The sequence below is a fragment of the Triturus cristatus genome, chromosome 3_2, assembly GCF_964204655.1.
Source record: "Triturus cristatus chromosome 3_2, aTriCri1.1, whole genome shotgun sequence".
NCBI lineage: Eukaryota > Metazoa > Chordata > Amphibia > Caudata > Salamandridae > Triturus > Triturus cristatus.
The window spans coordinates 53,397,898-53,469,986 of record NC_140584.1 but is presented as its reverse complement, the minus strand read 5'-3'; positions in this window follow the sequence as shown (position 1 = coordinate 53,469,986).

The window sequence follows — 72,089 nt, the reverse complement described above, 5'->3', positions numbered from 1 at the left end:
CCAATGCTTTCCTTGCTGTTGCCTAGTTTGGAGTGAGAATAGTAAATATAACCCCTCTGAAGTTCAACACTTTACCCACTCTTGTGTTTGGCGAGGGAATAGTACATTTTACCCCTCAAAAGTCCAACACTTTCCCTTCTGTTGTGCTTACTCAAGTGGGAACAGTACATTTTACCCCTCTGAAATCCAATGCTTTCTTTACTGTTGCCCAGTTTGGAGTGAGAATAGTAAATTGAATCCCTCTGAAGTTCAACACATTTCCTACTGTTGTTTCCTTTTGGAGTTTAAATAGTAAATTTCACTCCTGCAAAGCCCAACACTTTCCCTACTGTTGCACTATTTGGAGTAGGAATATTACATTTTAGCCCTCTGAAATCCAACGCTTTCAGTACTATTGTGGTGTTTAGAGTAAGAATAGTAAATTTCACCCCCTCCAAAGTCCAACACTTTCCCTGCTGTTGTGTAGACTGGAATGGGAATAGTACATTTCACCCCTCTGACTGGAGTAGGAATAGTAAATCTACTTCCTCGGAAGTCCAACACATTCCTTATTATTGCGATAACTGGAGTGGGAATAGTACATCTAACCCCTTCGAGGTCCAACCCTTTCCCTACTGTTGCTTGAAGTAGATTGGGAATAGTATATTTAATATTCTTAGACTCCAGTCCGTCATGGCACCCACCCACGGGGGAAGTGCTGGCGCTCCCCCCATGGGCAGCCCAACAAATTGTCACAAAGGGGAATGGCAGCTGCCACCCGGACCCCCCTGGGTAATCCCATAACATTAGCGTGCATTTCACATGCCAACATCTTCAGGAAGACCCGGACGCCTTGGAAGCCATTTGCTTCCAGGGTCCCGACTGAGCAGGTAGGTTTCCCTGCTCCTGGGCTGGGGGAGGTTTCCTGCACACACAGAGGCATCGGGGGAGAGGAAAGAGTTTTTCCTCTCCCCTGATGTCTCTGTGCAGGGCATTTCTGCTTCACGATCACGCACAGAGTCGCCATGGTGCATCAGAAATGTCCCAACTGGGCACCAGGGAGTTATTTTATTGTATTGGAATCGACCCCTTGGGCAAGGGTCGCTTCCAAAGGGGGCAAAATGTGTGTTTGTTTTTCTGACCCCCCTGGAGGCAGATCGGCCCATTTTTTGGGCCTCTCTGCCCCCGGGGGAGGTGGCGAGGGGGAGAAAACCCCCCTAGACACAGGGGACTGTTTTACAAATTAATTAAAATAGAAGCAACCCCTTGGGCAAGAGCCGCTTCCAGGGGGCTGATATTTTGTGTATGTTTTTTCTGCCCTCCCGGCGGCAGATTGGCCCTTTTTTGGCCTTTCTATCCCCGGGCAGAAAACCCCTCGGGCAGAAAACCCCTCTAGACACCAGGGAGTTTATTTTAAATGAAATGGAAGCAACCCATTGGGCAAGAGTCACTTCCAGGGGGCTGATGGATTGTGTATGTTTTTTCTGCCCCCCCGGGTGCAAATCTGCCCCTTTTTAAGGCCTTTCTGCCCCGGGGGGGACAGAAAAACTCACTAGGCACCAGGGAGTTTATTTTTAATGTAATGGAAGCGATCCCTTTGGCAAGGGTCGCTTCCAAGGGGCCTATTTAAGGTGCATGTTTTTTCTGCCCCCAACCCCGGGGGCAGATCTGCCTATTTTTTGGGCCTTTCTGCCAAAACCCCACTACGCACCAGGGATTTCGTTTTGTGTGTAATGGAAGTGACATGGTTGGTCCAAGGGGGTAAAATTTGTTTAATGTTTTTCCTGCCCCTTCTGGGGACAGATCTGCCCCTTATTTTGGCCTATGTGCCCTAGGCAGGAGGGGGGAGGCAACCCTACTAGGCACCAGGGATCTATTTCTTTTGCAAGGGGGGCAAATTTCTGTCTGCTGTTATCTGCCCCACCTGGGGGACAGATCGGCCTGGCAGACAACCTCACCCAATCCCTTGGGCAAGATCACCCCCCATTTTTCTCAGCCCTATTTGAAGGCCCATCTTGCAGATTGACCATTTGGGTAGTGACATGGCGTGTTATAATGTTAATTGTTTTATTTCTTGTGGATGAATATTAAACTTCTAAAGTGCAAACTTAGCACAGAAGCATCAAGGCGCTACAGGAGGGACTGTCATACAGAAATAAAGTGACGCTCAAATTGATGTCTCTGTGAAGAGCCAAGTCTTTAGAGCCTTGCTGAAGAGAGAGTGAGACGCTTGTCCAGAGAGATCGCCAAAGAGGGTGTTTCATAGCCTGGCAGAAGCAATGAAGAACCCCCTGCCTCCCCAGCTAGACTTCTTGAACCTTGGGACTGTCAGCAGATTTTTACTAGCTGATCTAAGCTGCTTGGTGAGAACATAGCGCTGGAACAGCCCTTTGATAGTGTCCGGGCCTAGACCATAAAAAGCCTTGTGGGTAAGACATAGGGCTTTAATCAGAATTCCTCGATTTAAAGGAAGCCAATGCAGCTTGCTGAGGGAAGCCGAGACTGAGTGGTATTTCGGAAGATCCATCACCAGCCTGGCTGCTGCATTCTGCACCAGCTGTAGACGACGAACAAGGCCCTTGTTAATGCCCAGGTAGAGGGCATTACAATAGTCCAATCTGGGAGATTTTCATAAGAATCCTGATAATCCCAAAGCAGGTGGAAACCGTTCTGTTAATCTGCAGGCTCAAAGAGAGAGAGTTATACACAATAACCCCTACATTTTTACCATGGGATACAGGGCAGGGGGCAGGGGCAGCAACCAGGCGTGTCTGGCCACCATTCGTTTGACCAGATATTCTGTTGGTTTTCACTGATCAGGACCTCTGTTTTTTCCCCATTAAGTTTAAGATAGTTCTCACCCATCCAAGAGGAGACTGCTTGCATGCAGTTTTTAAAGTTAGTAGAAGATTCCCTAACACTGTGAGTAACAGACACCATGATTTGCGTGTCGTCAGCGTTGGACAACACCTCTAATCCAAAGGATCTTATGACCTTTGCCAGAGGGGCGGCATAAATGTTGAAAAGGGTCGGGCTCAGAGTGGAGTCTTGCGGGACTCCACATAACAGATGATTAGGAGCCAAGTGGAATTGACCTATTTTCACTACCTGTGCCTGATCACTGAGGAAGGAGGTAAGTAGCTTGAGGGTCAGGCCCCCAAACCATATCTCCTTGAGCCGTTCCACCAGTCTCAGAGGAGATAGGGTATCAAAGGCTGCGGTAAGGTCAAGAAGAACCAACAGCGTGGTGTATCCTGCGTCAACATGAACACGAATATTATTGAATATCGAGGTTAGCACTGTCTCAGTGCTGTGATTACTTCTAAAACCATGCTGCGAGCCCTCGAGGTGAGAATTAAAGTATTTCTCAAAAATCTTGGCAGGAACTGGTAACAAGGAAATAGGGTGATAATTCTTTAATTCTGCTGAGTCCAGGGAAGGTTTTTTAAAAGAGGTTTAACAACCGCAGTCTTCCAGGGGATGGGGTACTGCCCCACTGAGATGGCAACAATGAGTACTGAGGTAACGTGGGGGACGATAGCTTCTCTTCCTATTTTCAGGATCTTCACAGGGCATGGCTCCATCGGGGACCCGGACTTAATGCCCCCTAACAGGTGGTCTGTGAGTTCTGGAGACAATGGGAAAGGTAAGTAGCTTAGGAACCTCCTCCACGGATACGGAATCATTGGAATAGAGGTGGAGGGGATTTGGGGAAACTAATGGAGCACTCTTGGCATTAGCAATTTCCAACGAGGAGTATATATCCATGATTTTATCATTCTATCATTCTATCAAAGAGGTCCTGGGAGGTATCCATCAGGTTCGAGACGGGAGGGGAAACAAGCAAAATAATAACATTAAAGAGCTCTCTAGGAGATGTAATGGATTCCGTAACCGATTGAGTAAAAGAAGACTTTTTCCTCAATAATGGCCACTTTATATTTCCTCAGGAATTGTTTGTGTAGCTCTCTACCCGCAAGAATAAGGCTCTGCATGCCATATCCTTTCCTGCTTATGACAAGACTGACTCATTTTTCTAAGTCTGTCGGAGAACCATGGAGCGGAGGTTTTTTTTCATGCTGTGTAGTGTGCTTTAAAGGGCGCTAAGGTATCCATGGCTTCTAAAAGGCAGTTAGAGGAATCAACGGCCACTGAGTCAGCATCTGTGTGCATGGGGGCAATTGTAATGCTTTATTTCTCCCTTTTTATTCTAGTTCAAGGCTTTTGCTCTTTAGACTGTTCCAGGTTGCGGTTTCGTTACTGGTGGTTCTGCAGTTTGCGTAGTTGCATGTGTTTGGTAAGAGACTTTTTTTGTACAATGCAAATGAGTTTCATTTCCCTGCATGAATGTGTTTTTTTGCAAATGGTGTAATAATAGCAGTAAGTTTGGCTTCTGTTTTTTGAGTGTCAATATCTTTTTGCATTTGTGCTCGAAGTGTATTTTATTGTCTTGTGCGTAATTACTTTTGTTTCTTCTTTCTAGTGGGATTTCATTGCTTTTTGCTGTGTCTCTGCAGAGTAGGTGCTGGTGAGTGTAGCTATCTTTGGCAAGTGAGTCATTGTCTTTGAGTATATAGATCTTTGTGCTAAAGCCACACTTTGTTTATTACTTATTTTGCAGTGCTTGTTGTTGTTGTTGACTTGTTTGTGAAGTCTCCTTTCTTTGTAAGGACTATAGCTAGCTGCGGGACTACTGCTCAGCAGGTTGTTGGTTTGCTTTTGAGACTCCCTCTGACCATGGTTCAGAGACTGACTCTGCATCTGAGGCAGAGGAGGCAGTGAAAGATTCTGGCAGTGAGTTTTCTGTCCACTAGGAATCATCGGATGATGAAGCCACTCTTAGTGCAGATGAAGTGCCTGTCTTAGAGGAGGACATTGATGTGTCAATAGTGCAGCAAGACACTTCTGGGCTGCAGCCTGGGGCTGCAAGACCAACCATTGGAAGTGCTGACCTCTGGGTTGCCTAGGCATGATGCAGCCGGCATTGCCAGACTTTACTGGTGTTCCAGGGTGTAGAGTGGATACTGAAAACGTTTTGCCTATAAATTGTTTTCAGTTGTTTATGGACGATGTATTTTTGGCAGAGTTTGTTGAGCAGACTAATTTGTATGCCAAATAGTTTTTGAGGGACAACAGTACCAGCCTTAGGCCCCACTCTAGAGCTACCCGGTGGACTCCCACAAATCTAGAAGAGATGAAGAAGTTCTTGGGTTTAACTTTTTTTGAAGGGCTTGCAAATGAAGCCATCAATGTCTTCATATTGGCCTACTAGTCCCTTGATGGCAACAGCTATATTTCCGACAGTCATGAGTTGTGATAGGTATTTCCTTCTGCTTCGGATGCTGCATTTTGCAGATAATGGTTTATCGTTGCCACGAGATCACCCTGATTGTGACCGTCTTTTTAAGATTCAGCCAGTCAATGATCACTTTGTAGATCGATTTTCTGAGATCAATGCTCCACGGAAAGAAATAGCAGTGGATGAGTCTTTGGTCTTGTTCAAGGGCCGCTTGGTTTTTAGGCAATACAGTCCTGGCAAGAGAGCACACTATGAATTAAGATGTATATGCTGTGTGACAGTAGGACTGGATATGTCTCTAATTTCAGGGTGTACACCGGTAAGGATTCCAGGATTGACCCCTATGGTTGTCCGTCCACTTTTGGAGTGACTGAGAAAATTGTGTGGGACTTTTTAACAAAGGTCACCATTTATATGTAGATAACTTCTACACTGGTGTGCAATTGTTCAGGGAATTGGCCAAAGTGGATGCTCTAACCGTAATGGTTTCCCAAAAGAACTTGTTTGTCAAAAGCTTGTGTGGGGACAGTGCAGTGTGTTGCGTAGCGAGGAACTTCTAGCTGTGAAGTTTTCAGACAGGAGAGATGTCTACATGCTGACTACCATCCATGATGAAAGCACTTCACCTGTGACTGTTTGGGGTCATGTTGCTGAAGCGCGCAAACCTGTGTGCATTTTAGACTATAATAGGCACATGGCTGGTGTTGAAAGAGTAGATCAGAGGCTGGATACTTACATTGCTCTTCGTAAGGCTTACATTTGGTATAAGAAGTTCGCTATCCATCTTTTCCACTTGGGAACCGTTAATGCTTTTGTTGTATACAAGGATTGTTGTCCTGAGTCAAAGATGACTTTTGCTGAGTTTCAGGAGTCTGTAATAGGCAGCCTTGTTGTAGTGGAACAGGCAAGTGTTCCTAGAGTTGGAGAGGTGGAGGATGTGGCTAGATTGAAAGATCGCCACTTTCATAATCACATTCCTCACACGCCCTCAAAAGACTTTCCCAGTAGGAGATGTAGAGTCTGTTGCTGAAGAGGTACGCGAAAGGAGAATTGTATGTACTGCCCGGATTGTCCTTCTAACCTTGCGCTGTGTGTGCCTGCTTTTTTTTAGAACACATGTAAAATAATTTTTGGGAGCCCGGTCTGTATTGTTTTAGATTTTTTTTTCAGTATCAAGGTTAGCATTTGTGTAATGTATTTAGTTTCAGATTTTGTGTTAGCAGATTTGTATCCACAATTTGTTTGTGTTTTCTTTTTTGTATTAAAAAACCCCCTAATTGTGATGGTGGTGTGTGTAGACTGGCGCTTGGCTGGTGGTGTGCGTGGACTGCCGCTTGGCTGGCGGTGTGTGTGGACTGGTGCTTGGCTGGCAGTGTGCGTGGACTGGTGCTTTACTGGTGGTGTGCGCGGGCTGGCGCTTGGCTGGTGGTGTGGGTGGGCTGGCACTTGGCTGGTGGTGTGAATGGACTGGCGCTTGGCTGGCAGTGTGTGTAGGCTGACGCTTGGCTGGTGGTGTGCATGGGCTGGCTCTTGGCTGCTGGTGTGAATGGGCTGGCGCTTGGCTGGCAGTGTGCGTGGGCTGGCGCTTGGCTGGTGGTGTGCGTGGATTGGCGATTGGCTGGGTGTGTGCGTGAGCTGGTTCTTGGCTGGGTGTGTGCGTGAGCTGGCGCTTGGCTGGTGGTGTGAATGGACTGGCGCTTGGCTGGCAGTGTGCGTAGGCTGACGCTTGGCTGGCGGTGTGCGTGGTCTGGCGCTTGGCTGGTGTTGTGAATGGACTGATACTTGGCTGGCGGTGTGCATGAACTGGCGCTTGGCTGGCGGTGTGCGAGTAGTGACTTGCTGATAGTAACTACACACACTGGTAGCCAAACGCCAGTCCAAGCAATCCGTCAGCTGGGGTGGTTGCTGTATCAGGCATGTGGGCGTGTGAAAGTGATGGGTCCTTGAATGGCTCTGTTTGCTGATGTGAGTGTTGTAATGTGATGGGCCTTCGGATGGCGGTGTGAATGGTTTTGTATGTGTCACACGTATGAAAGGTGTATGAATGGCCTGTAAAGAGGTTGGTGCCTTGTCGTGGCTTTACAGCTCACGAGCTGTGAGTCAAGGGTTCAGTTTCTCGTCCTTTCAGTTGTTAACAGTGTACTTCATTTTTGTGAACTCTCTTGTCAATACAATTGTATATACTGAACCATCACTCACCCTCGTGCCAAATCCAACCAGTATGTATGTGTGCTTGAGGAATAGATGGTTGTGCAGTAATATGTGTCTTTTCTGCCTTTCTCAAGCAGGGTGTCCCTTGTCCTTTTTAGTGAATGGTGTAATGTGTCAGTTCTGTGCCTGGTGGTGTGAATGGTCTTGTGTGTATCACGTACGAAAGGTGTGTGAATGGCCTGTAAAGCGGTTGGGGCCTTGACTCTGCTTTACAGCTCAAGAGCTGTGAGTCACCGGTTCATTTTTTTGTCCTTTCAATTATTGACAGTGCATTTCATTTTTTTGAAATCTCTTGTTAATAAAATGTTATATACTGAACTATCACTCGCCCTTGTGCCAAATCCAACCAGTATGTGTGTGTGCTTGAGGAATAGATGGGTGAGCAGTAATACTTGTCTTTTTTGTCTCTCTGCCAAGGTGTCCATTCCATCTAAAAAAAACTACCAACTGTAGATATTGTTGTAAACTAAACACCCATGGGAATACATGGTGATGTCTCTCTTGTGGATCCCAACAAGTTATCTTACCCACAATGTCCTGCAAACCTCAAAATATGACTGTCACATTTTCCTTGCAGTACTGTGCCAAAATGTTCACGCTTCAGAAAGAAACAAATTTCCTACCAGCCAGCATTTACCCAAGTCTCCAGATAGAAATGGTACCTCACTTGTGTGGGTGGGCCAAGTACCGGCGTCAGGGATGGGCCCAAAGCGTATTGTGGAGACATCAAAATTACCTATTTTGAAAGGACCTGGTTTTGCAAGGGGGAAGGGTCACTTGAGTTTTTGACCCCTGGCTCGGCGGCCATCTTGGGAAACCTAACAAACCCTCACATTTCTGAAAGCTAGACACCTGGAGGAGTACAGCGAGGTATGGCTTATATTGGTACCCCAACGTTTTCCTACCCAGAATCCCCTGCAAACCTCAAATTTAGCGGAACAAAACATTTTTTTCTCAAATTTCTGTGTGGGAAAGTTCTGGAATCTCCATGGATCCACAAATTTTCTACCACCCAGCATTTCCCCAGGTCTCCTGATAAAAGTGGTACCTCACTCGTGTGGGTGGGTCAAGTACACGCGACAGGCAAGGGCCCAAAACGTATTAAGGAGACATCAAAATTACAATCACAAAACAACCTGGTTTTGCAAGGGGGTCACCTGGGGTTTTCAGCCCCGGGCTCGGCGGCCACCCTGGGAAACTACCAAACCCACACATTTCTGAAAACTAGACACACTTTTACCCCCCCAAAAACCCAAAATGTAGCTGTATTTTGGCAAATTTTGGGTTGCCTCCAGGGGAATCAACAAACCCTGGGTACCCTTAAAATTCCCATGATGTTGAAAGAAATTTTGTGTGGATACCTTATGTGGTCAAAAAGTTACAGGGGCCTAAGTGCGAACTATCCGAAATAGCCCAAAAAAAGTCTTAGCAGCGAAGGGGTTCAAGCATTGATTGTTTTATTTTTTTATATTTTTAATTCTTTTTTTTAATGTTTAGTTCCTTTTTGTGAATCTTGTTTTGGAATATTTCAATTTGTAATATCTTATGTACATTAATTAATATATTTTCCTTATTCACTTGTTTATCTTTATGTTTTTTGTGTATGTATGATATATATATATATATGTGAGCAAGGGCAACCGCCCGAAATGCGTCAGATTTTTGTGCATCTCTTCTAATAAATAACATCTTGCCTCATCCTTGGGATTCGTGGTGTCTTTGTTTGCCGAGAAGGAGGTTCAGCGTCATCGTGGTTATTTCATATATATATATATGTATATATATATATATATATATATGTATAGTGTAACATAATTAATTAATTTTACATTCTATTAATATTTTCAACGGATTACTATGATTATGCATATATATGTATATTTCATATTAATAAGTTAAAAAGATTAAATAAATAATATAATGCAAAATAAATATTTTATTTATTATATATATTCATGTTAATACATTTCAAATATAAAAAATATAATGTAAAATATATATTTATTAAGTATGTTACAGTATATATACCCATTCATTTATATAAATACAAACATATATGTGTGTGTGCATTTATATAAGTATATATGTATATATAGTATTAAGAATTAGTGAAATATGTTTAATTTAGATTATGTTATATCTATATATTAAAATATTTGTCATTTAGGGCCTCATTTGGATGTGACCGACATCCAAGGTTTGATTTCCGACCGCCTAATAACAGTTTTAGAAGTCAAACATGTCGGTCATTTCGGCTTGCTTCCGACGGGCTTAAGGAGCCTGTCGGCCAGTCAGAACAGGCACATAATCCCTTAAGGACAGCGTTACGTTGTCGGTTTCCCACAGGCTTTTCATGTCAGGTTTTCCAACATGAAAAGCCTGTCGGAACATGACTTTGGGGGCCCCTAGCAGGGCCCCATTCCTCAGGGGCCTCTAGTTGGGACCTGGGCACCTATGGTATCCCCCCGTAAATCCCTGCAACGTGTGACAGGCACCGTGTGTTACCTGCCACATGGTGCAGGGATTTACACAAACTCCCATTTCTCTATGGGAGCTTGTGCTGCAGGCAGAAACCGCCCGCAGCACAAGCTCCCATAGAGAAATGGGATGGTGCAGTTGCATTGCAATTAGGTAGTCGGAACCGCCAATCTACGGTCGGTCGGTTTCAAGACCGAAACGCTGTTGTGCGGACGCAAGTCAGCCCAACATCATGCTAAGGCCCTTAGTAGTTTGAACTCAATTTATAATAAAAATTCGAAATTTGTGTCCATTTCTGGATGATACTAGTGTCAACGATAGTATAGGAGCACAATATTGTGGTAAACAATATTTTTGACAAGATATTTGTTTAAAAAATATTGTTTACCACGATATTGTGTCAAGGATCCAAGGACAAGTTACTTTAGTTCCAATAGTGTTAGTAATATACTGCACATTTGAACTGCGGGAGGTGTAGTGCAATCAATCCGCAAAATGTATATATTAATGATAATATTAGTATTGACTGCACAGAAACCAAAAGGCTTGCTATTGGATATCATAAATGCATTGCTGGGAAAACAAGAAGCATCCGGACCAAATCGTCATATTTTTTGTCTGGGTATTTTAAAACAGCCAATAGTTGAGACTGAATTTGATGACAGGTTACTGAAATAGATGAGATCTGTAGGCGGAGATCCCAGACATTAGCTGATCCAGGAAGATCTGAAATCAAGCAGTTAAAACGATTAATAGAAATGTTGAAGAGCAGATTCCTAAGTATTATACATGAGAGAACAAACTCTGATTTGCCCATAAGTTCTATATTTCCCAGCAGGGATAACAATCTTGATAGGTGTGCGCCTGGCTAATGCAGAGGGTAATGAGTAATGATTTAACAAATGCAAAGTTCAATATATTGTACAGGGCGAACCTTACCCCATGCAGAAAGATTGGTCGGATATACCCTGAAGGTCCCTCTGCCTGCCCCAGGTGTAAAGATGATACAACAAATTAGCAGCATATGCTATGGATCTGCCTAGCATTACCAAATTGCTGGTGCACAGTACTAGAGAGCGGTGGGCCGCATAATGAGAAGAACTGACGTGGGCAACATAGAAGGTTGCTAAATGGGTGATACGACCATGACCCAAGAAATATATAATTGCCACAAAGTTTGCCGATCTTGTGCTATTTTAGCTAAGAGGGCCATCATCATGAGATGGAGAGTAACCATGCCTCCTGCATTGGAGATCTGGAAGCAAGAGGTAATATACTGGGCAGAGGTGGAAAGCAGTGCACTCCGCAGAGATCTAAGAAGAGGATTATGCAAAAGACCCATTGCAGGACTCTGGGGTGAATTTGTACACACATATTAAGAAAGCGGGGGCAATGATGACAGAACGTTAAAGTTACTTACCGTAGGTAACCCTATATCTGGTAGAGACACAGTCTAGCCGCAGACTCCTTACCATTGAATTCTCCCCAGGTGCCAGTCTTGTTCCGGAAATTTTTCAGCAGTACCTCTGCGCGCAGCTGGACGGCATCGTACAGCTCCGCAGTGACGTGGTCTCCCGATGTGACATCAGTGGAGCCATATAAGTCCCCTCCGGCGTGCATACGTCACTTTCTTCTGAGAAACTTTCTGCGCCAGAATGCGGAGCCACTATAGAAACTGGTTGTGGAAACAGTGTGCCAAAAAAATCAAAAATCTTATAAACATCATTAGAAAATTAAAACATATGAAATACCTGACATAAATTTCAGAGAAAATCCCCAGTAAAATCACCTTAGCACACGGCTACATGAACCTCTGCGCCCTGGTGAATAACCCCCATATGAGGGGAGAGACAATACCCTTTATGCACCATACATCAATGGTCATAAAAAGCATGGCAATAGTCCAGCAGGATCTACAACAACAAAACTAAGTTGTGAGTTAATTCACGCCATCACCTGATATATTCACTGTACCAGTGCCAAGGTAGGAAGTTACCAAGAAGTATTTCATAGAAAGAACTAATACATTATTACGGCTCACTGGTGTGTCACCCGGAGAGCAAGAGAAAACACACACACTTTCAGACAGTAGTAGAGCCAGCCTTTAATTTGTGAAACATGTTTCTCTTTTTCAAGGCCTTCTCACACTCTACCCATGAGAAGAGGCAGGAACCTGCTCATTAGTGCCCAACTGAAGGTTTCTGATTATCACCTCTTCCTGCTTCCATTCACTTGCACTGAGCAAACGCATTTAAATGTAGCACCGAAATGTATGGATTTGTTTAGGCATCTGTCTTTCTTATTTTTGGATGCTTGTTGGATATTTTCACATTGAGTGCTTGTTAGACTTCTATGTGCTATCCTCGGCGTCTGTTTTCTTTTACACCTGGATGCTTAGTATCTGGAGCACTATGTGCTGTGAAAGGTCTTGGCTAGGAGAACTAGCATGAGTGCTGGACCAGACTCCACACAACGACCCCATGCACCAGAGGTGGGGGAGAGATTTCTCAGGAGGAATCGGGGCGGAGCACAACTCTGCATTGGGCCTGTTGATTTGGCCAAAAAATGCAAGCACTCTTGCTCTTCATATATCATCAAGCATTGTTTGTGTAGTGTACTGAAGATGTTATTTGGGTAGGAGATAATGGGAATCTTGACTCGTTGGGTAGGGATGAATGGAAGGAGTCCAAAGACAAAGATTGTGTGTGTGCAAATGAATGGCTTAGAGTAGTGGGCTCTGGAAAAGAGTGCTGAGATGATGAAGCTTGGCAGGAGTGCTACAGCCCGAAGCAAGGAAAGATAAACGTTTGCAAGAAAGAGCCCTTCTGCCCCAGACACCCAGGCTCCTTCAGTAGATTCGCTGGCTGCATAATGGAAGGTCGGATGAACGTAAGGGAATCTTTGAATGTAAGTGTACAATACCTTTCCTGCCTCCTCCATGAGATAAATTAAAAATGTAACTGGGGGAACACTTATCTAGCTCCCTGTATCCTTTCCAAACCCCTCCACAGAGTGAGCTGCTGACACAAGGCCATCAGACCCCTTTTCCTGTGTTCCATGTATGTGAATAAAAGAACAGTAATGGGGGGCAGAGAAATCTAAACATAGCGAACTCTCAACGAAAGGAACTCCTTCCCACACTATGTACTATAAATATAGTAAAGCCACATGCAAATATGTGAGACGTTGGGTGGGATTTACTAACGACAATGTAGTTAAGTCTTTAACTGAACACATAGAGGTATTAATGGCAATTGCAAAAGAAATTAAAGAATTCTAGGAACAAAATAGCGACCAAACATTGGTCGCTGTTTTTATAATGACATAAGGAGGCCAACAAACAATCTCAAGTCTGTGTAATGAAACATACCTAGGAGAAGCTGAAATACCAAATACATCATTACCAATACATTAAGGATTGTGCTTCTACTGCTCTGCCTCCTCCTTATTTAGTCCCCCAGATCTCTGAATCACAAGAGAAATAGAAGGAGAAAAATAAGGAGAACTAGGACCCTTTGGGAAAAAGATGTACTGGATGTTTTTCCCATCATAGCTGATCAGGCCAGAGTTCAGCCACAACTGTGCCTATGGGACTGCCTGCAGATGGAGCACAAGAGGTAATGCATAAGCAAGCTCTGCGATGTGAACAACTGATGGTAGGCAATAAGAAAAGAGCATGTGAATAGTCAAGCAAACCATGGACTCCACTACTGTGGAGATGTTTGGACTGAGAATGCGTTCAGCCCCAACTGGGCATAGAGATCCCTGTGAGCACAGACCCACTATTAATTGAGAAAGTGGATCGGTCGTGCACAGGCGAGCTAAAGAGAAAGGGGGCGATATCATATAGTAATGAAATACTATTGAACACTAAAATAACTGCATCAAAAACAGTACAGGGAGGACAGCCATGTTAAAGCCAAGGACCCCCTTGGAGACAGATCAGATAACTAAGGCTGCGCCTGTCCCATTCATAGCCAGTGTGAAATAGTATGAATGGCTTCCTAAAATATGTATTGCCTATACCTCCCTCTCTAGAGATGTAGAAATGTTTACTAAAAATAGGATAGGGTAGCAGATGGTCTTGTAAAAAGGGCATTCCAAATTCCACAGGAAAGAGATTGGACAATACTGACTAATAAAATAAATGTCACAGAAAATAGATTGATAAATTGGTTAGAGTCTGTCAAGGACACAATTGATGGCCTAGCAGTCAAACATGGTGATTTTTCTCAAGTCACAGCCACGTTGCAGAAGTCAGGCATGTCAGTGGCTGATTACATCTTTAGGTACAATGTAGAATGGGGTAACAGTGCAGGAGTACCACGCATAACAGAGGCATATAAAGTATTAGCTACTCATACACTTATGAATGGATTCTTAGATTGTGGCACATAGTTATAAATAGCACCACCCTGATTGGTGTACTACATGATATCAAGAGTTGTGCACGTTTCGGATAACCATGGAAAGATAAAGTATTTTCAAGGTAAAGAAGGGCACAGCTAAAAATGACAAAGGGATGATGTTGCAGCAAGTACAAAGAGAGGAGGAGCCAGAGTGAATGTACTATTAGGAGGAGCAGCATAGACAGGATAAAGGACAAGGATACCAGAGAAGAGACAAGAGGAGGGATCAGTTTTATGTTTGCCAGAGGTACGGGCACTGGGCCCAAAATTGTGAAAGTTATAGCAGTAGAAGAGATAGAAATGACAGGAATGAGAGAAATGACAGGTATGATAGAAATGACAGAAACAACAGGAATGACAGGTTTGACAGGGATGAGGTCCTGCCAACAACATCACCCATGTATTTGTATTTGTATGTGGGTTTATTAAGCGCGATTGATGCCCAGGGGCGTCCAAACCCATGCCCAGAGACCTCAAGTAGACCTAGCACTCCCCGAGGAATCCTTTCCAGGAACAACATGGATCAGCATAGGACCACATGGAGAGAGAGATGGGACTAACTGCAGAAACCCAAGCCCAGTACTTTATGATGAAGGTATCAGACACACTTGAGGAGAATCCCATGTTTCCAATTAAGGTAGAAGGTAAATAGATGGATTTCCTAATAGCGACGCAACCCTATCAGCAGTAAGAACAAGTTGGGTCTTAGTAGTGGTGAAACAGCCACTCTTAAAGCAGTAAATGGAATGATCATGCATGAAGAGTTGGCAGAACCCTATCAGTTTCTGTTGACGCCTTCACATTGAACCATTTGCTGAGGAGAGACCTCCTCTGTAAATTGCATGCAGCATTATATTTTTCACAAGATGGGATTTACTTACAAGTGATTGAGGGCTGCTTTAAATTGGCTAAAAGAGCACTTACTGCTTGCAAATTGAGTATGTATTCTGTGCTATGTGCAGCCCCATGGCTTGTCTCTCTCTCCAACATGTTACCAACGGACTCTGTTACACGGAAGATTTCTATGATAACATGTTTCAAGAACTGTTTAAATATAGCCCTGACATTGAGAGTGACTTGGTCACTCATTTAGTGCAGTTGACATTAGTACTTGGGCCCATACACTATACTGCAGCATTTTTCTCAGGGCCAGTGAGGGGTCCTGACATAATGGAAATGGACAGAATGGCGCATCCGGGGATGTCCAGATGCCACGCTTCACAGGAAATGGTCATCAGGTGGGAGGGAACCTGGTAGCCCATTGGCTACCCTCTGCAACCTGCCTGGTGCTTTTCTGAGCATCAGCAGGGCACCCCGAACTCAGATCTCGACTGGACTGGAAGGACAGAGGAAGGACTACCCTGCTGCATCGAGGACCGGCCAAAGAGAGACTGCACTGTCGTGTAATGCACCGGCTGCAACTGGTGTCCTAGAAAATAAGAGGGATTGTGTCTTCTGTGTCGTGCTCAAGAAGAAACTGCCTCTAGAGCCCAGTCAAAACCAGGAGACTCCAAGGGCCAGCTGACTGGCCTCCAGTTTGCATCACAGTGAGACAACAGCTAAAAAACCTGCTGGAGCAAGTTGGTAGCTCAAGGTCTTCAACCCTCTGCCAACAGCTGCTGTGCAGCACCAGGGTCCAAGACCTGATGCACAAAGTTACATCTAAGTTTGCTGACCCCGGTAGTGCTGTCAGAGTACAGCTAGGACCTCCAGGTGATGAGTTATTGACCCAGGCAGGATTTATCTGTGACCGCAATACTGGGTAACTGGAGGTCCAGTGGTGGCTGGACTTCTGCCAGCACTGAGAGGACTTAAAGGATGTCCACTCTGTTATCAGGATCATCTAACCCCTTTTGAGGAGCAGTTGCAGCAAGACCCCTGTTGACCGTATCACATCCACAGTATTCTTTGAGCATCTTCAGCATCCTTCATCCCTTGCATCAGGACCACTTCTAAAGTGTCTGGAACTGCCTGAAGACTGTTTCAACTGCTGAGGTAGCTGATTGTGAGGACCTTGCTGGTCCCCCTGACTGGCTTCTTACTGGGGCTGGTCACATGAAGTGACTCTAAGTGACCGCATTACAACCCAACCCAAGTGTCAAATTTGGCAAATTTGCCAATGCTTGTTCACAGTTGAGTGAAATGCTTTGATTTAAAATACCTTGTCAATTTCATGTCTCCAGAACTCATGGTGGATCTTTTTCATTGTGGTGCCTCAAAATACATAAAAATATAGTCTATTTTTATAAATTGGTGTCAGATTTCTTTGGTGATGTGTCAATGTATTCTTCAATTGTTTTGGTGCTGTCTAAATGTTTTATACTTATTCCTGTGTGTAAGCCTTGCTGCTCAGAGCCACAGCTACCAATGGTTAAGCTGCAAGTTTGACAAACAAAACCTAAGGGTCTTAAAGGGGTTGGTAAGTGCATTGCACAGTGAGGTCACACAACCATACCGTATGATACTCCCCATTTCCTCACATTGGTGCCTACCGGTAGGATCCATAATTTGTGTTTATCAGTAATATACAACTGCTGAAGTTGAGGCACTAACAATCTGCATAGGTAAACACCTAGACAAGAAGTCTCTTACCTCACAAGTATTCGTCAAGTATGCTGAACTCTGGAGGACTGTTTCCAGGTTTGCAAAAACTTCTCCAAGGAGTTAGGAAAAGTTTCCTACAAATTCAAATGTTTGAAAACTTTTTTAAAAAAGTTTTTGAAATGTTTCAAGAGCCACTTTTGTAGCAAAGGAACATGGAGCTCGACATGGCAAGCCTTTCCTTCTTCAAGAGAGATGAGCTAAGGGCATTTTGCAGAGACATAAAGATCAACATGTGGGCCAAGGCCAGGCAAAATTAGCTGATCAACACCCTCAGGGCTTGGGAGGAGGCTCACAGGATACCTCCATGTTCGGAGAAGGAGTTACACTGATGTTTTGAGGGAGAAGACGATGTAGAGGACATAAGTTCTTCAATACTCATTCTCTACTAAACTGATCTCAGTGGGCTATGGCAACATAAGCTCATACAATAATTACCCAGAATCTCACATTGTTTAAGTATGCATCAAACTCGGGCGAGAACTGTCATACGGCTTATATTTTCCGTACCGATACTAAACCCGGAGGTGCCACCCAGAAAACGAGCCTGACCTCCGTTAGTGTCTAATGGCCACACTAACTATTCCTTTTGATTTGTACCTGAAGAATTGTATGAGTCATTGCGAAGCATGGTGTCTAATGTTTCCTCGGTGTAATTTGTGAATTGTTTCCAGTTTGCAAATTGTACAAATGTGAAAATGTTTGGTTTGTTTAAATCTTTTATCTTGGCCAGGTCAAGACAAGAAGGTTACTGCACAGTCTTATTCAGGGAAATCATTTTTTGTGGTACAAGGCGTGCTCTAAATAATGCCTCATTCCCCTGAACCTGCCAATCCTTAGTTCCCCAAATTGATTTCAAATCAACATTGTCTTTCCAAAAGTCAAACCCTTGAACAGACAGCTGGGAAAAGTAAGATGCAGAATAAATCAGCTTGATGTCAGTGAGCATAGTTTTCTGAGCCTTTTAGGGTGTGAGTTTATAATAAGAAGACGCTGGGTCAGCTGGATTTTGACCAGAAAGATATGCAAACTTCTGTGTGAATGCTTTTGAGCTACCCCGTGGTGGTGTAGGGTAATGTTCCCGTTGTGTGTAATTAAAAAATGCACGTGGAGTACTTGCTTTATGCAGGAAATGGTGACCAGAATGGGTTAAAATGGAACATTTCATCATAATTAGCTGTACCCTCATACCTCTTATTTTCATTACAACAGTTGAATGCGGCACATCACCTAGCATTTTGTGCACTGTCTCAATGTCCAAATCATCAGAGATAGTACTGGGAGTGATAAAGGCATGCAGAGGAAGTTTAAACACATAAGGAATTTGTAAAAATCCACTTGGTCCAAATATTTTATATGATACCTTATCCCAAGCAATTTCATCAGGAATAGCAGAAATGTTCACCATGAAAAGGTCTCTTTTCAGTTTGCCTGATGAAGAATGAGATGTTAAAACCAAGTTCACTAGTTCAACAACAGAGCATTCTGGAAGATAGTGTCCATTCAGGATCAAGAAAAAGACTGTCACAAAACCAATCCAAATGAAGAGGAAAAGTAACAAAATTGTAATCCAAATGTATATCCAATTATGTCTTTTTCAGTTAAATGTAGATTTCATGCAGTGTACCTCAGGCGGTTGTGGTGGTGGGTCAGATGAATCCAAAGAGAAGTCATTATAGCAAATGAAGTAGTCGAAGGCTGTTCGATCTATTTTTGGCAGCTCTGGAGGCTGTGTCGAACTGGGAGTAGACTCCTATGGTGCGAAGTTTCTGTAGATACCATCTTTGTCTGCTTGCCAAATAGAAATCTAATCTGTGTGTGTTACTGTGCATGATGTTTGTAAGGAGTTTGTTGATGTAACAGAAAGAAGTGATACTTCAGTGTTAGCTGTCCCCTGGAGGGGAGAGGAGTTTTCATAGTTGATCAAAGCTTCCATAGGGACTTCCTGTAAGGTAGTGAAAGGAGGCAGGTAACTACCTAGTAGCCCTCTTAGCCTACTGTGTAGAACTGGCCACATAGTGTGGTTTGACAAGATCTATTAACACAAATCTCTTGTTTTTACAATCAGCAAGGGGTGGTAGAAGTACAGTTCCTGTACCTACAATGGCCAGGACAGGTACAGGCGCTCTGTAAGATGGCCCGAATTCCCTCATGTCATAATCTTCTCTCGGGCTAGTTCACCAATCTTGGGCATCCAACCAGGAGTTACTGGTGCTTCCTTTACTTCTCCAGTGGCGTATCGTTTCTGCTGAACGTTGCTCTGAGCTTATGGAAGGTTGTTGAGAACCTGTAAAATATCCAAACCTTCATTGATGTCAAACGGTGTTTCTGCGCCACTGTACTGAGACTGTCTAGGTCGGGAACCCACATCAACCACAAACATGATCTTATAGAGGGTCCAACCACCAGGGATTTTCTAGGCAGATTGTTGTGGGCTCTCTGAATCCCATACAGGTGATGGATCCAACAGCGACCTGAACCTAATACCCTCGCTGTTAAAGACTGCTTTAAGTCCCGGTTCCTGATCTCTATCACCGTATTTTCCTCTGGATGATAGGGAGAGGAGTGCCGCACAGTCATGCCCAATTTTCCCATGGTGTCTCTGTAAGCCCTGGAGGCAAACGCTGGACCCTGGTTCAAATGGAATGTGGCTACTGTGTATGTCCCGATAAAGACTAGCAGATCTTTTATAACGATTCAGGCAGTAGCCGATTGCTGTGGCCAAACCCAAAGGATTCGAGAGCAGGAATCCACTGCTACCAACATGGACTTGTAAGCTCCATCAGATTGTATAGGGCCACAGTGATCCAACTAAACACAAGCAAGAGGCTCATCTGAGATCAATAGAGGTGTCTGTGGTGGACACGCTATGGTGGAAACCTCCACCTGCTGCCAGATGTCCCATTTAAGAACAAAATCTTTAGTTTGTTTGTAGAGACCTGACCACCTATAGCGTTGCAGCAATAATTAAATTGTAGCTGCCACCCCAGCATGAGCAGATCCTAATTCTGCTAGGATTAGTCCTAACCTGCAATCGGAATTTGGTATCACTCGATCCTCCACTCTGGGAATCTGAGCAGATGGAATGTTTTGCGCACTTAACTGGTAGGAGTATTTTGTAGGAAAGCCTTTCGGCTGCTGGGTGCCGTTGCGTGCAGTGTTGACAGCCACCATGATTTCTCCATCTATTCTAGTAAATGAGCAAGTAATTGCAGCAAATGAGGTAGTTTGCACTGGTGAGGCTTCGTCAGCCATGGAACTTCCTACAATGTGTATTCCTACTTGCTGATGACTCGGTGTTTGTATAACATGAGTCTGTGGCAAACACTCTTTGAGTTTTGCCACCTGACCCCAAAGCCTTTTGTACTTTATAGTGTATCCTTTGGAATCTCTGAATCCATATTGGCTCCAGTAGGGTAAGTGCTAATTGTAAGACTGGACACAATAATAAGAATCACACACTATGAGTGTGGGGAATCTGAGATCCATATTCTTGAGTTCCAGAATTATAGCCCTGAGTTCTGCCAGCTGCAGTGTGCAATCACCTAGTGACTCTGTGTATGTCTTGTGAGGGCAGAATACACCATCCTCCATTCTACACTTAACAGTGGTGCACACGGCAGAGTAGTGGTGTTTTGCCCCTATGGCAGGCTGTGCTGAATCATCATTATAAATGATGTAATCATACTGATCAAGAGGCATGATTTCATTAGGCATAGGATATTCATTTTTGTATTGCAGGTATGCTTGTATTTCAATCAATCAATCAATCATGGATTTGTGAAGCGCTTTACTCACCTGTGAGGGTCTCAAGGTGCTGGGGAGGGGGGCATGCAGCTCTGATTCAGCAAAAGAGCCTGGTCTCAAGGCTTTCCCTGAAAGTGTGCAGCATGGGGGTGCAACTGATGTTGATCGGGAGCGCATTCCTGGTCTTCGCTGCGATGTAGGAGTAGGCTACATCTGTTGCGGTGAGAGAGTTGGCCTACTGTATACATCTTGAATGTAAAGAATTAGCGATTGGGATACTGGTCTTTGTGAAATCACCAGGGCTGGGACTGGAGTCACAATGATAATGCCTTTCTCTTGAGCCAAACATCTTTCTCTCACTACAGCAGTCTGTACTACCATCAGCATCTTTCCTGTCAGTGTAAAATGCATTTCAACATTATTATATAAATGTGATTTATATGTAAATGGTACAGTGTCCCCCTCTTGAATGTAACGTAGGTTAACCCTGATGCACCCGCAATTATATGGATCACTAGTTGGTGGGGTACACATGTGTGTAAGTGCTTTGAAGCTAGCATGTCAGCCAGTGCCGAACGTAGTATTTGTTTGTGTTCAGTTATCCAGTGTGTGTTCTGGACGTATCAAGTCATAGAACGGTTTTACCCACTCTGCGTAGTCTGGAATGTATGTTCTGGCAAAATTCAGGATACCCAACGTGTTTGGAGGCTATAGAAGCGCACACTACTTGAGGACATGTGTCGCTAGGCTTTTGCCTTCACTTGCCAACTCATACCCCAAAAATAGGACATTTAAGTGGGCTATTTTAGATTTTTTTTATTGAATTCATAGTGCCTGTGAGCAAATCCCAAAAGTATGCGATCTACTCTTACCAACTTAGTTGAAAGGTCATCATCCTTTACGTATAGGTCATTGACATAGGACAATTCCTGGTCAACATATTCTTTTCAAGTTCTGTAACCCAGGCTGAAAACAACCCTGGGCTGTTCTTATCTTAAACCCCTGTGATAATCAATAGAACTGCTTTTGAGACCCGAGCACGCTGAATGCGTCAAGTGCCTGTTTTCAGGCGCTATGTTTTGGCAGAAAAATCGATTGAAAATGTCTAAAGTGTTTTTTTCTTTTTTTCCGCACTATGTTATTCATTACTGCTGTGTTGTGCACACTCTGTACTGTGTATGTGCATGTAACTGTGTGCAGGTGTCTGTAATCAAATACTAGACGATATGAACCGTCTGGTTTCATAACCGGAAACAAAGAATTATTCATAGGGGAGGTGTAACTTTCTATTGCACCTTGGTATTCAAGTTGTGGGAGTATCTTTCTAGCTTGTTTTTTAGCCTCATTTTTAATGGGGATTGCCTTTGAGGTTGTGGGGTTGACCTCACTGGTATGACGTGATAAGGGAAACCGTCATTCAACCCCACATGGTTGCGGTATAATGCAGGAGCTAGTGCTAAAGCCCAGTCCTTGGCATACGAATGTTTAACTGCATCCGGGATGAGGTTGGAAAAAGCTCTCATAGGCCAATCCATCAGAAATTCTGGTAGTCAATCCTTTCTGTCCATGAGAATATTGTAGCCGAATGACAAATTTTCCCAAATGAGAACATTAATGTATCTTTGTATATCCCCCTCCAATTGAAGTTGCATCTCATATAATCGGTGCGGGAGACTCACTTTGTGTATGGTGTTTCTACCTGGACATAGTCACTCAACGCTACTTCCGCCAGACAATCCATCAGGCTCCGGCAAACTATTGTGACTTCTGCCGTGCTTTCCAGGATGACAAGAGCCCACTACCCTCTCAGAAGCAGTATCCTCAGTATGCCTTACTTTAATGCCACGGACGCTTTACTCGCCCGTTCGTCCTATTCCCTGGATTTGTTCCCCGCCTTTTGGATAACCATTTATGGACCTTTTGACTTAAACTCTTCACGAGATTCGGTTCCTATGCCCGGTCCCTGGACCTTTATTGCTCCCTGCCACAACAAATTCACCGGATGTTGATCCTTGAGTGCCTTAATGCCTGATTACACGCCGATCTATGTCCGTTTTTTCTTCTACTTTCAAAGGATTCCCTGTACTTAGTTGTACTATGCCCAGCACACGTTAAAATTATGACCATTGTCCTGATGATGACCTGAAATTAACCAGGTTGAAACGCCGTCGACAATCCCCAGCAAAGAACTTTGGCTTGTCTGTGGTCACTGAAAAAGTTTTTTTGTTCATAGCAGATTGTATATAATTATTCTTCTTGACCACATTGTTATTGTATTAATTTGCGCCGTTCACGCTGTCTTTCACCCGTTGTGTCACTGCGCCGTTCACTATCACTAGCACGCCCAGTGCTCACCTGTGTGTGTTTTTTGGTCATTTGTACTTTTATTGTACTGTAGTGCTGTAACAACTACCTACAATATATACTTCTTTCCTAATTTTCTTGTGGTCTCCCTTTTCTCCCCCCTCCCTTTGTGATTTATATCACTGTGCAAAAACTTGTTCTTTCTAAAATGACATCCAGTTGAGACGTTGTTGTTTTGTTAAAACTATTGCCCCGTCTCTGCTGGGAAAACGGGTGTACTCCTGTTCATTGTTTCTTACTTTAATGCCAGACACCGTCTTATTTTGAATTGAGGCTTGGACTATTTAGGTTTATCTTCCTTTTTAGGTCTCGCGCCTAGCGTTGCAGTGCGTAGCAGTGCTCGCGCAGCGCAAGACCTCATGTACGGGCTTCAGAAAGCTGACCACACGCTTGTGCGTGTGCTTTTGTTTTTGTCGACTGCAATTGGCATTAGTGTGCGTTTAAAAAAAAAAATACAGCACGCAATTGGGCAAAGGCGGGCGCATGTCCCGCCTTTGCTCCGCCCACTTCCCATTGGTGTCTGTTACGCGCACAGGGTAAAATCTGGTTTGCATTATCGTGCCCAGACACGTGCACGATAATGCAAAACACATGGCTCGCTGTGGCGTGCGCGCGTGCACCACTCACGTGCTTGCTGCCGTCACCACTCCTGACCCCCTTGCTTGTCTCTGTTTGATGCGGGGAAGCCCTGTCTATGGGGATGCTGTTGGCTTGTTTAAAAGAGTAGTTTCCAGCCTGGCAGACTTTGAGAAGGGTCCCCAGTCACATGTAAAGCACAAGAACAAAGGCCTAAATGTAACCAAATCATTGTTCACTTTACTGATGCAGGAAGTAGAAATATAACAGACATTTGCAATTGAGTCAATAAATGTATCCCTCTGATTCTACATTTTTACATTTAGCTATTGCATGTTTTTCATTTATATTCTGACATAACATTATATGCACAAGTAGTACTCGAAGAACCGATGTAATGCAAGAAAATAAACTGCACTCAGAATCCCATTGATTTAACTGGACACCTATTGACCGCCCACTGCACTGCACCTGGCCTGCGGCTAATCCATTAAGAGTGACACAAAGTCAATGGGTGATAGAATCCTGACACCAGATGTGGGATTTATTAACCCTAATCTGCAATCGGACTTTAATGGTGTGAAAGGTGCACGCTTCAAAGTCAACTGACAAGGAAATATTCTATCATTTCAGGCTACTCCAGTGAGTTTGGAGGGTACTTTTCATGGGAGTGGGGTGAGTATTTAATAGAAAAAGAAGCACAGAATTTCACTGTCATTTTTGATGTTTCATTGCTTATGGAAAGCTGTCCCTGTGCTATGGTTTCCATCAAGTACGTGCTCAAGAACCCCTCCCTTCCTCTCGTTATTCTTTTATGGCTTATTACATTTCAAGTTGTATTAAGTGTTGTTCTAGGGGAGAGGATGTGGTCTAACAGCTACTGCAGCTGACCTTGAAGCTAGGGAACCTGGTTCGAGTCTTGCCCGGAACGCTTTACATCCTGTGATTCTGGGCAAATCACGTAATCTCCCCATGCCGAACAGAAAAATGATTCAATCAGTCTGCAATGCAACTGGTGCTCATGTAAAGTGCTCTGATACCTTCGGGTCGCATTTGCACTATATACAAATAAATAAAGGCAAGCACAAGCCAGTAGGCTGCACCACAAATGGTTATGGACCGATTTCAGATTTGCCCAGACCTACAATCTGTCAATTCTCATTTTTTAACCTCCCATCCGGACACCCCCTGTTACATATGGTGTTACTCGGTAGGCTTTAATTACAGCCTCCGATCACTATTAGGTTAAATGGTTTGATACGCACTCCCCCAAGGCTTTATTTTTTTCCCCAAGTACGGCACGCCACGCTAATACAGTGGTGGCTGTGCCTTTAGTTTGTTGTTTGCAGCCAGAACGTGGCAGCATGTTTTTTTTCTTACTATTTGTTCTGTTTTTGGTTTACAAGCACCCCATATGGCGCTTTCACTTTAATGTTGGCACGCCCCTTTCCTTAGACACGGCCTGTCTAAAGAAAGGTGCGCACCCGCTATTAAAGTGAAACCGCAGCATGGTGCACTTTCACAAAAAATGCATTTGTTTGTCAACTTGACAAACATGTTTTTTTCTGTAAAAGCACACCATACCACGCTTTCACTTAAATGGCGGCCGCACCCTTTCTTTAGACAAGCCTGGCCTAAATAAAGGGGCGTGGCCACCATTAACGTGAAAGCGCGGTATGGGGCGCTTTTCCAAAAATAGTATTTACAATGCAATAGGTCTTGCATTTGCCAGAGTTTAAGCTATTGACATTGTCATTTACTATGAGAATAGCTCAAACTCTTGTAAATGCGAGACCTATTGCATTGCAAATGCTTGTTTATTATGTAGTCAGAAGAGTGTTGGGAGTCTTTCGGTTTCAAGAACTCCTCTGATCTGCGCTCTGATCACTCACCTCTCTCTGAGTGTTTTTCGGATGACTCTTGAAAGGAACGAGATGTTCCTGTATCAGTATCCTGATACCTGTTAGTTGTTTTAATATTATCAGGGTTACTGTTTAGAGTTACCCATTTCAGAATTACTCTTAATCTGTGGTTTACTAGGTCTGGCTCCCACATTATCTCTACCTATTGTTGCATACATTTCCTCAATAATCTTTGGTAACTTGCACTCCTGTTTTCGTAGAGTCAAGTTTGTGAGTTGTTTTTTGTACTGCCAATACTGCTGCTTCCCCTTTAATGTTACTTAACTTAATGGTGGACAGTCCAGCAAAGTTGCCAATCAGTTTCATCCCCAAATCCAGAAAAGGGGCTGCCCAGTACTCATTTTGGATCTGTTTAAGCACTTCTGGCAAAACAGCTAATGAGGGTGTACCATGTGTACTGGTTTATACTGCAGCAAAGATTGTACATCAAGTGGTGCAGTCTTCCACTGAGGGAGCAATCCCCATTGACAAGCATATTGTGAGAATTCTGTGTTTTTCCAGAAGTCCAGTATGCGGAAACACTGCTTCAAACTGGTTTGTTTTTTGTGCAATCCTGAACGGAATTTTCTCACGTCTGATAGGAATTTTACCCATGAGTGCATTAATGGTTTGTGGATTAATTCCAGGTATAGCCAATTGTGGTTGTGCAGCTTGAGCAGCCCTTGCAGGATGTATTGTCATGGTTCTCATGACAAATTGTGTTAAACATCTATATGTTTTAACTAGATCTGTATATAGCAGATGTTGGCCTGGAGATGTCCGATTGTTTATACATGGATCGAATGTGCAACGAGCTAAGACTGGCCCTGTTGCTCCCTCGTTGCTAAGGAGACCTAGTCTAACATTATTGTTTGTATGTTGTAGGGCGCCTTCAAACCAATTTTGATGTTCTTGTTAAGTTAGTGGTACTTCCAGTGCTACAGAAGCTATGTAGTTGTTAGTAACTCTTTCTCCAGTGTATGTGTGAAACAGTCTTGTAATTGTATTAGCTGCTGGGAATGTAACCCATGAATAGAGTACCTCTGCTCTGAATGCCTCATGGGCCTCAACCACAAAGGTAATGTCTCCACCCGTCTGGGGCAGACCACATTGTAACAGCAGTTGTATAACGGCATGTTTGCAGTTTGATGGTATGTTAATTGCTGGTTCATCCTCTGACATTTGAATGGTTCAGTCTTGAACAACCTACAGCCGAGTCAGCTGAGGAGGATATTTTCCCTAACACTAAGGACATCTCCTGTTGGTAGGTGAGTAGGGGTCTTTGGGTATACTAAAGAAAACTACTCAGGTAATCCATTAAATCAGAACCCAAGCTAGAACGATGGTGGCGCCATGTCGTACAGCTTATACTTTCCCAAGTAAAACTGTGCTTTTGTTGGACAACAGAACCATCACAACAGTGCACAATTGAGTCCATGCACACCGTCCGGATATGTTGGCTGAAGTCCTGCTAGCTCACAGTGCTCCATCTGTACCCCTCCTTGACAGGCTAACAACTCGATTGTGCAACCTCAGAACATGACAACCCTGACTCCCCAAGGAAATCATGGTAACAGATATAGAAACCTTTTGCTTAGTCACTTATACATACCCAAAGAGATACACAAGAAATACTCAGTGAAGTATTTCAATATTTATTGAAGCATTGTGATTCATGAGTAAAATACCTGTGCTACAATAATCAATAGAAGGAAACCGAACAATGTGATCAGCATTATGAGAATAGTGAAAAAGATAAACAGTTCAACCATTTTGCTTATTACAGAGAATATGTGCTTGCATTCAAGTACTGTAATATAGTGTACTCTTACATAGTGCATCATAACCTATTATGTCTAGGGTGAGGGAATCTTCCAAATCCCTGTAGAGCAATCTTACTCCCTGTCACCTGTGTGTTAGTGTCATCAAGCTGCCTGTCTTGGTGAAGAGCTGGACAGCATCCCTCGCATCAGGTAAACAGGAATCATCTAAACTGGTATTCCATCATGGATCGACCTCTCAGTGCCAGCAAAATGCTCCTCAGTCTAAACAAAAGCTTGATGTCAGATATAAAATAACATCCTCCATGTTTCCAAGCCAAAGCCCCAGCCAGTCCGCTATTGTTTAGTCTATTGTGGTAGCTCTGTTGCAGAGCGGCCAAAACAAATAACATCTTGCATGATGAACTTACCACTTGTACAGAATGTTCAAGGGGATTTGATAGAGTGCCTATGAAGTGGTAGTGTAAGCAAAAACAAGTTCGAAGAATAGTATCCCGCATGTACATGCAAATGAATGTGTGTCAAATGTAATCGTGTTTAGGGAGAAAAGGCAACTTAAGAACGTGAGCACATAAAATGGTGTTTCTTAACCGGGCCTAGTGTACCCGTGTGACAATCTAAGGGGCTTAAACCTCACCTTGTGGGGAATGGAAGCAATGACTTGGCAATGAACTCAGTCACTAGCCATGAGGAGTCATCTGTGCCTGAGTCTATCATGACCCTCAAAACTCCGTACAATAGTTGCTGCCTTCTGACTTTCATTAGTGGGTTTCCTTCTTTAGAGGAAGAAATTGGAGATCTGAACCACCTAAGCCACCTTCAAGTCACGCAGAACCAAGGATAAGAGGATTAGATATGCTGTTTACCATCAGCGAATTGAGCCCCTTTTTGGAGAATAAATGGCTTGATCGCACCACCCCCACTAAGCAGCTAATTAAAGCAGAAATTCATGATCTAGGCTTGAACTCAGAGCTGCTGGATAGCAACTCTAAATTCAATTCTTCTACAGGTCCTGTCGATCCTCTCTTTTTATGCAATTCACCAACTTCTGCCTTTCTCCATCTTAGCTATTGATTGAGTCCCCATCCTGTAGATGAGAGTCTTTCTGGAGTTAACATTCTGAACCACAGTCAATCTCTGCATGAAATTCATTGTCACAAATTACAGAAATCACAAAGATCAGTAGTAAAGAATGGTCGAGGAAGCATCATGTATCATCAGACTTTCATCTTTAACTCTTCTGCACAGACCTCGCTGTCAACCCCCCAAGCCCGGAGCTCCTGTTTGTGATCCTTAATTTGATCTCTCCATTAAGTCCCATGTGCATGTGGAGAACCCAAGTGAAGATATCAAGCTTTATGGGGGATCTTCTGACATTATACATTTTTGTCTTTCAAGGTAGTAATCCGGCTGACCTGGGGGATAGCTCAGTACAGACACCTATGCAGTAATTCCTAATTTGATGCCTTCTTTGTTGACAATTACAGTGGGCGCATTAAATATGCAATCACAAATAATAGATACTCAGATTGATATTTCTACTTAGAATAGCTCTTTAAATTCAGGAATTTGACAATAAACTACCAATCTCATTCGATCTAATAAATAAAAAGTAATGTTCAATCAAAGAACTTGATGGTGAAATCATTGATTAGCTAGGTACATTGCCCCAATATAATTAATACAATGCAGCTGGGGCAGGTTAACCTGTACTCAGTGGGCACAGCATCTCAGCACCACCCAACCCGGAGCTTCAGCAGAACTTGACGAGGCCGTTCAGAATTTCTCCACCTGGATCACCCAATGCACCAACTTAGTTGCCCTGCTGAGAACAGAAAAATCCAACATTACCCCAAAACAAGCCAGCTGCTACACCGTGGAGCTCAGAACCACCAAGCACCAAGCACAACTGCTACTTACTTGAGAAGTGATGGTGCATCACTAAGAACCCCTCCAACAAATCTGCTCACAAAGCAGCCCTCAGCAACTATCACCTGCGAATCAAGGAAGCAAAGAGAGCAACCATCACAGCCCATATTGATATGGTGGCCAACCACATGAAGAAACTTTTCAAAATAGTCAAGGACTTCTCCAACCCAAAAGTCACAGAGAATACCATCCACCCCTCCCAAGAACTCTGCGACACCCTCTCGGACTACTTCCGCAGCAAGATTGCCACCATCTACGACAACTTCAACCTCCAACCCACCACTTTCAGCCTCGACAACCTCAACCAACCAATGAACACCATCCGAATGATCATCACATGGTCTACGCTCACCACACGAGCCACCACTCCCATCCTGTTGTCCATCCACTCTGGGGCACCCACCGACCCGTGTCCCATCCATCTCTTCAACCTGGGAACCAATCCAATCAGCATGGAACTCACCAGCATCCTCAGCACCTCCATCTATACAGCAACCTTCCTGGACAGATGGAAACAAACAGAGGTCAGACCCTACAAAAGAAACCCTTGGCAAACCTCAGTGATCTAAAAAGATATTCAACCGATCTCCCTGCTCCACTGTCCAGCCAAAGTACTGGAGAAAAACATCAACCAACAACTCACCAAGCACCTGGAACAAAACCGCCTACTCAACACCTCACAACCAGAATTCTGTGCCAACCAGAGCACTGAGACTGCATGGATTGCTGCCACAGACATCATCAGAAGTCTTATCGACTGTGGAGAACCTGCAGCCCTGATTCTCCTCGACCTCTCTGCTGTGTTTGATACTGTCTCCCACCACACCCTCATTGATAGACTCCACATCAGCATACAGCAAAATTCTCTCAAATGGATAGCCTCTTTTCCCACAGGATGCACACAGAGCACCTGACTGCCTCCCTTCAATTCCGCATCCAAGGACATCATATGCGATGTACCCCAAGGATCATCCCTCAGCCCCACTCTGTTCAATGTCTACATGTCCCCCCTCGCTGATGTCGTCATATCCCTGGACTCAACATAATCTCCTATGCAGACAACACTCAAATAATCCTCTCACTCGTGGACCCCTCCAATGCCAAAACCAACTTCTGCAACGCCATGACCAATGTAGCCAAATGGATGAGAGACAACTGCCTCAAACTCAACTACGACAAAAATGAAGTACTGATCTATGGAAACAACACCTCCATTTGGGACCACAACTGGTGGCCAGCAGAACTCTGACCAACACTCATACCAACAGGCCACGCACGCAACCTTGACATCATCCATGACAGCCAACTAACCATGAAACGACAAGTTAACACATTCACCTCCTCCTGCTTCCACACCCTCTGCATGCTCTGCAGAATCTTCTTATGGATCCCAATCAACACTAGAAAGACTGTCACACAGGCCCTTGGCACCAGCACCAGACTACAGCAATTTTCTCGACGCCGGAAATTCCTCCCAGGTTCTCACAAGACTCCAGTCCATACTGAACACTGCTACCAGACTCATCCTAGACCTCCCCAAACAGACCCACACCACCCCCACCTAATAAACCTCCACTGGGTCCTCATCCAGAAGAGATGCCAGTTCAAGATCCTCACGTACACCTACAGAGCTCTACATGATCAAGGGCTGTCCTACATCAACCATCGACTCAACTTCCATCTGCCCTCAAGATACCTGTACTCCTCTCCTCTCTTGTCCCCGCATCCATCGCAGCTTCTGCCACTCTCTCAGTGCCCAGATACCCCTAGGGGTGACAGTGCTGCACTATCCCTATACAAATGCTGATTAATTGTTAGATTAGCTTGTGGAAACAGATTGCTAGACCAGGCAATTTGCCAGCTGGGGTATGTTTGAATCATGAAAGAGAGATGTACAAAACAGATTCCTTTATCAGCAAGACTGAATCCAACAGTAAAACACTCCAGCAGTTGTCTAATAGGAACTCAGTAACCAAAATTCCCTGTAGGAGCAATCTACCATTGCCTACAGGTACTTCAGAGCTCTAATCGTTAAACCGTGTGTTTACCCTGACCAGAGATGGGATGAAGAGGAGCACCGTCAGGAAGATCTGACAGCTTTGGTTAACTCTCAGGGTTTTGTGCAGTGGTGTAACAAAACTTGAGGGGGCCATCCTGCTAGGTACGTGGTGGGGTCCCCTCCAAACTCAATCAGGAGCACTGCGACTGGAGTACTGTGCTGAGGGGGCCCACCCACACCACGGGGTCTGCGGGGGCTGTGTTACCCCCCTGGTTCTGTGCCCCGAGACTCTTTGCCTAGAGGACTGTCCAGGAAAAATAAGAAAAGATTAACTAAAAAAACTAACAAAGAAAAAGAACTCCAGGATCCTGAAGCTTGACATGTTCTTTCATAAAAACTCAACAGATGGCCCAAAAGGGCACGGTCTTACCCCTAGTGGGGTGGCAGACATTGTATATCTTGTCCCACAGCCCCCTTGGAGTCTATAACCTATCCACCTAACACACAAGAACTAGCATTTGCAATGCAATAGGTCTCGTATTTGTAAGAGTAAGAGCTATTTGCTTTGTGAATGACAATGTATTTTACCTATGTGTTTTAGCTAGGAGTGGAGTAGAATTTTGTGGGTTGAATTGGTATTGTTACTGGTGGATGCACCGAACATGTAAAAAAACACATAAAAAGCAAATGGCAGACAAAGTGGCTCTCTGAAGACACTGGGAGCCTAGCAGGGAGGTGTTAAAGTGGGGGCTGGTTATGGGCAGCAACACTGCATTATTGACATTTGCTTTCTTAAGCTGGGCTCTGAGTGTGATTGTCACTTATTGTTTTAATTGGGCATAAAAAAGAAGGTAAAAAGAAAGAGAAGAATGCTGATTTTTAATTTATGAACTCCCTTTCTGTGTGAGGCCGAACATGCACTGATTTTCTCCGTCCTAGAGAAAAAAAGTAAACAACCAACACGAGGGAGATATGTTGGGGAAATTAAAGCAGGACAGTGGGCGGAGTAGTGTGGTAGGGGGTGGGAAAGCAATTAGAAAGAGCTGGGAGGCCGGGGTGGCGGAGAAAGGGAACCAACACAAGCGACAAAGCAGCAATGGCAGGGCTGAATTAGAGACTGCAGAAACTTGCAGAAAGTTAATAAACATGCCTTGTGAAAGAAGCCTTATTTTAAGTGAAGCAGTTTGTAAAAAAAACACAGCTCTCATATGGAGTGTTAAAAAGGGAATAACCAGGGTCACTTACCTTGGCGTTTTACGTCTGGTTGCAGTTTTCCCCATTGCAGTTACACATGTTGCTACGATGGGGAGGCTGTGGCTGGATAGAGCTGATGTTCCACCCTTAGTTCCGGGGAGCAGACAGCTGGTAGTGTCCTCGGCTCTGAAGTAAGTGTATCTTAGCACATGTATTTGCAGGGATGCCTATCATCAGGAGAGAGGGGTCGGAGGGGACGAGTATCGGCTGTAAGCACGAGTGCTTGCTGAACAAGGTAACAGTGCTACAAAACTGCACCAGTGCAGGCATGCGCTATACTATTATACGAGGATGACGATTCTGAAGTGCCTCAGTTCACTCTGGCCTCTCAGGCCTGGTCATGTGTCTGCAATCATTGGAACAAGACAACAGCGCTAGGAAGTCGCACCAGTGCAATCATGCGCTATACTGAACATTGCGCTGAACTGCCTCTGTTCCTTCTGGTGTGTTCCCCCGCACTGGACTTGCCTGCCAGCCTGGTGGTGTGCCTGCAGTGTCTGCCTGTGACTAGCCCCAGCCCCGCCTGCCTGCAATCATTTGTACAAGACAACAGTGCTACGAAGCCGCACAACTGGCAGCTATGTGCTATACTGAAGATGATGCTGACCTGCCTCTGTCCCTAATGGTGTGTCCCCCGCACTGGCCTTACCTGCCAGGCCTGTTTGCTGTGCCGGCAGTGCCTGCTGTGGCTGTCCCGGGCCCCGCCTGCCTGCCTGCAATAATTTGTACAATACAACAGCGCTACAAAGCAGCACCAGTGGCAGCCATGCACTATACTGAAGATGATAGTGAACTGTGTGTCTGCCTGCTAATGTGTGTCCCCGTGCTGACCTTGTCTGCTAGCATGTTTGCTGTGCCCGCAATGGCTGCCTGTGGCTGGCCCCGGCCTCGCATGCCTGCAGGGTGTTCGTGCCCGGCCCCGGGGCTGCCTCGGTGCCGTTGTGCATTGTTGACCTGTTACCCAGCCGAGCAGTCGGTGGCATATTAAACGACCGAGGGATCTGTGCAATTACGTCCGGCTTCCTGGGCGTCTAATGAGCCTTGTGTCAGGCTTTCGGTGTGCACATGGCGCCCACTCTCGCGTGGCACTCTTGCAGAAAATAAAACTTATGAAATATGCAGCTGACGTAAGCGCGCTGCGCCTGGACAGGGGAAGTGCACGCGTATGGTGCGAGCAGGAGTTGTGATAACGCTGCGAGCCGTACGCGTGCACATCTCCGGTCCTCCGAGTTGTCTTGTATGTAATGCAGCTGACATAAGCGCCCCGCGCCCGGACAGGAGATGTGCACGCGTATGGTGCGAGCAGGAGTTGTGAGAACGCCACAAGCTGTACGTGTGCACTTCTCCTGTCTTCCATACGCATGCACATGTCCTGTCCCCCTTCGGCCAAGAAACCGACAACAATAGATCTTGTCAAGGCAAGCAGCGCATGCGCTGTGTCGCTAGGCGAGACCTAAAAACGGTGTATAGAACAAGATCACAACAGGTTGGACTCAGTTAACAATCAGTGCACCAGCTCTTCATCATCCCCAACACTAAATCTTGGGACCTCAGTGGGAACATTGAGGTCTCCTAGCATAACATCAAGAAGCCCCAATACAGCAGGTATATTGACCCAATGTAATCTGTTGCTGCAATCACGAGAAATACCCGAGAGTTGTGCGAATACAATACAGCTCAATGCAGCCTTGGGGACAGACAGACAGCACGGTGCTGGGACTAGCAGAGGGTGTCACTGCCCAACCTTCTCGGTCCACGATCACTACAGAAGAAACAAACTGGCACTCCATCTCTGCCAAAAATAATATCAAGTTGGAAATGACTGAGGGCGGTAGCCATCATTTTCTGGTGTCAGGCATCACAAGATTGAGTAACATCACTACTAAGCTACAAATTAAGAGCCCATCTACATTTGAGGAAAAATTGCCTCATGACAATGGAGTAATACAGCCAACCTTTAAGCGTTTGTCCTCCAGACCAGTTGTCCCACAGACAACCTTTAGGAGAATGATACGATCAGGGACAACTTCTATACTTCCATCTATGACTCCATTCATCAATTTGGGTTTACCAAACCTGCTGGCCAAAATAATGAATGCTTCATATGGAGCATTCCTTGACAGACCCCAAGAAAGCAGGTATCAATCACATTCATCAAACCAAGGTCACAAAAGGAGCAATATTAGGTGTGAAAGAGAATTGCTCCATTATTTTTCAACCGCTATATCAAGGGGAGGGTGACGTGACATATTAAATTGTGGAAAGCTTTTCTGTTTATTTGCCCTCATTTCTGTGCTGACAAAAATAAAATTCTGAATCAATCAAATTTATTTCGGTGGATAATTCCTCAATTAATGGTTCGAATTAATAGACAAGGTTGAATTGCTTTTCATCTTCAGTGGTGTATTTAATAATGGAAAAGAGTGAATGATTCGTTGCATGGGGGATTTCAACTATTAAATAAAATAGAGTGTAACTGTTCCACTCCCTTGTGGCAACATTTTCCTCATTATGGGGCTGATTACGATGGTGATTGAACAAGCTTCCACCATTGTTGCGGTACCAGGACCAGCCGACAGGTAGTCGGCGGTCCCGCCCACACAATTACGAGCTGATGTGCGTGTAGGTGGTCGGAAACATGCACTTTGCCACTGAGGCTCGTGCTGCTGATGGAGATGGTAGTACAACATTCTGTATACCCCCCATTTTTGCATGTTCATACTAATTAGAATAATCTATTAATTGTAATAATATTAATGTGTTTTGAGTGGTACTTAACCAACCTTACTAATGTATGAATTACATGTGGGATTTGCATTTTGCATGGCTAAAAGAATTTGTAAACTAATATACGTACGCATACTAATACTAGAACGATAGAATATTGCATGATGTATGTTGCTTTTGTGACGTAATTGTAAGTTGCACCAGATGACATCATTGGGTGAATATAAACGCTTTAAATGTCGCCATTATGCTAGATAATTACATACACATAAGGCAATTAGTGAGGGTTAAACATTTTATTCGTTATTTCCATGTTTTAATTACTTTTTGTGTTTGTTTCGCTTAAGTTGACCGATTGGGCCTATGACAAAATGGCCGACCAACGTACACGACGAGACAGCTACCATTCCACGAGGTGTCAGACCAAGTGCGCATGTCCCAGGCTCCTGAATAAGTGGCCTCAAGATGACCTACACAGCCTGTACCCGAACAAGGTCACGACTGGACTTGTGCCAAGAGCTTTAACAATGGACAATTTTGACAACCGGATGGATCATGTCTGACGGTGTGACATCATAGACTTTGGGAAACCGAAACGGACGATCTTAACCAACCTATCAGAAGTGCCCAAAACTGACTTTCGTTACATTTTAAAAAGATGGTAGAATAGTGAGTTGTGCGGACCTTTTCCTTTTGCCTGACGTTATGCTGACGGAGAGGACGGTGACACTGCAGGACAGCTGTTTCCCTGAATCTTTGACAGACTAAATTGCTGCCCAATCTCCTGATGAACTGAGGACTCTCGAACTGATGGGAATTGATTGATGCGTACACGCTTATGGTCCAGACCCAATCTTTGGGACTGTAGCGTGCTGCATGACGAGTTGATTGACTTAGAGGACGACTAATAGCCAGAGTAGGTAAATATGGTGTTCTGTGGTTTGAATAATGATTTACTAAATTCTTACATTAATTAGATCAACAATATTATTGATTAACAAGCAAATATGTTGGGTCATTTATTGAAAGGAACAGATTAGGAATTTAGAATGTTTAGATGGATTAAATCACCTAATATCAAAAACAACTAATTTGATCTGTCGACTACGTGGAAGGAGTATCTTGATGTTTAAGATTAAGATGTGTAGTAATAAGGGTATTAGTGAAAATAAGTTCTCTTACTATAGGTTATAAGGTATTCCTTCCATGTCAGCGTTTGGAACACTCATCTCTCCCGTAAGAGCAGACCAATGAAGTATGAGTGTTGGTGTTATGGGACCCACCAATGAATGCATTGAGTGAATGCGTTAGTGTGATATTTGGTCTATGACGAAGGGAGGATTTGAAATTACACTCTGCATCAGTTTTTCTGGTAGCAGGATGATGGTTTTTATTGTTTTGGTTTAAGTGATTATTGCTTGTACATTGCTTATTGATTGGTAGTGGTTTATGTGTTAACACTCTATGTTGAGTCGCGTCGAGTTCTATGTTGTTTGCATGGCTTCTGGGATGTAGGAAGTCGGAAGTTTGTAATGGTTCTGTAGTAGAGCAGAGGTAAGCGCTGCTCTCGGGAAAGACGAAATTGTTGTTACCCTGTAGGTACACAGGGGAAACGTGTGACGATTGAAGTTGCACGACGCATTGTCTGGGTTCGATTCGGTAGCATCGTCGTGTGTTGCCATTAGAGACATTTTCTGTATGAAAGAAGTGTGTATGATAGCGAAGGTTACCTGTGAAATTTTGGTCTTAGGTACCAGGAGGTACTCTGATAACGCTTATCACTGGAAAGGTAGCAGGTGTTCTCTGAGCTTGTTAGAAGGACTAAGTAGAGGGAAGTGCTACTTTGTTAACGAGTGTTATAATTCTGTAGTAGGACAGACTGTTCGCTGCTCTCGGGAAAGACAGAATTCTGTGTGAATATACTACATTTTTCCATGTGAAAGTGTGTGAATGAAATAGCATTCAGGTTAATTGCGAAACTCTGGTTTTATTTCTCAGGAGGGTCTCCAACTAGGTATCTTAATTCTGGAGAAACAGTTAGCTAATGCTTGCTAGAAGGGTAAGGTAGAGGGATGTGCTACTTTATCAACTGAAGTAACGATTCCGTAGTAGGGCAGAGGTAAGCGCTGCTCTCAGGAAAGACGGAATTCTTGTGAGAAAGGTCATTGACTGTTCTTTTGTTAGCGAAGCGGACAATGGTGGCGTTTTTATGTCGTTACTAACAGATTTGTGAATTTGAAGAACGTAAAAAACGTACCGAGAAAATTTTGTAAAGGTGGGGTCAACAGGAGCAGGAGTGAGCAGCGGCTGCTGACGTCAGAAAGACCGCGCTGGGATTGGCTAGTCAGCTAGAGACATAGACGCTCCTGATTGGTGCGTTAATGTACGCCACGCTAGGAGTGGAGAATTACAGGGTGACGTAGACGCTCCGGATTGGTGCGTTAGTGTGAGTCGCGCTACAATTGGTCAGAATAGCGGTACAGTCGTAAGGAAAATACACGAAAAACAAAAAGATGTATTACGATCCACCAGAAAAGGAGAAAAAGTCCTGGTTTGGGAGAATAAAAAGTGGTGTAAGAAGGACAAACCGATTGTGACTAGGGAAGGACAATTACTTCCTCCAGCGAAACCCCCCGCATCCTTTATGGTTGCGAAATACGGATATCATACTTGTATTTGGTTAGACAATTGGGTAAAATATACCAAGAACGACGGAGTCTTGGCATTTCCAGAGCATGGTTCATTTAATTTAGCAGTTTTGAGAAATTTGAGAGCGAAAATGATGAATCTAGAACCGAGACCTAGACCAACACAATTTGAAGCATTGACAGAATAGGAAGATGAGATGCATGATCGAGAGAGACAGAGGAATGGCGGAAGATATAGGTACATGTTTGGTAGATCATATGGACATGAGAATCATGATGACAGAATGAGAAGGTTAATGGAATGCAAGTATGACTGGAGGTATGTTTCCCGTAAGAACTGCTGAAGAAATTGGAGGTAGAAAATGCATAGAAAAAAATAAATAATATTGAATCAAGAGGGTATCGAATGAATTGAGTCAGAGGATGATGTTCTTGATGACATGTTTTATAAAAATCCACCTCCGTATCGACCAGAACCAGAAATGTTGACACCAAGTGCCCCAATGAGAGAAACTTTACGAATCATTAAGTCAGAACCAGTGTCCCAAGATTTAGAGAAAGGTAATTCCATTAGAGGTAGAGAGAAAATCAGATAGTAAGGTAAATGGTGAAAATTCGTCAGAATTAGCAAAAACAACCTTAGAATTAACTGAAAAGATACGAGAATTGACTAAGGGGCATATGTATCACACGATTTTGTATTCGCAAACGCTGCGATTCGCAAAAAAACAGCGTTTGCGAATACAAAATCGCAAAACGCGATGTATGAGCCATTTTCGCATCGCATCATTAAGGAATCGCTAATTTTGCGATTCCTTAATTTTGCGTAAGCATGTAAGGAATCGCAAATTGCGATTCCTTAAATGCTATGTAACAAGCACCCAAGTTGTGCAATTTCTCATTAAGAAATCGCAAATTACCACCAACTTCAAGTTGGTGGTAATTTGCGATCTCATTGAAAAATGCACTTTTTGGCATTTTTCAAAGTGCCATGTGGCGCAGATACATGCCCTTAGGGCATGTATGTGCGCCATATGCGCACACATGCTCATTTCAGGGGTGCATCAGGGTGTCCTTATGACACCTTTGCACTGTTGAAATTATTCTTAATTTGCGATTCTCTAATTGCGAATCGCAAATTGAAAATGACTTCCCATTCATTCCTATGGGCCTCCTGGCCCATAGGAATAAATGGGAAGGTATTCCTTAATTGCGATTTCGCAATTTGCGAATCGCAATTAAGGAATAACTAGAAATAGCAAAATATTTGCGAATTTTTAAATACATCCCGTTTTACGATTCTCAAATAATCACTATTTGAGAATCGCAATAATGGATTTTGATACATATGCCCCTAAAAATCTAGAAGCTGTGACTGTTCCAGTGATGATAGGCCCTGTGATGCCTATTTTTGATAAACAGAAAGATAGCGAACATTGTTTAACCCCTTCGCTGCCAGGCCTTTTCCCCCTCCTGTGCCAGGCCTTTTTTTGGCTATTTGGGGTAGTGCGCGCTTAGGCCCCTGTAACTTTTTGACCGCATTAGGTAGCCACGCCAAATTTGCGTCCTTTTCTTCCAACATCATGGGGATTCTAAAGGTACTCAGGGTTTGTGGAATCCCCTGGAGGGGTCACAGAAAAAAACCAAAATACAGCAAAATTTTGTTTTTTTTGGGAAAAATTGGAAAAACGGGCTGCAAATGAAAGCATCTGGGTTTTTCCCTGCAAATTTTATCAAAAAACGGTTTGTGTGGTTGAAATCACCATTTTCCCAGCTTTTCGGGGATACTTGACTTTTGTCAGAAACCCAACATTTTTTACACAGTTTTGGCATTTTTCTGGGACATAGCCTATTTTTGCTATTTTTTGTGCTTTTGACCTCCTTCCAGTTAGTGGCAGAAATGGGTACAAAAGCAATAGTGGATCCTGGAAAGCTATACATTTTCAAAAAGAAGACAACATTCTGAATTCAGCAAGGGGTCATTTGTGTAGATCCATCAAGGTTTTTTTATAGAAACAAACAGTTAAATGTAGGATAAATTGAAATTTAGTTGAAAAAACAGCCTTTTGTGTCAACGTTTTCACCTGTAACTTCTTCTAATTATGACAGCTCTTTGAAAGCAATATACCGTTGCATCCGCTGGACATTACTGGTTGTGGGGATATATAGGACTTGTAGGTTCACCAAGAACTAGACAAACCCAGAGCCAAAAACTGAGTAGTAACTTGCAATGGTTTTTTATTATGTACCTGGTATATAGTAATTATTCTGTAAAAAAGTGTACATGGAAAAATCGGTATGAAAGACACCTATGTATTTTCTGAAATGGGAACAAAATATAGAGTTTAGAAACAGTAGATATTTGCACATCTCTGAAATTGGGAATACTCATACTAGCATGAGAATTATCAGTCATTTTTTAGAATGACTTCTTTTTTACACAATATCTTTCATTTGGAAAGCAGAAATGCTTGGAAAGTCAATAGATAATAACAGTTCCTTTACAAATCTGAATTACCCTAAGTCTCCCAATATAAATGGTACCTCACTTGTGTGGGTAGGCATAGTGCCCACGACAGGAAACGGCGCAAAACGCAACATGGTCACACCACATTTTCACAATGCAAAATTACCCCTTTTTGGCAAAGTGACTAGCTGTAGTTTTTGAACCCTAGCCCTGCCGGCACCTAGGGAAACCTAGCAAACCTATACATTTTTGAAAACTAGACACCCAGGGGAATCCAGGATGGGGTGACTTGACTGCCTCCCACCAGGGTCTGTTACCCAGAATCCCTTGAAAACGTAAAAAAATGACAAAAAAAAACACATTATCCCCACATTTCTGGGATGGAAAGTTCTGGAATCTGTGTGGATCCACAAATTTCCACCCACCCCGCGTTCCCCAAAGTCCTACGAGAAAAATGGTACCTCACTTGTGCAGGTCGGCCTAGTGCCCGCGACAGGAAACGGCGCAAAACGCAACGTGGTCTCACCTCAATTTTGCAGTGAAAAATGACCCCTTTTTGGCAAAGTGACTAGCTGTAGGTTTTGAACCCTAGCCCTGCCGGCACCTAGGGAAACCTAGCAAACCTATACATTTTTGAAAACTAGACACCCAGGGGAATCCAGGATGGGGTGACTTGACTGCCTCCCACCTTGGTCTGTTACCCAGAATCCCTTGCAAACGTAACAAAATGACAAAAAAAACACATTTTCCCCACATTCCTGGGATGGAAAGTTCTGGAATCTGCATGGATCCACAAATTTCCACCCACCCCGCGTTCGCCAAAGTCCTACGAGAAAAATGGTACCTCACTTGTGCGGGTCGGCCTAGTGCCCGCGACAGGAAACGGCGCAAAACGCAACGTGGTCACACCTCCATTTTGCAGTGAAAAATGACCATTTTTTTGGCAAAGTGACTAGCTGTAGTTTTTGAACCCTAGCCCTGCCGGCACCTAGGGAAACCTAGCAAACCTATACATTTTTGAAAACTAGACACCCAGGGGAATCCAGGATGGGGTGACTTGACTGCCTCCCACCATGGTCTGTTACCCAGAATCCCTTGCAAACGTAAAAAAATGACAAAAAAACACATTTTCCCCACATTTCTGGGATGGAAAGTTCTGGAATCTGCGTGGATCCACAAATTTCCACCCACCCCGCGTTCCCCAAAGTCCTACGAGAAAAATGGTACCTCACTTGTGCAGGTCGGCCTAGTGCCCGTGACAGGAAACGGCGCAAAACGCAACGTGGTCACACCTCCATTTTGCAGTGAAAAATGACCCTTTTTTGGCAAAGTGACTAGCTGTAGTTTTTTAACCCTAGCCCTGCCGGCACCTAGGGAAACCTAGCAAACCTATACATTTTTGAAAACTAGACACCCAGGGGAATCCAGGATGGGGTGACTTGACTGCCTCCCACCATGGTCTGTTACCCAGAATCCCTTGCAAACGTAAAAAAATGACAAAAAAAACACATTTTCCCCACATTTCTGGGATGGAAAGTTCTGGAATCTGCGTGGATCCACAAATTTCCACCCACCCCGCGTTCCCCAAAGTACTACGAGAAAAATGGTACCTCACTTGTGCGGGTCGGCCTAGTGCCCACGACAGGAAACGGCGCAAAACGCAACGTGGCCACACCTCCATTTTGCAGTGAAAAATGACCTTTTTTGGCAAAGTGACTAGCTGTAGTTTTTGAACCGTAGCCCTGCCGGCACCTAGGGAAACCTAGCAAACCTATACATTTTTGAAAACTAGACACCCAGGGGAATCCAGGATGGGGTGACTTGACTGCCTCCCACCATGGTCTGTTACCCAGAATCCCTTGCAAACATAAAAAAATGACAAAAAAAACACATTTTCCCCACATTTCTGGGATGGAAAGTTCTGGAATCTGCGTGGATCCACAAATTTCCACCCACCCCGCGTTCCCCAAAGTCCTACGAGAAAAATGGTACCTCACTTGTGCGGGTCGGCCTAGTGCCCGCGACAGGAAACGGCGCAAAACGCAACGTGGTCACACCTCCATTTTGCAGTGAAAAATGACCCTTTTTTGGCAAAGTGACTAGCTGTAGTTTTTGAACCCTAGCCCTGCCGGCACCTAGGGAAACCTAGCACACCTATACATTTTTGAAAACTAGACACCTAGGGGAATCCAGGATGGGGTGACTTGACTGCCTCCCACCATGGTCTGTTACCCAGAATCCCTTGCAAACGTAAAAAAATGACAAAAAAAACACATTTTCCCCACATTTCTGGGATGGAAAGTTCTGGAATCTGCGTGGATCCACAAATTTCCACCCACCCCGCGTTCCCCAAAGTCCTACGAGAAAAATGGTACCTCACTTGTGCTGGTCGGCCTAGTGCCCGCGACAGGAAACGGCGCAAAACGCAACGTGGTCACACCTCCATTTTGCAGTGAAAAATGACCCTTTTTTGGCAAAGTGACTAGCTGTAGTTTTTGAACCCTAGCCCTGCCGGCACCTAGGGAAACCTAGCAAACCTATACATTTTTGAAAACTAGACACCCAGGGGAATCCAGGATGGGGTGACTTGACTGCCTCCCACCATGGTCTGTTACCCAGAATCCCTTGCAAACGTAAAAAAATTACAAAAGAAACACATTTTCCCCACATTTCTGGGATGGAAAGTTCTGGAATCTGCGTGGATCCACAAATTTCCACCCACCCCGCGTTCCCCAAAGTCCTACGAGAAAAATGGTACCTCACTTGTGCGGGTCGGCCTAGTGCCCGCGACAGGAAACGGCGCAAAACGCAACGTGGTCACACCTCCATTTTGCAGTGAAAAATGACCCTTTTTTGGCAAAGTGACTAGCTGTAGTTTTTGAACCCTAGCCCTGCCGGCACCTAGGGAAACCTAGGAAACCTATACATTTTTGAAAACTAGACAGCCAGGGGAATCCAGGATGGGGTGACTTGACTGCCTCCCACCATGGTCTGTTACCCAGAATCCCTTGCAAACATAAAAAAATGACAAAAAAAACACATTTTCCCCACATTTCTGGGATGGAAAGTTCTGGAATCTGCGTGGATCCACAAATTTCCACCCACCCCGCGTTCCCCAAAGTCCTACGAGAAAAATGGTACCTCACTTGTGCGGGTCGGCCTAGTGCCCGCGACAGGAAACGGCGCAAAACGCAACGTGGTCACACCTCCATTTTGCAGTGAAAAATGACCCTTTTTTGGCAAAGTGACTAGCTGTAGTTTTTGAACCCTAGCCCTGCCGGCTCCTAGGGAAACCTAGCAAACCTATACATTTTTGAAAACTAGACACCTAGGGGAATCCAGGATGGGGTGACTTGACTGCCTCCCACCATGGTCTGTTACCCAGAATCCCTTGCAAACATAAAAAAATGACAAAAAAAACACATTTTCCCCACATTTCTGGGATGGAAAGTTCTGGAATCTGTGTGGATCCACAAATTTCCACCCACCCCGCGTTCCCCAAAGTCCTACGAGAAAAATGGTACCTCACTTGTGCTGGTCCGCCTAGTGCCCGCGACAGGAAACGGCGCAAAACGCAACGTGGTCACACCTCCATTTTGCAGTGAAAAATGACCCTTTTTTGGCAAAGTGACTAGCTGTAGTTTTTGAACCCTAGCCCTGCCGGCACCTAGGGAAACCTAGCAAACCTATACATTTTTGAAAACTAGACACCCAGGGGAATCCAGGATGGGGTGACTTGACTGCCTCCCACCATGGTCTGTTACCCAGAATCCCTTGCAAACGTTAAAAAATGACAAAAAAAACACATTTTCCCCACATTTCTGGGATGGAAAGTTCTGGAATCTGCGTGGATCCACAAATTTCCACCCACCCCGCATTCCCCAAAGTCCTACGAGAAAAATGGTACCTCACTTTTGCGGGTCAGCCTAGTGCCCGCGACAGGAAACGGCGCAAAACGCAACGTGGTCACACCTCCATTTTGCAGTGAAAAATGACTCTTTTTTGGCAAAGTGACTAGCTGTAGTTTTTGAACCCTAGCCCTGCCGGCACCTAGGGAAACCTAGCAAAACTATACATTTTTGAAAACTAGACACCCAGGGGAATCCAGGATGGGGTGACTTGACTGCCTCCCACCATGGTCTGTTACCCAGAATCCCTTGCAAATGTAAAAAAATGACAACAAAAACACATTTTCCCCACATTTCTGGGATGGAAAGTTCTGGAATCTGCGTGGATCCACAAATTTCCACCCACCCCACGTTCCCCCAGGTCTCCCGGTAAAAATGGTGCCTCACTTGTGTGGGAGGCCCAAGTCCCCGCGGCAGGCAAGGGCCCAAAACGCAGTGAGGCGACATCAAAATGGCCTGTCGCAAAACCACCTGGTTTTGCAAGGGGGGTCACTTAGGTTTTTGGCCCGGTGCTTGGCGGCCATCTAGGGAAAGCTACCAAACCCATGCATTTCTGAAAACTAGACACCCGTTAGCTTCCAGGGAGGTATGGCTTGCGTGGATCCCCCAACGTTTCCTTACCCAGAATCCCCTGCAAACCTCAATTTTTGCTGAAAAAAATCACTTTTTTCACACATTTTGGGGTGGGAAAGTAGTGGCATCACCGGGCTCACACAAATTTACCACCACCCAGCGTTCCCCCAGGTCTCCCGGTAAAAATGGTGCCTCACTTGTGTGGGAGGCCCAAGTACCCGCGGCAGGCAAGGGCCCAAAACGCAGTGAGGCGACATGAAAATGGCCTGTCGCAAAACCACCTGGTTTTGCAAGGGGGGTCACTTAGGTTTTTGGCCCGGTGCTCGGCGGCCATCTAGGGAAACCTACCAAACCCACGCATTTCTGAAAACTAGACACCCGGCGGCTTCCAGGGAGGTGTGGCTTGCGTGGATCCCCCAACGTTTCCTTACCCAGAATCCCCTGCAAACCTCAATTTTTGCTGAAAAAATCACTTTTTTCACACATTTCGCACACCGCCAGCCAAGCACCAGTCCACGCACACCGCCAGCCAAGCACCAGTCCACGCACACCACCAGCCAAGCACCAGTCCATGCACACCGCCAGCCAAGCACCATTCCACGTACACCGCCAAAGAAGTGCCAGTCCACACACACTGCCAACACATTTAGGATTTTTTTAGACAAAAATAAAAACACAAACAAATCACAAATAGATACAAATCTACAAACACAAAATCAGAAACTAAACACATTGCACTAACGCCAACCTTGAAACAGAATGAAATTTTTCAAAGAATACAAACCAATCAGTTAACTTTACCACTCATGATTGCTCCCAAAAATTCTTTTGTGTATGGTACGCTCTAAAACAAGCAGGGACACACAGCCCAGGTTTAGATTGACAGTCGGAGCAGCACATACGAGACTCCTTCCGCTTATCTCTTCGCCAACAGACTCTACATCTCCTAGTGGGAAAATCTTTTGCCGGTGTGGGAGGGATGAAATCAGGAAAGTGGCGATCTTTCAATCGAACCACATCCTCCACCACTCCAAATCTAGGAACACTTGCCTGTTCCACAACAACAAGGCTAGCTATCACAGAGTGCTGAAACTGAAGAAATGTCAACTTTGACGCAGGAGAACACTCCTTGAACACAATAAAAGCATTGAACATTGCTAATTCGAAGAAATGGATGGCCAACTTCTTATACCAAACATAAGCCTTCCGAATAGCAGAGTAAGGTTCCAACCTCTGATCTACTCTGTCAACACCACCCATGTGCTTATTGTAGTCTAGAATGCACACAGGTTTGCGCACTTCAGCAACCTGACCCCAAACAGCCACAGGTGAAGTACTCTCATCATGGATGGTAATCAGCATGTACACATCCCTCCTGTCCACAAATTTTACAGCTAGTAGTTCATCACTACGCAAGGAACTGCACTGCCCCCTCTGAAGTTTTTTGCAAACAAGCTCTTTCGGATAAGCTTTACGGTTAGAGCGGATTGTGCCACATGCAAAAGTGTCCACTTACAATTCCTTAAATAATTGCACAGCAGTATAGAAGTTATCAAGGTACAAATGGTGGCCTCTGTTAAACAGTCTCCTAGCAAGATCCCACACAATTTTCTCTGCAACTCCAAAAGTGGACGGACAACCGGGGGGGTCAATAGCAGAATCTCTACCAGTGTACACACGAAAATTAAAAACATATCCTGTCCTACTCTCAGACAACATATACAGCTTAATTCCATAGCGTGCCCTCTTGCTAGGGATGTACTGCCTAAAAACCAAACGGCCCTTGAACAAGACCAAAGACTCATCAATAGATATTTCTTTCCCTGGAGTATAGATCTCAGAAAATCGATCCACAAAGGATCAAGAACGGGCCGAATCTTAAAAAGACGGTCACAGTCAGGGTGATCTCGTGGCAACGCCATAGATTTATCAACAAAATGCAGCATACGTAGCAAAAGTAAATACCGATTACGAGTCATAACTGCAGGAAATATGGCAGTTGCCAACAAGGGGCTAGTAGACCAATATGAAGCCAAGGTTGGCTTCCTTACCACACCCATCAATAAAGTCAAACCCAAAAACTTCTTAATCTCTTCCAGATATGTGGGAGTCCACAGCGTAGCTCTAGACTGGGGCCTAAGTTTGTCGCTGTTGTTCCTCAAAAACTGTTCAGCATACAAATTCGTCTGCTCAACAATCTCACCCAAAAATACATCATCCATAAACAACTGAAAAAACTGTATAGGCAAAAAGTTTTCACAATTCACTGTACACCCTGCATCACCGCTAAAGGCAGGCAACACCGGCTGCACCATGTTTGGATCAACCCAAAGTCCAGCACTTCCAGTAGGAAGCCTAGCAGCCTCAGACTGCAATCCAGATGCCTCTTGCACCATCGGCACAGCAGTTTCCTCCTCTAAGACAGGCACTTCATCCGCACTGAGAGTTGCTTCATCCACACCAAGAGTACCTTCATCTGCACTGAGAGTACCTTCATCATCCGATGATTCCATGTTGAGTGAAAACTCACTGCCAGAATCTTCCCCTCCCTCCTCTCCCTCAGACGCACGGTCAGTCTCATAATCATGCTCAGAGGAAGATTCAAGAAGCATACCGACCACCTGTTGAGCAGTCATTCTACGACTAGCCATATTGCTTACTAATAAAGGTAACTTGTCAACAACAACAAACTCTTTGTAAAATAAGTAATAAGCAAAAAGCACCTTTATCAAAAACTCAAATATACTCCAAAACAATACCACTCACTTGCCAGAGGCAGCTAAACTACTCACCACCACCAACTCTGTACAGACACAGTATGGATCAACAATATCCCACTAAAAAAGAAAGAGAAAAGCAATTACACATAAGACTATGCAAAACACATCGCAAAGAATTTCATGCTCAAACCACTAACTAAATATGCCGCCATTATGACATCACTTACAAAAAAATTCATTCAGACATTATATTATTACTCATTTGGTGTAAATACAACAACAAAAAATTTCTTACCAACACAATGCAACTACACAAAACTGCAGAACAGCCACCGTCGAAAAGCTTTAGACTAGAATAAAAAGAAGAAAAAAAACGTTATTGCAACATATGCATATAATGCTCTAGACCATCACGTACTGCGCAAAATGTATTGCATGACCCTCCCACTTTCAAAAAGGAAAGATCGATGGCCCAATCCTTTACAAGCAACGTGGCGAGAATCTGGAACTGAGCCTCAGCTCCGGACCACCCCCTCCCTCTTCCCAGTCCTTCAAAACTAACCTCAAAGTTCTCCTCCTGCAAAGACACTTCCAAACTTAATTCACACCCTCTCTATTGTATGAAGGAAGTCTTTACATTATAGGAAATTCTGTTCTCCATGCCCGTAGAAGTGCCTACCCAGTGTGTTCCTGTGTTTTGCGTGTCTGCCATTTATTGCACTTTTATACCTCTACTTGTACTCTTTTGTAAGTTGACACCACTACAGTACACCTGCTTGTGCTAAGACATCAAGCCTTCTAAGGTCTAGTGGGGCCTTCTACGGTGTAGCATGGGAATGTGCTCCCTCAGTACAGTGGTGTGGTGGACTGGTCATGAATGCTGAACCCTGTTCCCCATTTCCAAATTCAACAGCTCCGGCCATAGTGCCACATCCCCACTGAACGCCATACTTGCCCACTGAGAGAAACTCGCACTGCCTTCAGCTATAACCTAATTGTGCTCGCTATAAACACTTGGATGTGGCTCAATTCAAATTATGCACTTGATAAGAGTAATACACTGCCTAAAAAAAAAAAAACACTCCTAGGGAATGCAAAGCATGTGCAATGTAAGCAGAAACAACATGGTTACCTAAACGATCTCTCACTAACTATTCAGACATCAGTGAGTGGTTTCACAGGAAAAGTTATGGACATGACTAGAGGGCCCTGAAGGGAACCGTTTCACTGTCCATTGCTTACATCCTTACAAAACATAAGCAGTATGGTAGACCACATCCATAAAAACCGAACCATGGTGCACATTGTGTTTTCCAATGCACCCATCAACCAGGTATTGCAGTACCTCCAGAAATGGTACACTCTCCCACCCTGGAAACAACAATGCTGTTCAAAGTTAGACGAGAAAACAAAAGTAGCACTTCACTGGCAAACTCTGATGCTGGTGTACTTGGATGCAAATAAAAACAATCTGGCCACTTTGCAACCCCTCTGTCTTACTTTATTTCGCCCCCCCCCCTGGGAACAACAATACTGTTCAAAGGAAGACGAGAAAACGAAAGTAGCACTTCACTGGCAAACTCTGATGCTGGTGTACTTGGATGCGAATAAAATCAATCTGGCCACTTTGCAACCCCTCTGTCTTACTTTATTTTGCCCCCCCCCTGGGAACAACAATGCTGCTCAAAGTTAGACGAGAAAACAAAAGAAGCACTTCACTGGCAAACTCTGATGCTGGTGTACTTGGATGCAAATAAAATCAATCTGGCCACTTTGCAACCCCTCTGTCTTACTTTATTTCGCCCCCCCTGGGAACAACAATGCTGCTCAAAGGAAGGCCCTGAAGGGAACCGTTTCACTGTCCATTGCTTACATCCTTACAAAACATAAGCAGTATGGTAGACCACATCCAGAAAAACAGAACCATGGTGCACATTGTGTTTTCCAATTCACCCATCAACCAGGTATTGCAGTACCTCCAGAAATGGTACACTCTCCCACCCTGGAAACAACAATGCTGTTCAAAGGAAGACGAGAAAACGAAAGTAGCAATACACTGGCAAACTCTGATGCTGGTGTACTTGGATGCAAATGAAATCAATCTGGACACTTTGCAACCCCTCTGTCTTACTTTATTTCGCCCCCCCTGGGAACAACAATGCTGCTCAAAGTTAGACGAGAAAACGAAAGTCGCACTGCACTGGCAAACTCTGATGCTGGTGTACTTGGAAGCAAATAAAATCAATCTGGCCACTTTGCAACCCCTCTGTCTCACTTTATTTCGCCTCCCCTGGGAACAACAATGCTCTTCAACGTTACACGAGTAAACGATAGTAGCACTTCACTGGCAAACTCTGTGATGCTGGTGTATTTGTATACTAAAAAAAACAGGGCACTTTGCAACCCCTCTGACTTATTTTGTTTCACCCCCCACCCCCCCTACCAGCACCCACCGATCACAAGATGTAAAAGAAATCAATCTGGCCACTTTGCAATCCCTCTGTCTAACTTTATTTTGCCCCCGGGGAACAACAATGCTGTTCAAAGGAAGACCAGAAAACGAAAGTAGCACTTCACTGGAAAACTATGTGATGCTGGTGTACTTGGATGCACATAAAATCAATCTGGCCACTTTGCAACCCCTCTGTCTAACTTTCTTTCGCCCCCCCTTGGTACAACAATACTGTTCAAAGTTACACGAGAAAACGAAAGTCGCACTGCACTGGCAAACTCTGATGCTGGTGTATTTGGATGCAAATAAAATCAATCTGGCCACTTTGCAACCCCTATGGCTGACTTTATTTCGCCCCCCACCCCCATCCCACGCTAGCAGCACCCATGACGCAGAAAACGAGAGAAAAACGAAAACGAGCGGTTTTTTTTCGCATCAATTTCAACAACAAGCGCCTGCACTTGGACGATCTAAGCGTATGGAGAAAGCGGAGCCAACAAAAATACATTTCTACCCCCCCAGCATTGTGCCCCCACCCTACCTAACCCACCGAAGCAACAATACCCCCTCCCCAGCCCCAAAACTGACCTTTACTCTCCGACGCGCAGGAAGCAAATGGCTTCCTGCGCCTCGGAGAGCAAAGGGGAAGCCTCCGGTGACGTCAGCGCGGCTCGCACGCTGACGTCATTGATGACGCGCGCGGGGGGAGGCAGGGGAAGGTCTTCCCCTGCCTCCTCAGTAAAAAAAAAAATCACCGAATCACGGGGGGAGCGCCAGCGCTTCCCCCAAGGGTGGGTCCCATGACGAGCTGGACTCGTCATGGGCACAGCGCGACTGTGCTCCATGACGAGTCCAGCTCGTCATGGGCACAGAAGGGGTTAACAGTTCCTTATAATAACAGTAAACAGGCTGAGAAGCCAAAGCAGAGCAAGAATGAAAATCCATGGAGACAGACAGTGAGTATGATCGAACCAAATGTTTCGAGTAACCCATTTATAGGCCTAAACTTGGCAGAAGGACATACAATGACAGTGGAGTCAATATTAGAAACACAAAAGGATTCAGAACGAGGTAATGTAGATAAACCAGTAGGTTCATCTACGGAAGAATTAAGTGAATGGTTGAGAAGCTTGCAGAGAAAAGACAAAGAATCCCAATCAATTGATGTGGCCAAATTACGAATGGTACTGGAAGAGTTAATAGTAAGAACTATCCCCACAGAGAAATTAAAAACTTATCAGGATGAGGAATTACTATTTTTGTGCCAAAGTGTAACGTGGAGAGCGAAAACTCTGCACGAAAGACTAGAAGAAGTAGCAAATGAAATGGGTATAGATATTGAAAAGGTAAAAGCTTTACAAAAACCATATCGAATAGATTTCCCTGAAAAAGATATTGAAAATTTGAACACCACAGGACGGAAAGTTCAGATTAAGGAAATAATTATTTTGTTGAGAAAATGGGGAGATGTGGATAAATAGAGAAGAAGGTGGTACCGAAAATTAGATGATGCCCCAGATAAAACGTTTGCAGCATTCCCTGTAAAAGAAAAGGAAAAAGTAGTAACAGAATTCCCCATGAGAGAAATTCCAGGAGGAGGATATGTACATGTTCCATGGACAAGACAGGATATTTTGTCTTTTACAAATGATTTCCCTCGACTACGCGAAAAGCCTGTCGAGTGGTATAGTATAGGCAAGTGGACAGATTTGTGAAGTTGTCCAAAGTACTATGGATTGATCTGAATAGTCTATTTGACATAATAGTCAAATAGCAGATTTATGGACAGAGTGCAAATTAATGATCAATTGGCCAACTCAGGAATAACCTAGAGACCCAAAAACTGGATCTACACTGTGAATAATTCAATGGAGAAAAAACGGAACCAATGACTCGCAGCTCGTGAGCTGTAAAGCCACGGCAAGGCACCAACCGCTTTACAGGCCATTCACACACCTTTCATACGTGATACACACAAGACCATTCGCACCACCAGGCACAAAAACAACACATTACAAAATTCACAAAAGGGACAAGGTACACCCTGCTTCAGAAAGGCAAATATTACTGCACAGCCATCTAATCCTCAAGTACACACACATACTGGTTGGATTTGGCACGAGAGTGAGTGATGGTTCAGAATATACAATTGTATTAGCAAGTGATTTCACAAAAATGAAATGCACTGTTAATAATTGAAAGGGCGAGAAACTGAACCATTGACTCACAGCTCGTGAGCTGTAAAGCCACGACAAGGCACCAACCTCTTTACAGGCCATTCATACACCTTTCATACGCGTGAGACATACAAAACCATTCATACCGCCAGCCGCGGGCCCATCACATAACAAAACTCACACCAGCACACAGCGCCATTCAAGGGCCCATCACTTTCACATGCCCACATTCCTGACACAGCAACTACACAAGCAGATGGATTGCGTGGAGTGGCACTCAGCTAGCAGTGTGTGTAGTGACCAGCAGCAAGTCACTACTCACACAGCCAGCCGAGCGCCAGTCCACGCACACTGCTAGCCGAACACCAGTCCACGCACACCGCCGGCCAAGTGCCAGTCCACGCACACCGCCAGCCAAGCACCAGTCCACGCACACCGCCAGCCAAGCACCAGTCCACGCACACCGCCAGCCAAGCACCAGTCCACGCACACCGCCAGCCAAGCACCAGTCCACGCACACCGCCAGCCAAGCACCAGTCCACGCACACCACCAGCCAAGCACCAGTCCACGCACACCACCAGCCAAGCACCAGTCCACGCACACCGCCAGCCAAGCACCATTCCATGTACACCGCCAAAGAAGTGCCAGTCCACACACACTGCCAACACATTTAGGATTTTTTTAGACAAAAATAAAAACACAAACAAATCACAAATAGATACAAATCTACAAACACAAAATCAGAAACTAAACACATTGCACTAACGCCAACCTTGAAACAGAATCAAATTTTTCAAAGAATACAAACCAATCAGTTAACTTTACCACTCATGATTGCTCCCAAAAATTATTTTGTGTATGGTATGCTCTAAAACAAGCAGGGACACACAGCCCAGGTTTAGATGGACAGTCGGAGCAGTATATACGAGACTCCTTCCGCTTATCTCTTCGCCAACAGACTCTACATCTCCTAGTGGGAAAATCTTTTGCCGGTGTGGGAGGGATGAAATCAGGAAAGTGGCGATCTTTCAATCGAACCACATCCTCCACCACTCCAAATCTAGGAACACTTGCCTGTTCCACAACAACAAGGCTAGCTATCACAGAGTGCTGAAACTGAAGAAATGTCAACTTTGACGCAGGAGAACACTCCTTGAACACAATAAAAGCATTGAACATTGCTAATTCGAAGAAATGGATGGCCAACTTCTTATACCAAACATAAGCCTTCCGAATAGCAGAGTAAGGTTCCAACCTCTGATCTACGCTGTCAACACCACCCATGTGCTTATTGTAGTCTAGAATGCACACAGGTTTGCGCACTTCAGCAACCTGACCCCAAACAGCCACAGGTGAAGTACTCTCATCATGGATGGTAGTCAGAATGTACACATCCCTCCTGTCCACAAATTTTACAGCTAGTAGTTCATCACTGCGCAAGGAACTGCACTGCCCCCTCTGAAGTTTTTTGCAAACAAGCTCTTTCGGATAAGCTTTACGGTTAGAGCGGATTGTGCCACATGCAAAAGTGTCCACTTTATACAATTCCCTAAATAATTGCACAGCAGTATAGAAGTTATCAAGGTACAAATGGTGGCATCTGTTAAACAGTCTCCTAGCAAGATCCCACACAATTTTCTCTGCAACTCCAAAAGTGGACGGACAACCTGGGGGGTCAATAGCAGAATCTTTACCAGTGTACACACGAAAATTAAAAACATATCCTGTCCTACTCTCGGACAACATATACAGCTTAATTCCATAGCGTGCCCTCTTGCTAGGGATGTACTGCCTAATAACCAAACGGCCCTTGAACAAGACCAAAGACTCATCAATAGATATTTCTTTCCCTGGAGTATAGATCTCAGAAAATCGATCCACTAAGTGATCAAGAACGGGCCGAATCTTAAAAAGACGGTCACAGTCAGGGTGATCTCGTGGCAACGCCATAGATTTATCAACAAAATGCAGCATACGTAGCAAAAGTAAATACCGATTACGAGTCATAACTGCAGGAAATATGGCAGTTGCCAACAAGGGGCTAGTAGACCAATATGAAGCCAAGGTTGGCTTCCTTACCACACCCATCAATAAAGTCAAACCCAAAAACATCTTAATCTCTTCCAGATATGTGGGAGTCCACCGCGTAGCTCTAGACTGGGGCCTAAGTTTGTCGCTGTTGTTCCTCAAAAACTGTTCAGCATACACATTTGTCTGCTCAACAATCTCACCCAAAAATACATCATCTATAAACAACTGAAAAAACTGTATAGGCAAAAAGTTTTCACAATTCACTGTACACCCTGCATCACCGCTAAAGGCAGGCAACACCGGCTGCACCATGTTTGGATCAACCCAAAGTCCAGCACTTCCAGTAGGAAGCCTAGCAGCCTCAGACTGCAATCCAGATGCCTCTTGCACCATTGGCACAGCAGTTTCCTCCTCTAAGACAGGCACTTCATCCGCACTGAGAGTTGCTTCATCCACACCAAGAGTACCTTCATCTGCACTGAGAGTACCTTCATCATCCGATGATTCCATGTTGAGTGAAAACTCACTGCCAGAATCTTCCCCTCCCTCCTCTCTTTCAGACGCACTGTCAGTCTCATAATCATGCTCAGAGGAAGATTCAAGAAGCACACCGACCACCTGTTGAGCAGTCATTCTACGGCTAGCCATATTGCTTACTAATAAAGGTAACTTGTCAACAACAACAAACTCTTTGTAAAATAAGTAATAAGCAAAAAGCACCTTTATCAAAAACTCAAATATACTCCAAAACAATACCACTCACTTGCCAGAGGCAGCTAAACTACTCACCACCACCAACTCTGTACAGACACAGTATGGATCAACAATATCCCACTAAAAAAGAAAGAGAAAAGCAATTACACATAAGACTATGCAAAACACATCGCAAAGAATTTCATGCTCAAACCACTAACTAAATATGCCGCCATTATGACATCACTTACAAAAAAATTCATTCAGACATTATATTATTACTCATTTGGTGTAAATACAACAACAAAAAATTTCTTACCAACACAATGCAACTACACAAAACTGCAGAACAGCCACCGTCGAAAAGCTTTAGACTAGAATAAAAAGAAGAAAAAAAACTTTATTGTAACATATGCAAATAATGCTCTAGACCATCACGTACTGCGCAAAATGTATTGCTTGACCCTCCCACTTTCAAAAAGGAAAGATCGATGGCCCAATCCTTTACAAGCAACGTGGCGAGAATCTGGAACTGAGCCTCAGCTCCGGACCACCCCCTCCCTCTTCCCAGTCCTTCAAAACTAACCTCAAAGTTCTCCTCCTGCAAAGACACTTCCAAACTTAATTCACACCCTCTCTATTGTATGAAAGAAGTCTTTACATTATAGGAAATTCTGTTCTCCATGCCCGTAGATGTGCCTACCCAGTGTGTTCCTGTGTTTTGCGTGTCTGCCATTTATTGCACTTTTATACCTCTACTTGTACTCTTTTGTAAGTTGACACCACTACAGTACACCTGCTTGTGCTAAGACATCAAGCCTTCTAAGGTCTAGTGGGGCCTTCTACGGTGTAGCATGTGAATGTGCTCCCTCAGTACAGTGGTGTGGTGGACTGGTCATGAATGCTGAACCCGGTTCCCCATTTCCAAATTCAACAGCTCCGGCCATAGTGCCACATCCCCACTGAACGCCATACTTGCCCACTGAGAGAAACTCGCACTGCCTTCAGCTATAACCTAATTGTGCTCGCTATAAACACTTGGATGTGGCTCAATTCAAATTATGCACTTGATAAGAGTAATACACTGCCTAAAAAAAAAAAAAACACTCCTAGGGAATGCAAAGCATGTGCAATGTAAGCAGAAACAACATGGTTACCTAAACGATCTCTCACTAACTATTCAGACATCAGCGAGTGGTTTCACCGGAAAAGTTATGGACATGACTAGAGGGCCCTGAAGGGAACCGTTTCACTGTCCATTGCTTACATCCTTACAAAACATAAGCAGTATGGTAGACCACATCCATAAAAACCGAACCATGGTGCACATTGTGTTTTCCAATGCACCCATCAACCAGGTATTGCAGTACCTCCAGAAATGGTACACTCTCCCACCCTGGAAACAACAATGCTGTTCAAAGTTAGACGAGAAAACAAAAGTAGCACTTCACTGGCAAACTCTGATGCTGGTGTACTTGGATGCAAATAAAAACAATCTGGCCACTTTGCAACCCCTCTGTCTTACTTTATTTCGCCCCCCCTGGGAACAACAATACTGTTCAAAGGAAGACGAGAAAACGAAAGTAGCATTTCACTGGCAAACTCTGATGCTGGTGTACTTGGATGCAAATAAAATCAATCTGGCCACTTTGCAACCCCTCTGTCTTACTTTATTTTGCCCCCCCTGGGAACAACAATGCTGCTCAAAGTTAGACGAGAAAACAAAAGAAGCACTTCACTGGCAAACTCTGATGCTGGTGTACTTGGATGCAAATAAAATCAATCTGGCCACTTTGCAACCCCTCTGTCTTACTTTATTTCGCCCCCCCTGGGAACAACAATGCTGCTCAAAGGAAGGCCCTGAAGGGAACCGTTTCACTGTCCATTGCTTACATCCTTACAAAACATAAGCAGTATGGTAGACCACATCCAGAAAAACAGAACCATGGTGCACATTGTGTTTTCCAATTCACCCATCAACCAGGTATTGCAGTACCTCCAGAAATGGTACACTCTCCCACCCTGGAAACAACAATGCTGTTCAAAGGAAGACGAGAAAACGAAAGTAGCAATACACTGGCAAACTCTGATGCTGGTGTACTTGGATGCAAATAAATTCAATCTGGCCACTTTGCAACCCCTCTGTCTTACTTTATTTTGCCCCCCCTGGGAACAACAATGCTGTTCAAAGTTAGATGAGAAAACAAAAGAAGCACTTCACTGGCAAACTCTGATGCTGGTGTACTTGGATGCAAATAAAATCAATCTGGCCACTTTGCAACCCCTCTGTCTTACTTTATTTCGCCCCCCCTGGGAACAACAATGCTGCTCAAAGGAAGGCCCTGAAGGGAACCGTTTCACTGTCCATTGCTTACGTCCTTACAAAACATAAGCAGTATGGTAGACCACACCCAGAAAAACAGAACCATGGTGCACATTGTGTTTTCCAATGCACCCATCAACCAGGTATTGCAGTACCTCCAGAAATGGTACACTCTCCCACCCTGGAAACAACAATGCTGTTCAAAGGAAGATGAGAAAACGAAAGTAGCAATACACTGGCAAACTCTGATGCTGGTGTACTTGGATGCAAATGAAATCAATCTGGCCACTTTGCAACCCCTCTGTCTTACTTTATTTCGCCCCCCCTGGGAACAACAATGCTGCTCAAAGTTAGACGAGAAAACGAAAGTCGCACTGCACTGGCAAACTCTGATGCTGGTGTACTTGGAAGCAAATAAAATCAATCTGGCCACTTTGCAACCCCTCTGTCTCACTTTATTTCGCCTCCCCTGGGAACAACAATGCTCTTCAACGTTACACGAGTAAACGATAGTAGCACTTCACTGGCAAACTCTGTGATGCTGGTGTATTTGTATACTAAAAAAAACAGGGCACTTTGCAATCCCTCTGACTTATTTTGTTTCACCCCCCACCCCCCTACCAGCACCCACCGATCACAAGATGTAAAAGAAATCAATCTGGCCACTTTTCAATCCCTCTGTCTAACTTTATTTTGCCCCCGGGGAACAACAATGCTGTTCGAAGGAAGACCAGAAAACGAAAGTAGCACTTCACTGGAAAACTATGTGATGCTGGTGTACTTGGATGCACATAAAATCAATCTGGCCACTTTGCAACCCCTCTGTCTTACTTTCTTTCGCCCCCCCTTGGTACAACAATACTGTTCAAAGTTACACGAGAAAACGAAAGTCGCACTGCGCTGGCAAACTCTGATGCTGGTGTATTTGGATGCAAATAAAATCAATCTGGCCACTTTGCAACCCCTATGGCTGACTTTATTTCGCCCCCCACCCCCATCCCACGCTAGCAGCACCCATGACGCAGAAAACGAGAGAAAAACGAAAATGAGCGGTTTTTTTTCGCATCAATTTCAACAACAAGCGCCTGCACTTGGACGATCTAAGCGTATGGAGAAAGCGGAGCCAACAAAAATACATTTCTACCCCCCCAGCATTGTGCCCCCACCCTACCTAACCCACCGAAGCAACAATACCCCCTCCCCAGCCCCAAAACTGACCTTTACTCTCCGACGCGCAGGAAGCAAATGGCTTCCTGCGCCTCGGTGAGCAAAGGGGAAGCCTCCGGTGACGTCAGCGCGGCTCGCGTGCTGACGTCATTGATGACGCGGGCGGGGGGGGGGGCGGGGGGGAGGCAGGGGAAGGTCTTCCCCTGCCTCCCCAGTAAAAAAAAAAAAAATCGCCGAATCACGGGGGGAGCGCCAGCGCTTCCCCCAAGGGTGGGTCCCATGACGAGCTGGACTCGTCATGGGCACAGCGCGACTGTGCTCCATGACGAGTCCAGCTCGTCATGGGCACAGAAGGGGTTAACAGTTCATTATAATAACAGTAAACAGGCTGAGAAGCCAAAGCAGAGCCAGAATGAAAATCCATGGAGACAGACAGTGAGTATGATCGAACCAAATGTTTCGAGTAACCCATTTATAGGCCTAAACTTGGCAGAAAGACATACAATGACAGTGGAGTCAATATTAGAAACACAAAAGGATTCAGAACGAGGTAATGTAGATAAACCAGTAGGTTCATCTACGGAAGAATTAAGTGAATGGTTAAGAAGCTTGCAGAGAAAAGACAAAGAATCCCAATCAATCGATGTGGCCAAATTACGAATGGTACTGGAGGAGTTAATAGTAGGAACTATCCCCACAGAGAAATTAAAAACTTATCAGGATGAGGAATTACTATTTTTGTGCCAAAGTGTAACATGGAGAGCGAAAACTCTGCACGAAAGACTAGAAGAAGTAGCAAATGAAATGGGTATAGATATTGAAAAGGTAAAAGCTTTACAAAAACCATATCGAATAGATTTCACTGAAAAAGATATTGAAAATTTGAACACCACAGGACGGAAAAGTCAGATTAAGGAAATAATTATCTTGTTGAGAAAATGGGGAGATGTGGATAAATAGAGAAGCAGGTGGTACCGAAAATTAGATGATGCCCCAGATAAAACGTTTGCAGCATTCCCTGTAAAAGAAAAGGAAAAAGTAGTAACAGAATTCCCCATGAGAGAAATTCCAGGAGGAGGATATGTACATGTTCCATGGACAAGACAGGATATTTTGTCTTTTACAAATGATTTCCCTCGACTACGCGAAAAGCCTGTCGAGTGGTATAGGCAAGTGGACAGATTTGTGAAGTTGTCCAAAGTACTATGGATTGATCTGAATAGTCTATTTGACATAATAGTCAAATAGCAGATTTATGGACAGAGTGCAAATTAATGATCAATTGGCCAACTCAGGAATACCCTAGAGACCCAAAAACTGGATCTCCTGATCCCAAGGTAATGAAGAAATATGAACAGGTTATTGCCTTTCTGAAAAACAAGGTACCTCCTAAAGAGACAGATTGGGTGAAAATTGACAGAACACATCAGGAAAGAATCAGCACATACATATTATGAAAGGATGATTTTAGCCTTTAAACAGTTCAGTGGTGATGAAAATTTGAGTGAAAAGGATGCAAGTCATTTTGTATACAGATTTGTATATGGTCTACGTCCAGAGATTAGTGAAATGATAAAACAACATACTGTAGATTGGCAAAATAAGAAAATTGATGAAGTATTGAGACATGCAAAATATTTCAGTGATGAGATTGAAGCAAAACAGCGAAAATTAAAAGAGAAGGCTATGTGGGCACTAGTAAAGGTAGCAGAGAGGCAGGAAGCTCAATTAGCGGAACAAGCAAATAATTCAGGACCAAGACAAAAGTTCATTCTTGGGAAAGGTAAGGGAAATTTTTATATAAAAGAAGCTAAAAGAAATTCCCATGTCATAATTGCGGAAGGATAGGGCATTGGAAATCCGAGTGTAAATTTCCCCCAAGTACTAACAATGAAAATGCATCATTGAATTCACAGGTGCAGAATGAGGTGAGTGGTCAACCGCAGCGACCGCAGCAGGTTGTAACCCAACAGAATCAGGTGTCAAAACCGCCTTTTCCACAGAGCAAAAATTCCCAGAAATATAGTAAAGAAACAGGATTCTACAACGAAGAACAGGTAAATAAGCTGCCGCGCGCTAGCGCTGTTTCGCAGTATTGGCTACAACGCGATGAGAGTGATTCAGAAGAGGGTTATTGACGGTGCCGAAGGGAGGAAGAAGAGTGCGTACTTGGCGCAACTCTAGAAGTAAACCAGACAGGTCCATTTGTAGATGGGAAGATAAATAATGAAAATATTACTTTCCTAGTTGACACTGGTGCTACTCGATCAACTGTCAGGTCAGCTGATGTTAAGAACCTTCCTCTCTCGGATGAAACAATCCAAGTAGTTGGTGTGTCCAACAGACAGATTAAAACTTATTTTACAGAGCCAGTGAAAGTTAGCATAGGGAAATTTTCCGAAATGCACAGCTTTGACGTGTGCGATACCAGTCCTGTGAATTTATTAGGTAGGGATTTGCTGTGTAAGATGAATTGCACTATATTCTGTACCCCTGATGGGATAGCCTTTGAGACCCCAGATGAAGATGTGTTGTATAAAATGACAATGGCAAACAGGGAAAATGAGGTTACTGAAACCTATGCTGTATTTAACCCTGATGAATTACCTAAAGAATTGAAACAGTCTGTAAAAGCAGAAGTTTGGGATTTCACAGGAGTAGATGTGGGATTAATGAGAAATGTAGATCCAGTAAAAATAACAGTGAAGGAAGGAGTAAGCTATCCAAATGTCCCTCAAAATACATTGACACCTGAAATAATTGAAGGGGGTACCCCTGTGATTGAGAAAATGATAAAACACGGCATTCTGAGAGAAATAATGAGTAGTCCATGTAATTAACCAATTATGGGACTGAAAAAGCCTAATGGGAAGTTCAGGATAGTACAAGATCTGAGAAAGATAAACAAAATTGTTTTGTCTTGCTGTCCTATTGTACCAAATCCATCTGTGATTTTGTATCAGATTCCCCATGATGCAGAATGGTAAACTGTGATTGATTTATGCCATGCTTTCCTTTCCATCCCATTGCACCATGACAGCCAGCAAGTTTTTGCGTTTCGTTTCGGCGAGCGTATTTTGACTTGGTGTCGAATTCCACAGGGGTATACAGAAAGCCCCTCAATATTTAATCAGCTATTAAAGAAGTCTTTGGAAACTCTAGAAAATTCAGTGTTATTTCAATACATCGACGACCTTCTTGTGGCGTCGAAAACCCGTGAAGCTTGTGAGATAGACACTATAGCCTTGCTGAATCATCTGGCAGATGGAGGACTTAAAGTGTCACCATCGAAATTCCAATTTTGCAAAAAAGAAGTACAATATATAGGCCACAATATTGAAAAAGGACTGAGAAAGATAACAATTGACAGAATCAGGATCATAAAAGGAATGAGAGCACCCATGACCCAAAGAGAGGTGAGAATGTTTCTTGGAATGGTTGGATACTGTCGTCAGTGGATCAGCAATTTTTTGTTGATTGCAAAACCTTTGGTACTTGTGACAAGGAGTGATGTAAGAGATCCCATTGATTTGAAAAAAGAAGAATTGGAAGCGTTTAAACGATTGAGAGATGGGTTGTGTAAAGCACCTGCATTAGGTATGCCTGACTATGAGAAAGAGTTTGAGTTGTATTGCAGTGAGAGGAATGGATGTGCACTCTCTGTTCTAATACAGAAGCATGGAAAACTGAGGAGACCAATTGCATATTTCTCATCAATGCTGGACCCAGTAGCTGTAGCCCTACCTGGGTGTTTGAAAGCAGTGGCTGCTACCGGCCGGAGTTTGGAACAGAGTGAAGGAATTGTAATGGGATATCCTGTGAAAGTGTTTGTACCTCATGATGTGGCAATCCTTTTAACAAGGAGTCACACTCAGCATATGACACATAGTCGGGTGACTAAGTATGAGAAAGTAATATTAGGTGCAACAAATGTAAGTCTTGTGAGATGTTTGAATGTGAATCCTTCAACATTGCTGCCTGATGCCGAGCATTTAGAAGTCAGAGATGAAGCAGATCACGACTGTCTGGAAGTACTCGATTTCTGTACAAAACCACGACCTGACATAAATGATGTACCTTTACCAGAAAGTGATTTCGTCATGTTTGTTGATGGGTCTTGTTTGAGAACAGATGATGGAATGTTGAGTGCAGCATATGCGGTATGCACAGTTGCAACAGTGATGGAAGCATCTTACCTGAAAGGAGTAAAATCGGCCCAAGTAGCTGAACTTGTTGCTTTGACTAGAGCATGCAAGATCGGGAAAGGTGTGAGAATGACTTTGATAGCTGACAGCCAGTATGGTTTTGGAGTCGTACATGACTTCGGTCAAATATGGCTGCAGAGAGGGTTTTTCAAATAAAGTGGAACTCCCATTAAGAATGCTGAAGTGGTTGGAAAATTGCTTGAGGCGATACAGCTGCCTAGGCAATTGGCTGTTGTGAAGTGTGCTGCCCACAGTCAAAGTGGTGATTACATCGCCACTGGTAATAAATATGCCAACGACATGGCTCAATACTGTGCACGTAATCAGAATTTCATTAACAGGGCCAAGGAGAAGGAGGTGATTTCTTGTTCTTTGATGTTTACTAACATTGTGTGTACCTGGGAAGAAGTGAGACAATTACAGGAAGAAGCAGGAGATGAGGAAATGAAGCAGTGGGTAAAAGCAGGATGTGCACCAAGAGAGAAGGATCATGTGTGGGTCTATCGGGATGGAAGACCAGTTATGCCTGATAGCATGATGTCTGCCATGGCAAGGATGTATCATGGTCAGGGACACACAGGGAGAGATGCTATGAAAAGGTCATTTAAGCAGACCTGGTACAATGCAAAATTCAGACTGTTAGCAGAAAGTCTTTGTCAAAGATGCCTAATATGTCAGCAATACAATCCTGGAAGAAAGACAGTAGTGAGTCTAGGAACAATAGGTCGAGAAGGAGGGCCTTTTACAAGAATGCAAGTGGATTTCATTGAGATGCCACCCTGTAACACGTTGAGGTATGTTCTAGTTATGGTCTGTCTGTTTTCTAGATGAGTAGAAGCATTCCCAACAAGAAGAAATTATGGAATGACAGTGGCAAAATTACTTTTGAGGGAATTTATCCCTAGATTCGGATTCCCAGTAACAATTGAATCTGACCGAGGAGGATATTTCCATAATGAGATCATAAAATTGATTTGTGGAGCATTGAATGTATGTCAAAAACTACATTGTGCCTACCGCCCAGAAGCTTCTGGAGTGGTGGAACAGATGAATGGTACTATCAAAAATAGGATAGGGAAAATGTGTTTAGCCACAGGTATGAAATGGCCTGATGTCTTGCCTCTGGTACTCATAACTATTAGATCAATTCCAGACAGAACTACAGGGTTGAGCCCCCATGAAATTATCATGGGATGGGCCATGCGACATGTGTTCATACCAGTCAACAAGCTGATGACTATAACTGATGACATGGTGTTGGAATACTGTAAAAGCCTGGCTGACGCAGTTCATTCTGTGTTTCATCCGGTTGGAGCGGATGCCACCACCCTTGAAAAGAAGCAAGCCCATGATCTGAGCCGAGGGGACTGGGTGAGAATAAAAGTACACAGAAGAAGAAACTGTTTGGTACCAAGGTGGGGGAAACCACGACAAGTAATCTTGACCACAACAACAGCAGTGAAGTGTGCTGGACTGAAAAACTGGATTCGTGCAAGTCATACATTGAGAATTCCAAATCCAGTGAATAGCACAGAAAAGGAGTATTTTGATGAATCAGAATCCAGTACTGAATCTGATGAAGGAGAGCCAAAAACAAAAGAAAACCCTGAAAGGGGGTAATCAGAACCAAGTCTAACATTTGCATCTCCTTGAGAAGAAGGATACATATTTCTGATACCAGCTCAGGCTCAGAGACTGGACAAGGAACACAATGTTCTAGAAAAAGGCAAGGAAAGGACAAAGAAAAAGACAGTGAAGAGACAATAAAAGAAATTACTGAAAGAGAAGTTCCAGATGAAAAATTGAGAGAAATTCCACCTGAAATAACACATTTAGATGGACAGGTGCCAGATACAGAGAGAGAGGGAAAGATTACTGCGGAAGACCCCCGAGGAGGTATGGGGAACTCCAACATCCAGTCAGAAGGAGGGACAAGTAGTCAGCAGGATGATTGCGTGCCGGAGATACAAGGAGGGACAGAAGTAGGAAGAGCAAAAGAATTGGTGGAAAAGGAAGCTGTTGAAAGTAAAAGACAAGTTGAAACAGAGTCAGAGGAAAGCAAAAATGAAGTACCTGAAGGTCGAGTTCTAAGAAAGAGCTTGGAGAACTGAAAAGAATGATAAAGGAAGTAAATTGAAAAGAGCTGCAAAAGACGACGTTTGGCTGAATAAAATAAAAATACTGAGATATCGACTGACACGAGTAAATTCACCAAGAGCTGAACAAGTGAATGAAGTAACGAGTCAAGAGAAACCAAAAGACGAAGAAATAGTTGTAATTAAAGAAAGCAAAAGAACGAGGAAACCTAACCAGAAGTACAAATCGCCAGAATGGACGTATGTGGCCCTGCCTGAAGTAAAAGGAGAGGCGGCTAGTCAAGGAAATTCAGAGGTGATTGTACCAGAAGTGGTTGAGGAGGACGAAGTATCGGAAATCCTGAGAGTTATCTTGTCCGATATTGGAGAAGAAGCGGATGTTCAGGACATTCTGTATTCAGATCACGAAGGAAAGGTGAAAGATGATGAGATGCCAAACTGAATGAGACAAGAAAACTGCTAATGGAAAGACAATAAAATACAGGAAAAGACAAAAACTGGTAGAACCAAGTAGGTGCTTAGAGCCTTGGGTTAGACAAACTAGTTGTGAAGTAAAAGAGGCTAAGTCAAAAGACACTGTCCATTTTAACAAAAATGGCAAACACAGATAGTAGAAAGGGTAGATGTATATTTTTGCGAAGATGGTGTAAAATGTGTTGTTGTTGTACAGGATTACTAATGCTTCTGTGGAGCATACTTTCTCTCCTAATCTCACTTAAGGTTACTATAGATACAATAGAAGGACATAGTGAAAATAAAACTAATATAGAAAAGATTCAAAAGGTAGTTCCGACTAGAATAGATAAAAACTATTTACATAAAGACAGGTCTATAGCCAATTTTTCTAGTAATGTGTTTTCAAAATTGTTGTATGAATATGTAAAGAGAATGGACATGAGGGACTGCTACGTTAGTATGCAGTTACCTGCCCCTGTATCGGAGGGAGTGACTTATCACCACCTTCCAGTAACTTATGGAATAACATGTAGTGTAATAGCTAGTTTATTTTACCAAACAGGGAAATTAGAGTATTATTTTTCAGATTTAGATAACATATTTTCACAAGTACCATCAGTTAACAAGCTAAACAAGGTAAAACCTGCAAAGGTATTAGGTGAATTTTTCTCAGAAACTCAAGAACTAACATTAGAATATATATTTAAGAACAATTTGACTTGCAGTTTAAAGAAAGAGGAAAATACATTTTTAGATATGGTTGAAGAAAGGAGACTGAAAATGCAAAGAAAGGCATCTGAAGGAAAAGTGGAGAAAACAGTCTGGGATGTAGAAATGGAAAAACACTTGAAAGGTGAAGCTAGTCCAACTATGGCTTTAGATTGGCCTCAGAAAGGGAAATTGTGTATTAGAAGGAATCAAACTGCATATGATAATTATTTTGTAGGTAGTAGGGAGTGCCATGATACATACCGAATCATGGGTGGATGGGGATTTAAAGGTGGAAAAGATCCAGTTTTTCCTGGATTATATTTCATTTGCGGGAACAGGGCATATTATCGTTTGCCAGATAATTGGTATGGCACATGTTATGTAGGCCTGGTTTTTCCGAAGATTTTTCATATGGATAGAGGAGAAGATGGTGTACATAGTTTAGGTAGTTATTTAGCAAGTAGTAAGAGAGAATCTTGGTCAGAAATTGTGGGTGACATCTTTGGAGCATTGATACCAGCAGTGGGAATATCTCTGAATGCAAACAAAATTAGAAGGCTTTCAACAGTAGTGGATCGCTTGTCAACAAGCACCGCTGGAGGATTTTTATTGGTAAATACTGAAATGGTTGCCATGCGTGCCATGGTAATGCAAAATCGACTTGCCCTTGATATATTATTGGCAAAAGAGGGTGGAGTCTGTGGAATGCTGAAAGTTCAACATTGTTGTACTTACATTCCAGATAAAAGTAAAGATTAGAAAATTTATATTACAAATATAACTGAACTGCATGACGAAATTGCACCACTGGAGGTTGAAGGTGTTTGGGAAAAGATTGGAAAGAAAATATTAGCTATTAAAGATTTCTTAGTAAACTTAGGTAGTACCTTTTTAGGTAAAATCTTATTTCCATTAACGTGTGATTTTCATAGTATTAATAATAAGATTAGGGTGTATCTGTCGTGAAAAGAATAAAAGTCAGAAAAGGTTAAAAAGAGAACATTTAAGGAGAAAAGATAAGAAACAAGAGAGAGAATTTGAAGAAATAGAATTAGAGGAAGTTAAGGAGAGTATTTATGAGTCATCGAAAAGAGATGAGACAGGGGAAACTGAATTATGAAAATAAGAAATCACTTTGAAACTCCATAAAAGAAATACAAAATTTTGATGGTGTGGTGATATAATCACCAAAGGGGGGATTCATGGAGCAGGTAGTACAAAATTTTGTATACCCCCCATTTTTGCATGTTCATACTAATTAGAATAATCTATTAATTGTTATAATATTAATGTGTTTTGAGTGGTACTTAACCAACCTTACTAATGTATGAATTACACGTGGGATTTGCATTTTGCATGGCTAAAATAATTTATAAACTAATATACGTACACATACTAATACTAGAAGAATAGAATATTGCATGATGTATGTTGCTTTTGTGACGTAATTGTAAGTTGCACCAGATGACATCATTGGGTGAATATAAACGCTTTAAATGTCGCCATTATGCTAGATTATTACATACACATAGGGGAATTAGTGAGGGTTAAACATTTTATTCATTATTTCCATGTTTTAATTACTTTTTGTGTTTGTTTCGCTTAAGTTGACCGATTGGGCCTATGACAAAATGGCCGACCAACGTACACGACGAGACAGCTACCATTCCACGAGGTTTCAGACCAAGTGCACATGTCCCAGGCTCCTGAATAAGTGGCCTCAAGATGACCTACACAGCCTGTACCCGAACAAGGTCACGACTGGACTTTTGCCAAGAGCTTTAACAATGGACAATTTTGACAACCGGATGGATCATGTCTGACGGTGTGACATCATAGACTTTGGGAAACCGAAACGGACAATCTTAACCAACCAATCAGAAGTGCCCAAAACTGACTTTCGTTACATTTTGTCATTAATTTCATTATAAAAAGATGGTAGAATAGTGAGTTGTGCGGACCTTTTCCTTTTGCTTGACGTTATGCTGACGGAGAGGACGGTGACACTGCAGGACAGCTGTTTCCCTGAATCTTTGACAGACTAAATTGCTGCCCAATTTCCTGAGGACTCTCAAACTGATGGACATTGATTGATGCGTACACGCTTATGGTCCAGACCCAATCTTTGGGACTGTAGCGTGCTGCATGACAACTTGATTGACTTATAGCCAGATTAGGTAAATATGGTGTTCTGCGCTTTGAATAATGATTTACTAAATTCTTACATTAATTAGATAAACAATATTACTGATTAACAAGCAAATGTTTTGGGTCATTTATTGAAAGGAACAGATTAGGAATTTAGAATGTTTAGATGGATTAAATCACCTAATATCAAAAACAACTAATTTGATCTGTCGACTACATGGAAGGAGTATCTTGATGTTTAAAATTAAGATGTGTAGTAATAAGGGTATTAGTGAAAATAAGTTCTCTTACTATAGGTTATAAGGTATTCCTTCCATGTCAGCGTTTGGAACACTCATCTCTCCCGTAAGAGCAGACCAATGACGTGTGAGTGTTGGTGTTATGGGCCCCACCAATGAATGCATTGAGTGAATACGTTAGTGTGATATTTGGTCAATGACGAAAGGAGGATTTGAAATTCCACGCTGCATCACTGAAAAGGGCCGCAGTACAAGTCCCAATGGCAAAATGCATGATTGCAAACATCCCTGCACCATGTGCCAGGTATCACACAATGCCTGGCACATGGGGCATGGAAGTTTGGGGGGCACAACAGGGCCTCATAGCGGAGGCCCAGGGAGGAACGGGGCTCTCCTAGGGGCCTCCAAAGTCTCTTTCTGACAGCCTTACTATGGTGGTCAGACCGCCATGGAAATGCTTTCAGAAAGGGACATCGTAATCCCTACGGCAGTGACTGAGCAAGCACTGCCCCTATTGTAGGGACTACGATCCGAACGATGGTTCAACCGGCTCCTTGGCCCGTCGGAAGCGTCAGTCAATCCCTCCGACCGATGCAGTCCGACTGACCGCATCATAATGCGGCAGCCAGACCTCTTAGCTGTATGTCAGTGGGACCACCACCGACGGCTTGTCGGTGGCGGTCCCACCGACATCCTAATCAGCCCCTATGTTAGTAAAGGCGGAAAACCAACTTTTTTCACATTAAGAAATTCTAAGAGTAACCATTTTGGCACAAAAAAATTAAATGACATTACAATTGCACGATATGGCGATGACTCTAGGTTATTGCAATTTAAAATGCACTCATCCAACCCTGTTCTCCTCCAAAATGAAGATTGGGGATGGTTCCCCGGGTGCTATTTGTGAATAGTCATAATCAGTACCAAGTGTGGCATGCAGCAAGTGTTAAATGTAAAGAACCTGTGAGTCGGAGCAGCTTACTCTCATGGATCACAGTATGAATAAACAAATTCCGAACACCATCTGAGCAAAAATGTGTAAGTCTATATAAGTTTGTCTGTCTCCAAGAAACTTGGTCCAAGATGAATCTACAGCTGTAAAACTACACAACCCGGGAAAAACCAGCATTAACACTGTCAAAGAAGTGGTGTTTCTCAGGTGGTGTGATGGCACTTGTTTCTGCTAAGGTGGAGATAAGGAAGGCAGAGATACTCATAGACTCCAGTTATATGTTGGCCTTGGAATTAACCCATAAAGGATTATACAGACTTTCGATGGTCTTTCTATACAACATCTATACCTTGTCGTAGTGGATGTGCAAATAAAGAGCACAACATATTTTGACAGGTCACATCACTAATCTGAAGTTTGAGAAGGTTGACATGGAACTTATTATGACTGGAGATCTTCACCAAATCTTAATCCCTGACCTGTTGGCTGATCTTTACGGTTATTGTGAAATCCTGGACATGATTTTAGCACAAAATCATCCAGGAAATATAACTCTTCCATCTGGAAAAAAATGCTGAGTATTCCAGTTATCAATCTAAATGGTCTTGCCGCCCCTGATGTCCTGACAAGACCGACACATTGTCTGGACGGACAGCAAAACGTTCTTGACTACACATTGGTCTCATTGGACTTATTTGGCCTTGTTTCCGTTTTTTTTAAAAATAGTCCAGTGGCCACAGAACGACCACTGGCCTTAGGTAATGGAAGTTAATTGGGGCCTCAAATACCACAGATGTCTACCAATGATTCCCGAGCAAGGTCTACCAACAATTTCTGAGCAAGACAACAATACGAGTAATTGAAGGCTTAGATGGAATGTATATTGTGAAAATAAGTATTGTGAGTGGGTCAGAACTAGGGGGTGGAAAGCCTTATATCACTTTGTATATCTTGGTTCTATATTCAACTCCAACACAATGTTGGCCTGGGAGAATTGCCTCACTTCATTAGTGGACTCATGCTCTTTTGAGAAATCATAGTTTGACAATCATAATTGGCCCAATAATCAACTTTTACTTTCATGGTACGTTACTAAATTGTGAGATATGAAGCAAGATGTTAATCGGCTAATAAAGCGCTTCACTAAACTCCGCACTCCAGAAACTTAGTGTGAATTGACATCATAAAGACAAATGCTAGAAAGTAAAGACATGCTTTGAGACAAAGCATGAGATGCATACTGTCATTAGATGAGCCACACTGCATTACACTGAGGGCCTAATGTATGAGAGGTTTGCATTATGTTTGCACCATGCACTGTGGCACATGCGTGACTCAAACCTCTAAGTCAGATTTTTGAAGCCATGCAAAGCCACTTTGAGTGGCTCTGAGTGGTTTCAAAAATCTGGAGCAATGCAACACAGTGCAAATAGCTGTGTGCGTTACTCTGCCCTGGTTAGTCGTTCCTTGGGTGTTGCGTTACTCTTCTCACGCAACTCCCATGGAGTGTGATGCATCCCCAGATTTACAAGCACTTGTAAACCTGGCGATGTGCCAAAAGCTTACACCTTCCCAGGGGAGGCGTAACAAGGATAAATATCTCAATTTCTCCCCGTTTCTTCCTCTTTCTATGTGTGCTGCATTCTGCAACACACATAGGAAGAGGAATATGCCTCCCATGATTGTTTGTGTGCAGAAAGGTGCACCTTCCTGCACAAAAAACAATCCGGGGTGTAACGCAGGCATGCATGCACCATAGTGCAAGGGTGTCTGTGTTGGCGTTAGGCTGCCAAAAGGGTGCCAATGCAAGGGAAAAAACAGGAATGTGCCATATTGCCTTAAATGCAGCACATTCCCTCCCTTTCCCTGTCATGCAGTGCAGCAAGGTGAGTTGTTGCGCTGCACTCTGTTACTTCCTCATAAATTAGGCCCTCTGACTTTTAGGGGTCTAAATCTCACCCAGCACCTATACTGGACACTATTGATGCTTCAACGCGGAGGTCTTATTTGATTGATAGCCGCAGAGTCTCAAGATTGGGTGTCCCAGAATTTGAATACATTTGTTTGTCATACTCCCTGGTACAGCTACAAGTAAGTGGGCTGGATCAGAGATAGTAAGCCCAAGGGCTGCCATTGAGAATATTGTGGTCACTGAGGAAGTGATATTGGGTATTTTGGCATTGCTCAGAACCTTTAGTGCTTCAGGCCCAAATGCAGTTCCTGTTTCAGTTTTCAAATGAAACTCAGAAAGATGGGAAATCCTCAATGCAATCTTTTCACAAGCATAATGGACACTGTGACATACCAGAATCCTGGAAAAAGTCAATTTTACATCGTATTCAAAAGAAGGACAGAGGAAGTGATCCACAAAAATTCAGAAAACGATCACTATTAAATAGTGTTGCAAAAATCACTGCCCGCTTCTTGTTAGAGGAGCTTGAAGAATGTGTCAATACTTAAAATATTTCTCCTCCACCAAACAATTAATCAATCAGTCATGGGTTGGTAAAGCGCAACTAGTCACCCATGAGGGTCTCAAGGCGCTGGCAGGAGGTGGGGAGCACATCCGTTTAAGTGCTAGGGTCATTTGAAGAGCCAGGTCTTGCAGTCCTTCCTGAACTGGGGTAGCGTGGGAAATAGTCTGAGGTGGAGGGGTAGGGTGTTCCAGGTCTTGGCAGTGATTAAGGAGAAGGATTTTCCTCTGGAACTGGTCTTGTGGATCTGTGGGACAGTGGCCAGGGTGAGCCGGACACAGCAGAGGTGTCTTTTTTTTATTTTATTTTTTTTAAAAATTCTTTTTATTGACATTTTCAATAACAAACTTAAAACATTGCTTCACACTGCTATGTACGCATCGCAGACAATGG